General features: G+C 42.4%; 1 long non-coding RNA gene and 2 pseudogenes across 2 annotated transcripts; 2 read left to right on the top strand and 1 right to left on the bottom strand.

Annotated features, from left to right (window-relative positions):
- Positions 1-10,043: 10,043 nt before the first annotated feature.
- On the bottom strand, positions 10,044-15,057 carry LOC131742166 (BCL2/adenovirus E1B 19 kDa protein-interacting protein 3-like; annotated as a pseudogene).
- A 6,830-nt stretch (positions 15,058-21,887) lies between these two features.
- Positions 21,888-22,747, top strand: LOC131742889 (small ribosomal subunit protein uS2 pseudogene; annotated as a pseudogene).
- A 13,666-nt stretch (positions 22,748-36,413) lies between these two features.
- On the top strand, positions 36,414-50,080 carry LOC131742901 (uncharacterized). 2 transcript variants are annotated; one of them, XR_009331595.2, is made up of 6 exons: positions 36,414-36,498; positions 38,063-38,178; positions 40,201-40,402; positions 41,523-41,702; positions 46,117-46,282; positions 49,442-50,080. It is a non-coding gene; the product is annotated as an uncharacterized lncRNA (long non-coding RNA). The 2 variants fall into 2 exon arrangements; XR_010836735.1 differs by having other exon boundaries at positions 46,117-46,286; positions 49,466-50,070.
- Positions 50,081-59,029: the final 8,949 nt, after the last annotated feature.

The following is a 59,029-nucleotide window of genomic DNA, read 5'->3' as shown; positions in this document are numbered from 1 at the left end:
TGGTCCTCAATTTCTGAAAGTATAATTGGAACGTTAAACCATTCAGTTTATGGAAAATGATTAAGGTGGTTCCTGGCAAAAAGTTCTTTCTAGGGGCTTCCCTGGTGGCGCAGTGGTTGAGAATCCGCCTGCCGATGCAGGAGACACGGGTTCGTGCCCTGGTCCGGGAAGATCCCACATGCCGCGGAGCAACTAAGCCCGTGAGCCTTGGCCGCTAGGCCTGTGCGTCCGGAGCCTGTGCCCCGCAACGGGAGAGGCCACAACAGTAAGAGGTCCGCATACCGCAAAAAAAAAAAAAAAAAAAAAAAAAAGTTCTTTCTAGTATCCAACAGGTGGTTCGCCTCATCCCTGGAACGCTTTAGTCGGTGAAGATCTCCTAGGTCACATCCTACTTACTAAGGCAGCCTCCGGCAGATCACTGTGTACCCTGCCGACTCTAACAATGCCAACCGGCCTGCCTCACCTGGTTTTCTAATGAATAATGTGAAATGCAGGCCCAGTCCTGCTTTAAGGGAAGAGGAGCAGCTGTGAGCCAGTTGGTACAAGTCAAAACTCAAAGGAAGGAAAAAAAGGGATGAGGTTACTGCTGGGTGAGTAAGACAGAGTTTTAGGAGGCAGGGTTGGAGGGGTTCTTCAAGCAGGAAATTTGAAGATGCAAAGAAGAGTCACTGGTCACAGTGGTACACTGAAGCGCTCAGCTGTTTCATGCTGTTTTACACCTGGGTGAGGGGGGATAAGGGCAGTGAATCATTTCTTCATGGTCTTTCCAACTTCTCCTCAAGTTAACCGTGGATGTGTAGGACCAAATGGGAATGAAAATCAGAACAGCCAGTAACTTAAAGACAAGGACTTCAAGAGCAGACTGTTTCAAAAAAATAGTAAGCTGGGACTTCCCTGGTGGTCCAGGGGTAAAGAATCTGCCTTCCAACGCAGGGGATGCGGGTTCGAGCCCTGGTCTGGGAAGATCCGACGTGCCTCGGAGAAACTCAGCCGTCAGGCCTCAACAAGAGAGCCCACGTGCCGCAAACTACAGAGCCCATGTGCCCTGGAGCCTGCGCACCACAACTAGAGAGAGAAAACCCGTATGCCACAACTAGAGAGAAGCCCGCGGGCAGCAATGAAAGATCCCGGATGCCACGATTAAGATCCCACGTGCCGCACCTAAGACCCAATGCAGCCAAGAATAAAATTAATTAATTAATTAAAAATAAAAATAGAAATAAAAAAATAGTAAGCAGAATGTCACCTAAGCCATTAACATATACAGGTGACTTGTTATTTCCCTAATGTGAAACTGAACCTAGTGGCTTCCATGGCTCAAGTGAAATTTTTTCTCAGAATTTGGTCAATGCTTCCTGGTCAAGTAATCAAAGTAATTAAACAACAATGAATACAATATTTGCCTAACAGATTGGCAAAATTTTAAGACTGCTAATTGCTGGTATGGGTAATGCGTGGAACAACAATCTCTCATCCTGCGGTGGTAGCAATGTAAATAAGACCAGCCTCTTCAGGGAGTAATTTGGCAATATGTACTCAGTTTCTTTTTCTTTTATTTTAAAAGATTTTTTTTGACGTGGACCATTTTTAAAGTCTTCATTGAATTCGTTACAGTATTGCCTCCGTTCTACATCTTGGTATTTTGGCCACGAGGCACGCGGGACCCCAGCTGCCCGACCAGGGATCGAACCCACACCAACCCCCAGCCCCACCCCTGATCCCCGCCGGCCGCATTGGAAGGCAAAGTCCCAACCACTGGACTGTCAGGGAAGTCCACTGTACTCAGTTTCTTAATATGCAAACCCTTTACCCAGCAATTTTACTTGTTAATTTATTCTAAGGAAATAACTAGAAAAGTCTATGAAGTTGTATGTACCTCACAGTATTATTCATAATACTGAAATCCTAGCAGCCATGTAAATGATCGTCATCAATAGAGAACTGATTAAACAAATTACAGTGCAGCCATACAATGACTACAGATTTTAAAATAATAAAGATCGGTATTTATCATAAAGGAAAAATGCCCATGATAGATTAAGTTTAATTTTAAAAATTTTACAGTGTTATATATAACATGATCACACTTTTTGTATGTGCATAGAAAAAAAATGCAGAAAGGTACATATAAAAATGTTAAGTCTCTCTGGGTGATGGGATTAAAGATAATTTTCTTTTTTTTTTTTTTTTTTTTTTTGTAGGCGGGCCTCTCACTGTTGTGGCCTCTCCCGTTGCGGAGCACAGGCTCCAGACGCACAGGCTCAGTGGCCATAGCTCACGGGCCCAGCCGCTCCGCGGCATGTGGGATCTTCCCGGACCGCGGCACGAACCCATGTCCACTGCATCGTCAGGCGGACTCTCAACCACTGTGCCACCAGGGAAGCCCGATAATTTTCATTTTTTTTCTTTACACCCTTTGTACTGTCTGAATTTATTTCAATTAACGTGTTATTTTCATTACATGAAAAATAAAGCTGTGTTCATTTTGAGAAACAGTCTAAGAAAAAAAAAGTTTAAAATGAACAATTTTCTTTTTTAAAAAAATAGTTTTCTTTTATACTCCTTTTTAGTGGATGAAAACCTTCAGAGCTGCTTCTTTAACTGCTACTGATTTTTGTTCAGGTATTCATTTAGGGCTGGGAAGAGGGAGATGGACCATTTCTTAGGCTCTTTGGGGAGTTTTAATTCTAGGCAGAAGCAGCAGCTCTAGACTCCTTAAAATCGCTGTGCATATCTGAATTCATGTCTTCCTTGACCAGTTACAAAAGTATTCATAGAAAATTTGTTTAAACAGCCAATGCTCCTTGCTTATATAAAATATTCCTTGATGAAGAAAAATGATCTTGCATCTCTTTACTTCATTTGCTTCATATTCTTGTGTGGTTGGTATAAATAGCCTAAGCTGCATAATGAAAGAGTGGTCAGAGCAGAGTGAAATGGGTCAGGAAAGACTTTCATTCTTTCGTGTGCTGTACAAATGTATTTTCAGCCCCTATTAATGGGCTAGGCTCCAGGGCTCTGAAGATAGAGATGCGGAAGATCGTAGTCCCTTCTTGGGAAGACCTTACACACTGCAGGGAAATGATTATAAAATAAAGTGTATGTGCAGGATGAATGGGAACTTAGAGGGAGGGTGCCAAGTCTTAACTGGGGGAGTTCATGTCCACCAACACTTGAAGGCTTTGTAGGGATTTGCCTTAAATAGGGTTTCTTGGGGACAAGTTTTCACCTGAAAGAGGTGAAAGATAAGTGTTGTTAGAGAGCAGCTAAAAGGTCCAGGTGGCAAATAACTAACCTCCTAAACTGATCCCGCTAAGAAAAAAGGTTAGAGGAGACGTATCCCCACTTCCTCTGGGGCCCATTTCCTACTAGGTGATACCAGGGCAGAGTAACAAAGGCACTTGATCCCCGTGCTGGGCCTTCATGGTCCTTCATGGAAGGGGGGTGCTTTTGGCACGACTTGTACACTGTGCGCCACTTATGTGTGTTAATGTCAAGACAAGGAGCTGTGGTTCCAGGGCGGTGGAAGGACAGGAATGGTAGTACAGATTCGGAGACAGCCTGATTTGATGAGTCCTGGTATCAGCATTTCAGAGCAGGAAAGATTAGAAAAGATCTGGTCCAATCTCCTCACTTAAAAAAAATATTACTGAGATGGCCAAGCTCTTAACAACTGCCCTATTCTTTAAGAATAAATGATTAAATGTAATGTTCTGTGACATGGTGCTCTAGTACACTCTGGAAAACTTAACGAAAAGACTCATTTTGTTCATCTGGGGAGTAGAGTGGTAATGCTCTGTTTCCTAGCTGGAGCCCAATGCATTTCTTGTGTTTATATAGTCAAAGGTCAAAAGCTGACTAAGAACAGATGAGCCCTTTCCTTTTGCATCACTTTTCAACTTTTCAAAGAACTTAAAATGAACTATCATTTTCCATTATTTACTTAAGGGATTTGTTTTGCAGAATTTGTAGCTCTTGGGAATCCCCCATCGTTCTTACGAAGCACACAATCTGATTCTTCCTCATCTGTCAGCATCTAAGGAATGCAAGTATCACTATGCATGGTGTAAATCACCCCAAACAGAATAAGAGGGCTGAGTTGTCCAGTAATATGTGTGACTTTCCACAAATATCTGATGTATTTGTAGGGATTTACCTTAAATAGGGTTTCTTGGGGACAAGTTTTCACCTGAAAGAGGTGAAAGATAAGTGCTGTTAGAGAGCAGCTAAAAGGTCCAGGTGGCAAGTAACTAATCTCCTAAACTGATCCTGCTAATAAAAAAGGTTAAAGGAGATGTATCCCCACTTCAGGAAAGAGTCAGGAAACCACTCTTCCCTGAGATAGAGGAAATGATAGAAATGGAGATAGAGAGAAAGGGGGGTGGGGGTGGGGAGAGAGAGAGAGAAATGGGAGAAGGTATATCAGGCCAAGGATTAATTTCTCTGAATAAGAGAACCTTCTTTTCTAACCAGCATTTCATCTGAGGTAAAAAAGGCACATTCTTAAAATCCACTGCAACCCTAGACTTCCAAGGGCTTACAAAAATGTATAGCTTGCATTGTGTAGAAAAGGGTTTGCATTAATTTCCACATGGATTCACTCTTCTGCTAAACTCCAACTCAAACTCTCTGTGACATGCCACACCTCAGAGTACATGCAGCACCTCAATCCTTGCTAGTGAACCTCTCTAGATAAACCTAGATTCTAAATTCTATTTGCCCAATGACTGTGCTATAAAGATCAATCTGATGGTAACAGCAAGTGCAGATTTCACTGGATACCATTTCTGTTTGTCCACATTATAGGTTTTCTCAGATTAGCATTTTGAAAGGTATTGAATAATGAATACACCAGAGCCAATGTGGGGATCGCCTGGCTGACATTCATTCAATCAAGTATTTGTTTAGGTTGCTACAATAGTAAACTTCCTCCTTCCGTGACTACTTTCTAAACTGGCATAATATCTTGTTAAATCTGTAACCCATGTGGAAAAAGTCCTAAGAGGGACAAGCTTTGTTATTCACTAAACCAGCAGTTCCCCAACCTTTCTGGCACCAGGGACTGGTTTCATGGAAGGCAATCTTTCCTCGGACGGGACGGGAGGCGGGGCGGGGGTGGGAGGGTTCAGGCGGTAATGCGAGCGATGGGGAGCGATGTGGAGCGACGGGGAGCGATGCGGAGCTGCAGATGAAGCTTCGTGTGCTCACCCGCCGCTCACCTCCCGCCGTGCGGCCCGGTTCCTAACAGGCCCCAGACTGGTACTGGTCCACACTACACCATTCCTCAATCCATTCAGTGTTTGCCAAATTCCTCTCGTGAGTCAGGGAAGGGGCAGTAGGTGTTGATGATGTTGAGAATAAGGACACAGTCCTGCCTTCAGGGAGCTCACATTCCAGCTACTAGTACATGCCTGGGTTCTTAGGTGGATTTGTCCACTGAATAGAATGGAATGTACGACACCAAACGCTCCTAGTACATGGTCAGCCCCCTTTGAAATCTAATGTTCTTTTGCTATGATGCAGTTTTGCAACTTGTCCTGTTGTTTTAGGAATAATAAACATGCAAAACAACAGACATTATTGAGTACCTAGTATAACCAGGTGGTAAGGACACCATGGCAGGCCCCCAATTATCCCCATTTCCTTGTATTCATGGCCTTAAATAATCTCCTCCTCTTAAGTGTGGTCTGTATCTAGTGACTTGGTCCTAACCTATAGAATATGGCAAAGGTGATGGATGTCACTTCTATGATTAGGTTAGGAAAGACTATGGCTTCTCTCTCTGTTGCCTTCTTGGCTTCCATGCTTTGGTGATGCAAACTGCCGTATTGGAGAGGCCCACCTGGCAAGGACCTGAGGGTGGCCTCCAGCCAACAGCCATCTCAGAACTGAGACCCTCAGTTTACCAGCCCATGAGGAAATTAATGCTGCCAACAACCATGTGAACTTGGAACCAGATCCTTGCCCAGTCAAGCCTTCAGATGAGACTCAAGCCTTGGCTGACATCTTGATTTCAGCTTGTGAAGGACCCTGGGAAAGAGGACCTGGGCAGGCTGTGTCCAGATTCCTGACTCATAGAAACTGTGACATAATACATATATCTTGTAAGCTGATAAGTTTTATGGTAATTTGTTATGCAGCAATAGATGTGTAATATGGAAACTATCCCTGTTCTTAAGAGTTGGTAGGATAGATGGAGTCAGACAGAACAGTAACTATAGCACAATGTAAAAAGAAGTGCCATCTTTAGTAACTTGGCAGAGGTTGAAATCAGGGACTCAATTCTGTGATTCTGGTATTTCAATTCTAGTCTCAGGCTAACTTGATTTCTGTTCTTATAGATTTTTCAGCTGGAAAGGCTCATAAGCAACCCCATCCCTTTAGTTCTTACCCTGTATCCCACCTGAAAAGAAGAATAATGGTACATATTGGAATTGCCCAACTTGATGGCTTGTTCCTTGAGGGTAGGAAGAATGTTTTACACTTAGTGCTCTTTTAAGCATCTAGTTCCTGCCATTTTGTATGAGGGGAGGGCTCGCAAAATATGAATGATGAACTATATCCTCATAGTTAGTAAGAGAGCGAAAAACACATGAAAGACCTTTGAATTTCCTGAATGACCTGGTGCATGTACTGCAGATAGGGTGGAGGTGGGGAGCTGCCAGAGCAGTCCTATACAGGACTATGACGACAGTTCATAAGCCAAACATAAGAAACCTTGGAAGACTTCTGCAGGTAATACTTAGTGTGACGCTGCATACTTTCTCCAGAAGCTTTCCAGAATCACTACAACAGCGGCTCTGAGTGTTATTTTAACTGACTGTAGTGGATGCCGCCTGTGTTCTGCTTATACCCCCTGGGTACGCACCATCACAGTATATTTTATTTATTTATCTTTGTAAATTTTATTTATTTATTTTTGGCTGTGTTGGGTCTTCATTGCTGCACATGGGCTTTCTCTAGTTGTGGTGAGCAAGGGCTACTCTTCGCTGCAGTGCACGGGCTTCTCATTGTCATGGCTCTTCTTGTTGAGGAGCATGGGCTCTAGGCACGCGGGTCTCAGTAGTTGTGGCTCGTGGGCTCTAGAGCACAGGCTCAGTAGTTGTGGCGCACGGGCTCAGTTGCTCCGCGGCACGTGGGATCTTCCCGGACCAGGGCTCGAACCTGTGTCCCCTGCATTGGCAGGTGGATTCTTAACCACTGTGCCACCAGGGAAGACCCCTCACATTATATTTTAGAACAACCTTACTGCAAGCACGCACTGCTCTCCCTGTGAGGGCTGCAGCCGGAAGTGCAGTGCAGCCCTCAGCCCATGACCGTGTGACCGGGAGGAATCCCTAAGTGTCCTCTCCCTCCTTCGGTGGGAGGACTCTGACCTGTGTTCTACACTCTCATCCATAGCTCCCCAGCGGCACTGAACCCTGGGGCCACCCAGGGGTAACCCACTCAATAACACTTCCTTGGGTCACCCCTCAAATCAACTCCTTGGTCTCAAATTTTCATCTCAAAGTTGGCTTCTGGGGAAACCCAACTGAAGACCCTTGTGAACAAATACACAAAGACTGGAGACTAAAGTCAGAGTCTAGTTGCATTTGTCCCACTGAAGCTGTCTTGTTCAAGAACTAGACATAACTTGGTGAAGAAGGATCCAGTGAAGAATGCTTGGTGGGGGTGTGCACGACTTCTAAGCTGACTTGCTCCCTGGGGTGGGTGCGATGAACAGGAGAGCTCAGATCCAGCTGCTGGTGCTGAGAGAAAATTGGGCTCCAGGGCTGTAGCCAAAGGGTGTGGCAACAGGAGACTGCATTTTATGTCAGCAGCTGGCTGCAGAGACCGGCCTGCAGGAGTCCAGTCCCCTATCAGACAGGAGAGCACAGTGATGGTGAGTTCAAGTGGTGTTTGGACGTGCAGGCAGCCAGCAGAAATGCGGAACATTGTCGGGGGAGCTGGACTCCAGCACTGAGTCAAGGTCCAGGGCAGGGGGTTTCCCTTTTCCGAGGAGGAGCTGCGGAACAAAGCAGCCCCAGTCCTAGAGAGAGTCTGGTGCTGACCATGAAGTAACACATGAACTCAGGCTACAGAACAAAATAGAAGTAAGTCTAAGACCAGGGCCTTGGGGACAGTGACAAAGGGCTCTGGAGCCAGAGACCTTCTGGTTTGGAGCCAGGTACCAGCTTTCCAGAAGGGTGACTTGTTCAGCCTTTCTGAGCTCAGTTTCCTCATCAGTAGAATGATGATAACGGTTCCTCCCTCACAAAGTTGTGGAAGGGTTGTAGCAATAAAATGTGAAGTGGGAGCACGAGGTAAGTGTGTTCTTTCTCTGCCTGAGTAAGCTGGGGAAGCCCGGAGAGGCCACACAGCCCCCCTGGAAACAGAACTTGCTTTAAACACAGAAAGAAGGTAAGGGTGTTCTCAGAAACATGGATGGTCAAGGGACCCCATCCCATCCTTTCTTAGTCATGCTGCTTCCTTGTACCAGCCAACTGCTTCTGCTGAAATGATGCATCCCAGGCAGAGGAGGGAGGAAGCAGCAGGGCTGAAGTCACGACTGGGATGTTCAGCAGGCCGGCACACCTGAGAACAGGTATGCGTGTGCGTGCATGCACCAGACAGGTGGGGCAGAGAGAGGCGGTGGGCAAGGGGAGCCGCAGAGGTTGGCAGGGTGTCAGCTCGTGTATCCCCACTAGAGGTTCAGCACTGAAGGCAGGGTGATGAGGATCGAGGTCCAGATGCTTCCTGCCTAAAGTCAGATTCGTCCTGGAGACTGGCTGAGGTCAAGGCTGGTGACAAGGACCACATTGCTCCAGCAATGGGGAGAGGGAGCCTGGAGAAGCAGTGGACTTGGAAGGGCTCTACCAGATTTCAGCACTGAGACAGTAAATCTGCCAAGACCCGTGATCAGGGGCCATAATGACCTTCAAGGCACAGTGTTGAACTCAGGTACACAGTGAGGTTCAGGTACTAAATGATCAAGGTGGACCATGGCCAGTGTGCAGAGTGGATGTCAATGCCTGCTAATTATCAGCCCTGTGTCCAAGGGTCTGTCAAAGGACTTCGTAAGTACAAAACTGTGGGCGCTTCAGGTAATGATCAATACATAGGACTTGTGGAACGTTCCATTTCCAAGACACACTTATCAAGCTAAATTTGTATGAAGCCTGTTAGGCAGGAGGGGAGGTTACAAAAACCAGAGGAATCTTCTGAGGAAAGTAGCTATTTAATCACAGCACTTAGGATGCTTGACTCGAACACACTTAAACTGACCTAGAAATCTAGAGAGGAAAAATACAAGCTGTACTTTTCTTACGTACATCTTTGCCTTATCTTTGAGTTGAGAGATGGTTTTTTAAAATGATTTAGAGTTCCCAATAAATTTTTAGAACATTGACAAATAAAACAGTTGCTAACACCTATGAATCAACACAGAGCCTGGTTTCCTTCAGCAAAGCTGGAAGAAGATTTCAGTCACCCGACCAAGCCCCACGTGTGCCCCAAGCAAGGTCCCAGGTGAGGTGGGTATGCTCTTGCTTTGGCCTCTTGACCTCCTGAGCTCTCCCAGCTCTCCAACAGCAAAAGCCCAAAATAGGGTCACTTCCACTGCTGCAGCTGACTCCAGGCATTATCACCCAAACCAAGACTGAAAGGTCCCCAGTAACACGGCGGGAGTACAAATATTTATTTTAAAATAAATTACTTTTTTCTGGCTTAATCAAAAAGCTTTTATAAGGTTTGATTTTAAACCACATGCAAATACAGTAATCTCTGAAGGATTTAGCAAAGATTGATTTTCTTCAATTTCTAGTTTTTTAAATGTAGACACAGATTTGCTGAGATTAACATTGATTCTCAGAACCCCCAAAAGCTCAGCACAAAGGACGAGGTTAACTGATGAGGGGCCTGAAACCGATTGAGGAGGTGTCTCTGACAGAATGCTGACATGTCCCTGTCGCCTACCCGTTGGAAGTTGAAGCCATTACACTGTGAAAGCGAACACATTTTGGCATCCAAACTCTACTGTGGAGTTTGATTTGCACCTTGGTTTTCTAGTTCCTGCTTCGCAAAGAATAAATAGCAGAGTTCAGGGTAGCCTTTAGTAGACAATCTCCACCATGTGCAACAGCCAGAGTCCGAGTCTCCATCAAAAGACACCGGTGGCCAGGTGCTTTCCAATACGATCTCCAAGCCACTGGCCAGTGATGTGAAAGCAGCAGAGACAGAAGGAAAATGCTTAGAAATTCTGCTGAGAAAATGTCCCCTTTCTTCCTAAGACACATGTTCCTCCTGCCAAGAGAGGCTGTGTGCTTTGTTTGGTGTTTAAAGACGTTTAAAGACAGTTTTTTGGAGGCGGGGGCGGGGGAGATGTTTTCAGACTGACTTGACCAATCCCCTGTCCAATCTGAGTTTTTCTTCAAAAGGCTTTCAATTTCTTCTCTTGATATAATCTTCTTCGTGCTGAGGGCTGTTTTTCCTCCAACACTGTGGGTGTCTAGTTCAGAAACTACTAGTATCTTGTGGGTCATCACAGTGGACACTCTGGGGGTGACATCATCTAGGTTCATGCTGGGCGTCCAGTAGCGTTTGATCCACGTCATAACTGCAAACAGAAATTGAGGCTGCCTGGGCATATACCCAGAAAATACGAAAACTCTAATTCAAAAAGATAAATGCACCCCAGTGTTCATAGCAGCACTGTTTACAATTGCCAAGACATGGAAGCAACCTAAGTGTCCATCAACAGATGAATGGATAAAGAAGATGTGGTACATATGTACAATGGAATATTACTTAGCCAGAAGAAAGAATGAAATAATGCGATTTGCAGCAACATGGATGGACCTAGAGATTATCATACTAAGTGAAGTAAGTCAGACAGAGAAAGGCAAATATCACATGATATCACTTATATGTGGAATCTAAAAAAGTGATACAAATGAACTTATTTACAAAACAGAAAGACTCACAGATGTAGAAAACAAACTTATGGTTACCAAAGTGGGAAGAGGGGAGAGGGATAAATTAGGAGTTTGGGATTAACAGATACAAACTATTGTACTATACATAAAATAGATAAACAATAAGGACCTACTGTATAGCACAGTGAACTATAATAACCTATAATAGGAAAGAATATGAAAAAGAATATATATACTTGTATAACTGAATCACTTTGCTGTGCACCTGAAACACTGTAAATCAGCTATATTTCAATACCAAAAAACCTTTAAAAGTTAAAATTTTTAAAAAAAACAAGAAATTGAGGCTGGAGCTGTGCTCCATTCCCATTGCTGAGGTGCAGCCCCACCCAAGGGCCCTGCAGCTTCTCTTCCTGGAACCTCAGGATACCTGAGACTCTGGTGAGCTGGTCAGGCTCTGTGACAAGCAGGAATGAGACTCTGAGTTCATTACTTTTATCTTTTGCAATATACTTTATAAGTATTTTTAATAAAGGTAATATAATATTGAAATAAAATTCAAGTCCATTTTGCTTCCCTCCTCCTTTGCCTTCTTTCACTTTTTTCCCCAGAGACAACCCCAGGGAGTGTCCTCCAGTACACTGCTCTAAGCATATATGTATCCATTGGCAACATATAGTGGTTTTTTTATTTTAAATAATTTGTATCATACTATTTAAATTTTCTACAACCTGTTTCTTTTTTCTTCTCAGTGGTATGTTTTAGTGACCTATGTTAATAAGGTTAACACATAGAGACCTAGTTCATTTTAAATTGCTATTTTAATGTTCTTGCGCATATAAACTTCATTTTTTATTTCTCTCTGATGGGTTTTAGATTGTTCTTTTGGTAGCTGTCTCTTAGCACTTATTTGCAAGTTTCTCTAGAGGAGGATTTTCTAGGTCACAAGGAATGTAAATTTTCAGCTTTACTGGATAGTGGTAATTTGACATCAAAACAATTGTATTCATTTTCACTCCCACTAGTAGAATATGCAAGTTCCTCTTTTCCACTTCCTTTCCAACATCTCATATTGTCCGGTTTGACGTTTTGTAGACAATCAGAGGGATATAATGTGGCATCTAATTTAATTCGTGTCTCTCTTAGTGAGGAGGAGGACATTTTGTCAATTTTGGTGATTTTGTTTGCCTTTTCTCCTTCCTCTTCATACTTTTTGTCCATTCTTAAAAATTGGGGGTTTTGTTTTGCTGCTTTTTATTTCCTTGTGTTTCTTAGATACTTTGCAATACATGTTACAAATATCTTCTCCTAGTTTGTGGCTTGTTTTTCCAATCAAATCTTTAAGGTAAACTTTAATTTTGGCATCATTTAAAAATTACATGCAAATTTCTACATCTTTTCCTTTACGATTCATACTTTCTGGCTTAAGAAAGGAAATTCTGCTTAACTCAACATCATGAAGATAAACTGTACATTTCCTTCTAATCATATAAAAGTTGTGCTTGGGCTTCCCTGGTGGCGCAGTGGTTGAGAATCCGCCTGCCGATGCAGGGGATACGGGTTCGTGCCCCGGTACGGGAAGATCCCACATGCCGCGGAGCGGCTGGGCCCGTGAGCCGTGGCCGCTGAGCCTGCGCATCCGGAGCCTGTGCCCCGCAACGGGAGAGGCCACAACAGTGAGAGGCCCGCGTAACACACACACACACACACACACACACACACACACACAAAAAAAAAAGTTGTGCTTCACATATTTTGGTCTTTATTCTTTTTGGAACTTATCTGTGAAAAGAGTGTTCAATAAGGTTCTAATTTTATTTATTTACAGATAACTTTCTGATTGTGCAAACAATTCAGGCTCACTGTTAAAATTCAACTAACATTTAACATATGAAGAAAGACATTAAAAGTCACCTGAAATCCTACTGCCTCAAGAGAGTCACCACTGATATTTTCAATATCATTTGTTGATAGTCTCCTCTTCCCCCCTTGATTATGATCCTGCAGCTGTCACACAGGGAAGGGACTTTTCTAGCATTCAAGTAAACTTAAAGAATTAGTACTAGAGCATCACTACTTATCAGGGAAATGCAAATCAAAACCACAATGAGATATCATCTCACACCTGTCAGAATGACCATCAACAGGAAGACCACAAATAACGAATGTTGGCGAGAATGTGGAGAAAAGAACCCTCTCACACTGTTGGTGGAAAGGTAAACTGGTGTAGCCACTGTGGAAAACAGTATGGAGGTTTCTCAAAAAACTAAAAATAAAACTACCATACAGGGCTTCCCTGGTGGTGCAGTGGTGAGAATCTGCCTGCTAATGCAGAGGACACGGGTTTGAGCACTGGTCTGGGAGGATCCCACATGCTGCAGAGCAACTAGGCCCGTGAGCCACAACTACTGAGCCTGCGTGTCTGGAGCCTGTGCTCCGCAACGAGAGGCTGTGATAGTGAGAGGCACGCGCACCGCAATGAAGAATGGATCCCACTTGACACAGCTAGAGAGAGCCCTTGCACAGAAATGAAGACCTAACACAGCAAAAATAAATTAATTAATTAATAAACTCCTACCCTAAAACATCTTTAAAAAAAAAAAAAAAAAACTACCATACGACCCAGCAATTCCACTCCTGGGTATAAAGCTGAAAAAAACTAAAACACTAATTCAAAAAGATACATGTACCCAATGTTCATAGCAGCATTATTTACAATTGCCAAGTTATGGAAACAACCTAAGTGTCCATCAACAGATGAATGGATAAAGAGGTTATGGCATACATATATATATATATATATATACACACATATATATATATAAATGGAATACTACTCAGCCATAAAAAACAATTAAATTTTGCCATTTGCAGCAACCTGGACGGACCTGGAGGGCATTATGCTAAGTGAAATAGGTCAGACAGAAAAAGACAAATACTGTAGGATATCACTTATATGTGTAATCTAAAAAATACAATAGGGCTTCCCTGGTGGCGCAGTGGTTGAGAGTCCGCCTGCCGATGCACGGGACACGGGTTCATGCCCTGGTCCGGGAAGATCCCACATGCTGCGGAGCGGCTAGGCCCACAAGCCATGGCTGCTGAGCCTGTGCTCCTCAATGGGAGAGGCCACAACAGTGAGAGGCCCACGTACCGCAAAAAAAAAACCCAAAAACTAAAACCAATAAACTAGTGAATATAACAAAAAAGAAGCAGGCCCACAGATACAGAGAACAAACTAGTGGTGACCAGTGGGGAGGGGAAGGGGCAATACTGAGGTAGGGGAGTGGGAGGTACAGACTGTTGGCTGTAAGATAGGCTCAAGAGAAATGCAAATCAAAACTACAATGAGGTAGCACCTCACAGTGGTCAGAATGCCCATCATCAAAAAATCTACAAACAATAAATGCTGGAGAGGGTGTAGAGAAAAGGGAACCCTCTTGCCCTGTTGGTGGGGAATGTAAACTGATACAGCCACTATGGATAACAGTATGGAGGTTCCTTAAAAAACTAAAAATAGAACTACCATATGGCCCAGCAATCCCACTACTGGGCATATACACTGAGAAAAACATAATTCAAAAAGAGTCATGTATCACAACTAGCTGCTGGACAATCATCAACAGGAAGACACTGGAACTCACCAAAAAAGATACACCACATCCAAAGACAAAGGAGAAGCCACAATGAGACCGCAGGAGGGGTGCAATCACAGTAAAATCAAATCCCATAACTGCTGGGTGGGTGACTCACAGACTGGAGAACACTTATACCACAGAAGTCCACCCACTAGAGTGAAGGTTGTGAGCCCCACATCAGGCTTCCCAACCTGGGGGTCCGGCAATGGGAGGAGGAATTCCTAGAGAATCAGACTTTGAAGGCTAGTGGGATTTGATTGCAGGACTTTGATATGACTGGGGGAAACAGAGACTCCACTCTTGCAGGGCACACAAAAAGTAGTGTGCGCATTGGGACCCAGGGAAGGAGCAGTGACCCCAGGGGAGACTGAACCAGACCTACCTGCTAGTGTTGGAAGGTATCCTGCACAGGCGGGGAGTGGCTGTGGCTCACCGTGAGGACAAGGGCACTGGCAGCAGAGGTTCTGGAGGTGCTTCTTGGCGTGAGCCCTCCTAGAGTCTGTCATTGGCCCCACCAGGGAGCCCAGGTAGGCTCCAGTGTTGGGTTGCCTCAGGCCAGGCAACCAACAGGGAGGGAACCCAGCTCCACCATCAGCAGTCAAGCAGATTAAAGTTTTACTGAGCTCTGCCCACCAGAGCAACAGTCAGCTCGACACACCACCAGTACCTCCCATCAGGAAAACTGCACAAGCCTCTTAGATAGCCTCATCCACAAGAGAGCAGACAGTAAGAATTACAATCCTGCAGTCTGGGGAACAAAAACCACATTCACCGAAAGACAGACAAGATGAAAAGGCAGAGGGCTATGTACCAGATGAAGGAACAAGATAAAACCCCAGAAAAACAACTAAATGAAGTGGAGATAGGCAACCGTTCAGAAAAAGAATTCAGAATAATGATAATGAAGATGATCCAGGACCACGGAAAAAGAATGGAGGAAAAGATCGAGAAGATGCAAGAAATGTTTAACAAAGACCTAGAAGAATTAAAGAACAAACAAACAGAGACGAACAAAACAATAACTGAAATGAAAACTACACTGGAAGGAATCAATAGCAGAATAACTGAGGCAGAAGAACAGATAAGTGACCTGGAAGACAGAATGGTGGAATTCACCGCTGCAGAACAGAATAAAGATAAAAGAATGAAAAGAAATGAAGACAGCCTAAGAGACCTCTAGGACAACATTAAACGCAACAACATTCACACTATAGGGGTCCCAGAAGGAGAAGAGAGAGAGAAAGGACCAGAGAATATATTTGAAGAGATTCTAGTAAAAAATTCCCTAACATGGGAAAGGAAATAGCCACCCAAGTTCAGGAAGCACAGCGAGTCCTATACAGGATAAACCCAAGGAGAAACATGCCAAGACGCACAGTAATCAAATTGGCAAAAATTAAAGACAAAGAAAAATTATTGAAAGCAGGAAGGGAAAAATGACAAATAACATACAGTGGCACTCCCATAAGGTTAACACCTGATTTCTCAGCAGCAACTCTACAAGCCAGAAGGCAGTGGCATGATATACTTAAAGTGATGAAAGGGAAGAACCTACAACCAAGATTACTCTACCCAGCAAGGATCTCATTCAGATTCAATGGAGAAATCAAAAGCTTTACAGACAAGCAAAAGCTAAGAGAATTCAGCACCACCAAACCAGCTCTACAACAAATGCTAAAGGAATTTCTCTAAGTGGGAAACACAAGAGAAGAAAAGGACCTACAAAAACAAACCCAAAACAATTAAGAAAATGGTCATAGGAACATACTTATCGATAATTACCTTAAATGTGAATGGATTAAATGCTCCAACCAAAAGACATAGGTTTGCTGAATGGATACAAAAACAAGTCCCATATATGTGCTGTCTACAAGAGACCCACTTCAGACCTAGGGACACATAAAGAATGAAAGTGATGGGATGGAAAAAGATATTCCATGCAAATGGAAATCAAAATAAAGCTGGAGTAGCAATACTCATATCAGATAAAATAGACTGAAAATAAAGAATGTTACAAGAGACAAGGAAAGACAGACTTTAAAATAAAGAATGCTACAAGAGACAAGGAAGGACAGTACATAATGATCAAGGGTTCAATCCAAGAAGAAGATGTAACAATTATAAATATATATGCACCCAACATAGGAGCACCTCAATACATAAGGCAACTGCTAACATCTATAAAAGAGGAAATCGACAGTAACACAATAATAGTGGGGGACTTTAACACCTCACTTACACCAATGGACAGATCATCCAAAGTGAAAATAAATAAGGAAACAGAAGCTTTAAATGACACAATAGACCAGATAGATTTAATTGATATTTATAGGACATTCCATCCAAAAATAGCAGATTACACTTTCTTCTCAAGTGCGCACGGAACATTCTCCAGGATAGATCATATCTTGGGTCACAAATCAAGCCTCAGTAAGTTTAAGAAAATTGAAATCATATCAAGCATCTTTTCTGACCACAACGCTATGAGATTAGAAATGAATCATGGGGAAAAAAAAACGTAAAAATAACACGAACACATGGAGGCTAAACAATACGTTACTAAATAACCAAGAGATCACTGAACAAATCAAAGAAGAAATCAGAAAATACCTAGAGACAAATGACAATGAAAACACGACAATCCAAAACCTATGGGATGCAGCAAAAGCAGTTCTAGGAGGGAAGTTTACAGCTATACAAGCTTACCTTAAGAAACAAGTAAAATCTCAAATAAACAATCTAACCTTACACCTAAAGGAACTAGAGAAAGAAGAATAAACAAAACCCAAAGTTAGCAGAAGGAAAGAAATCATAAAGATCATATCAGAAATAAATGAAACAGAAACAAATAAAACAATAGCAAAGATAAATAAAGCTAAAAGCTGGTTCTTTGAGAAGATAAACAAAATTGATAAACCATTAGCCAGACTCATCAAGACAAAGAGGGAGAGGACTCAAATCAATAAAATTAGAAATGAAAAAGAAGAAGTTACAACAGACACCGCAGAAATACAAAGGATCCTAAGAGACTACTGCAAGCAACTCAATGCCAATAAAATGGACAACCTGGAAGAAATGGACAAATTCTTAGAAAGGTATAACCTTCCAAGACTGAACCAGGAAGAAATAGAAAATATGAACAGACCAATCACAAGTAATGAAATAGAAACTGTGATTAAAAATCTTCCAACAGGGCTTCGCTGGTGGCGCAGTGGTTGAGAGTCCGCCTGCTGATGCAGGGGATACGGGTTCGTGCCCCGGTCTGGGAAGATCCCACATGCCGCGGAATGGCTGGGCCCGTGAGCCATGGCTGCTGAACCTGCACGTCCGGAGCCTGTGCTCCACAATGGGAGAGGCCACAACAGTGAGAGGCCCGCATACCGCCAAAAAAAAAAAAAAAAAGTAAAAATCTTCCAACAAACAAAAGCCCAGGACCAGATGGCTTCACAGGCAAATTCTATCAAACATTTAGAGAAGAGCTAACACCCATCCTTCTCAAACTCTTCCAAAAAATTGCAGAGGAAAGAACACTCCCAAACTCATTCTATGAGGCCACCATCACCCTGATACCAAAACCAGACAAAGATACTACAAAAAAAGAAAATTACAGGCCAATATCACGGATGAATATAGATGCAAAAATCCTAAACAAAATACTAGCAAACAGAATCCAACAACACATTAAAAGGATCATACACCATGATTAAGTGGGATTTACCCCAGGGATACAAGGATTCTTCAATATATGCAAATCAATCAATGTGATACACCATATTAACACACTGAAGAATAAAAACCATATGATCATCTCAATAGATGCACAAAAAGCTTTGGACAAAATTCAACACCCATTTATGATAAAAACTCTCCAGAGGGTGGGCATAGAGGGAACCTACCTCAACATAATAAAGGCCATTTGTGACAAACCCACAGCAAACGTCATTCTCAATGGTGAAAAACTGAAAGCATTTCCTCTAAGATCAGGAACAAGACAAGGATGTCCACTCTCACCACTAATAGTCAACATAGTTTTGGAAATCCGAGCCATGGCAATCAGAGAAGAAAAAGCAATAAAAGGAATACAAATTGGAAAAGAAGTAATACTGTCACTGTTTGCAGATGACACAATACTATACATAGAGAATCCTAAAAATGCCACCAGAAAATTACTAGAGCTAATCAGTGAATTTGGTAACATTGCAGGATACAAAATTAATGCACAGAAATCTCTTACATTCCTATATACTAATGATGAAAAATCTGAAAGAGAAATTAAGGAAACACTCCCATTTATCATTGCAACAAAAAAACATAAAATACCTAGGAAAAAGCCTACCTAGGGAGACAAAAGACCTGTATGCAGAAAACTATAAGACACTGATGAAAGAAATTAAAGTTGATAACAATGGATGGAGAGATATACCATGTTCCTGGATTGGAAAAATCAATATTGTGAAAATGGCTATACTACCCAAAGCAATCTACAGATTCAGTACAATCCCTATCAAATTACCAATGGCATTCTTTATGGAACTAGAACAAAAATTCTTAAAATTTGTATGGAGAGACAAAAGACCGTGAATAGCCAAACCAGTTTTGAGGGAAAAAAAAGGAGCTGGAGAAATCAAACTCCCTGACTTCAGACTATACTACATAGCTACACTAATCAAGACAATATGGTACTGGCACAAAAACAGAAACATAGATCAATGGAACAAGATAGAAAGCCCAGAGATAAGCCCACGCACCTATGGTCAACTAATCTATGACAAAGGAGGCAAGGATATAAAATGGAGAAGAGAGAGTCTCTTCAATAAGTGGTGCTGGGAAAACTGGACAGCTACATGTAAAAGAATGAAATTAGAACACTCCCTAACACCATACACAAAAATAAACTCAAAATGGATTAGAGACCTAAATGTAAGACCAGACACTATAAAACTCTTAGAGGAAAATATAGGAAGAACACTCTTTGACATAAATCACAGCAAGATCTTTTTTGACCCACCTCCTAGAGTAATGGAAATAAAAACAAAAATAAACAAATGGGACCTAATGAAACTTAAAAGCTTTTGCACAGCAAAGGAAACCATAAACAAGATGAAAAGACAACCTTCAGAATGGGAGAAAATATTTGCAAATGAATCAACGAACAAAGGGTTAATCTCCAAAATATATAAACAGCCCATGCAGCTCAATATTAAAGAAACAAACAACCCAATCCAAAAATGGGCAGAAGACATAAATAGACATTTCTTCAAAGAAGACATATAGATGGCCAAGAAGCACATGAAAAGCTGCTCAACATCACTAATTATTAGAGAAATGCAAACCAAAACTACAATGAGGTATCACCTCACACCAGTTAGAATGGGTATCATCAGAAAATCTACAAACAACAAATGCTGGAGAGGGTGTGGAGAAAAGGGAACCCTCTTGCACTGTTGGTGGGAATGTAAAGTGATACAGCCACTATGGAGAACAGTATGGAGGTTCCTTAAAAAACTAAAACTAGGGGCTTCCCTGGTGGCGCAGTGGTTGAGAGTCCGCCTGCCGATGCAGGAGACACGGGTTCGTGCCCTGGTCCGGGAGGATCCCACATGCCGCGGAGCAACTGAGCCCGTGAGCCATGGCCGCTGGGCCTGCGCGTCCGGAGCCTGTGCTCCGCAGCGGGAGAGGCCACAACAGTGAGAGGCCCACATACAGAAAAAAAAAAAAAAAAAAAAAAAAAAAAACTAAAACTAGAATTACCACGTGATCCAGCAATCCCACTACTGGGCATATATCCAGAGAAAACCATAGTTCAAAAAGATGCATGCACCACAATGTTCATTGCAGCACTATTTACAATAGCCAGGTCATGGAAGCAATCTAAATGCCCATCAACAGCTGAATGGATAAAGAAGATGTGGTACATATATACAATGGAATATTACTCAGCCATAAAAAGGAACGAAATTGGGTCATTTGTTGAGACTTGGATGGATCTAGAGACTGTCATACAGAGTGAAGTAAGTCAGAAAGAGAAAAACAAGTATCATATATTAATGCATGTATGTGGAACCTAGATAAATGGTTCAGACGAACTGGTTTGCAGAGCAGAAGTTGAGACACAGATGCAGAGAACCAACGTATGGACACCAAGGGGGGAAAGCAAGGGGGGAGGGTGGGGATGGTGGTGTGATGAATTGGGTGATTGGGATTGACATGTATACACTGATGTGTATAAAATTGATGACTAATAAGAATCTGCAGTATAAAAAAATAAAATAAAATTCAAAAATTAAAAAAAAAGAGTCATGTACAGCAATGTTCATTGCAGCACTATTTACAATAGCCAGGACATGGAAGCAACCTAAGTGTCCATCGACAGATGAATGGATAAAGATGTGGCTCATATATACAATGGAATATTACTCAGCCATAAAAAGAAACGAAATTGAGTTATTTGTAGTGAGGTGGATGGACCTAGAGTCTGTCATACAGAGTGAAGTAAGTCAGAAAGAGAAAAACATACTGTATGCTAACACATATATATGGAATCTAAAAAAAAAAAAAAGGTTCTGAAGAACCTAGGGGCAGGACAGGAATAAAGACGCAGACATAGAGAATGGACTTGAGGAGATGGGGAGAGGGAAGGGTAAGCTGGGACAAAGTGAGAGACTGACATGGACATATATACACTACCAAACGTAAAATAGATAGCTAGTGGGAAGCCGCATAGCACAGGGAGATCAGCTCGGTGCTTTGTGACCACCTAGAGGGGTGGGATAGGGAGGGTGGGAGGGAGAGAGACGCAAGAGGGAGGAGATATGGGAACATATGTATATGTGTAGCTGATTCACTTTATTATACAGCAGAAACTAACACAATATTGTAAAGCAATTATACTCCAATAAAGATGTTTTTAAAAAAAGATAGGCTCAGGGATGTATTGTACAACACAGGGAATATAGCCAATATTTTGTATTTACTGTAAATGGAATGTAACCTTTAAAATTATATTTAAAAAAATTTTTTTAAAGAATACTAGCTTTAGGGCTTCCCTGGTGGCGCAGTGGTTGAGAGTCCGCCTGCTGATGCAGGGGACGCGGGTTCGTGCCCCGGTCCGGGAAGACCCCACATGCCGCGGAGCAGCTCGGCCCGTGAGCCATAGCCGCTGAGCCTGCGCGTCCCTGTGCTCCGCAACGGGAGAGGCCACAACAGTGAGAGGCCCGTGTACCGCCAAAAAAAAAAAAAAAAAAAAGAATACTAGCTTTCTTTCCGCGTCAGTCAGACAGGGGTCCATACGGCGTTGTTCTGGATTCCCATCATAACTTAAAGGGAAACTTTCACGATGTCTGGAGCCCTTGATGTCCTGCGAAAGAAGGAGGAGGATGTCCTCAAATTTCTTGCAGCAGGAACCCACTGAGGTGGCACCAACCTAGACTTCCAAATGGAACAGTACATCTACAGAAGGAAAAGTGATGGCATCTTCATAATAAATCTGAAGAGAACCTGGGAGAAGCTTCTGGTGGCAGCTCGTGCCATTGTTGCCTTTGAAAACCCAGCTGATGTCAGTGTCGTATCCTCCAGGAATACTGGCCAGCACGGTGTGCTGAAGTTTGCTGCTGCCACTGGAGCCACTCCTATTGCTGGCCGCTTCACTTCCGGAACCTTCACTAACCAAAGCCAGGCAGCCTTCCGGAGCCAAGACTTCTGGTGATTACTGATCCCAGGGCTGACCACCAGCCTCTCACAGAGGCCTCTTATGTTAACCTGCCTACCATTGCTCTGTGTAACACAGCCTCTCCTCTGCATTATGTGGACATTGCCATCCCGTGCAACAACGAGGGAGCTCACTCAGTGGGTCTGATGTGGTGGATGCTTGCCCGGGAAGTTCTGCGAACGCGTGGCACCATCTCCCGTGAACACCCATGGGAGGTCATGCCTGATGTCTACTTCTACAGAGATCCCGAAGAGACTGAAAAGGAAGAGCAGGCAGCAGCTGAGAAGGCTGTGACCAAGGAGGAATTTCAGGGTGAATGGACCTCCCCGCCTCCTGAGTTCACTGCTCCGCAGCCTGAGGTGGCGGACTGGTCCGAAGGTGTGCAGGCGCCCTCTGTGTCTGTTCAGCAGTTCCCCACTGAAGGCTGGTCTGCAGCTCTCGCTGCTCAGGCCACTGAGTGGGTAGGAACAACCACTGGGTGGTCTTAAGCTGTTCTTCCACAAACTCTTAAAATGGAAATAAGCTGACGGAAAGTAAATGGTTTCTAAAAAAAAAAAGAATACTAGATCTGGATATCATTTATAGAATTTGAAGTACAGCTTACAGAATTTTCAAGTTAGAGTACATCATGTGATTGCCTCATTTCATTTAAGCAATGTAAATAAGTAAAAAGAATAAAAAGGAGCATCGTGTGAGAAGTTAGGATTTCCCAGGAAAAGCCGGTTCTCTGTGGTTTGGGAAAGTATAGCACTAAGAACTGCCAGTTTTTGAAACCAGAGCACAAGTTCTCTTAGTCTCACATCCAGCATGCTAGGTTCATCTTGCTAAATGTTTTCCAATTAAGACCATGGATAGTGCCTCTAACAAATAACTTATCTTTAATTTTGTCACAGAAGTATGTAAGTAAAAACAGAGCCAATTCCTAGAAAAGCTCTAACTAATTTGATAAAATGTGAGTACCTGCATCACTCTATTTTGGAGATTCTGTGGAAAGAAGTCATTTATCAAATTTCATTAGCATCAAGAAACAGGCCATCGTATCTTTCCTCTGCATACACGAATATCACTTGCTGTTCTTCATGAACTCATATGTCAATTCTTCTGTGGGTACATTAAAAATACACTTGATTTTTGAATTTAAAAAATTATCAAACCCATATATAGATCACATTTATCAGCATGCGGAATGAGAGTTACTCAGCCTTTATGCAGACGTTTTACAATATACAAAGCATGGATTTTTGCAAATGTATCCGGTCATTACTAATTTCTGTGCCAAAGTGGTGTGAAAACGTTTTAAATGACTGAATATTCAGTGTAGAGTTCAGTTAAAAATTGCAGAACTATATGAAGAGAATTGGAAGAGCTACATAAGGATTAAGTCCGTCATCCCGAATGTAGCCATAGAGCTGAATTCGGAACGAACCCAGGCTGCTAGACTGCATCACTGGTCCACCCACTCAGATCTGGAAAGCTGTTTTCCTTGAGGACACTGCTAAAGAGAAAAGAGGAAATCGTCTCTATATGTGTTTCTGAGACGACTTCAAGTGGTTTTTAGTGGGCAAAAAATTTCCAGCGTGCGGGGTTTTTTTTGTTTGTTTGTTTTTTTGTCTCATTTGAAAGTGTGGTTTTCAACTAGTTTGGTGCTGTCACTACAGTCATTTTACCTGACCTCTTTTTTTCAACAGGCGTAAGGCAAGGCTGAGCTCATACTTTCATGAAAGCCACTCTGCCATCTAAGCAGAACGAATGCCGTTAGAAGAGCACAAATTGTAATTAAACAAAAATCCAGCAGCCAGCAGTTTCTTTTGACCACAGTGGTTTTTTTCCTCCTGCTCATTCTGCTGAAACAGCAGCGCTGCTGTACACTGCAAGTCTCTACTTTCTGCTCGAATTTGCTGTTCCTGTGATGAGAATTGTGCGTGTGAGGACGTTTTGTTTCGGGTGTGTTAAGGGTTGCACATGCAGCTGGATTTTAAGTTTCTAAAGACGTGGGTCTCTCCCTCATTTCCATATCTTCTCCCCTATAGGATCCAGCCCCGGGGCTGTCGTAGGTGCTGGATTATTGTCTGTTGAGTGAATGTGAGATTGAATAAATGAGTGACTGAGCAGATATTTCCAGTCCCCTGTTTTGTAAACTTAACAGTGCAAACTGGATGGGATCTGTTTCAATTACAGAGCAGGATCTGTGCAATGCAGAAATAAAAAGATGAGAACAAGACTCCAACAAGAAGAGGCAGGAGCTGGAGTTCACCAATTCCTTAGTGATGGTGGTTTAGATCTGTGTAGACGTATGTAGGTGTGTAGGTATGTATGTAGGTATGTAGGTGTGTATATGTACAGATAATGTTATGTATGTTATTATACACACACTCATGTAATTATTTCTATAATTCTATGTGTTGTGTATTATGTATACATGTAGGACATATATATAAGCATATATGTATTATGTATGTGTGTATATACATGTGTTTATGTATGTGTAAATGTGTATGAATATACATACATATATATAATTTCAAAGAATTTGCAGCAGAGTTCCTCTTGACAACTATCTTTGCTTAGAAAAATATCTTGATTATCCACTTGTGGGTGGAAAGGAAGTAAAGTCATAGCTAAACAAATCTGAATCTAAACATCCAAAGGAATCTGGGAGTCAAGAAAGTAGAAGGGAAAGAGATTGAAGAGAGAGGTAGGATTCTACAAGGTTTTGCTTGGGAAAGTCGTCTGGGGGGAAAGCAAAGACAAGAGGCTGAATTCCAGGTCTGGGTTGGTCCAAAGCAGAAAAAAGATGCCGACAGTGGAAGTGGCCTCCAAGAGAGATGTGAGCTCAGCCAGAGCAGGATTTTGTAACTGAAAGTGAATACCAGTCTATAAAATCTCAAGAATTAATAAGTAAATTTGGGGCAATCATTAGACCTCTCACTGACTTGGGCAGAAGGCTCAAACAAATTTTCATTAAATCTTAGAAGTCGCTGGCACTTCAACTTATGTCTCTGGGTTCCTTAAATCCAGCGTAGGGTGAGGATTGAGAAACCCTCTCTTCATTCCAACAAATCAGCTCATGTGGGCTCTTCCTAAGGTCCAAAGTGACAAAGAAGACAAAAGCAAGAAGATAAACAAATAAACTAAGCCCACAACCTCTTCCAGGGGTTGTTAACAATAGATTTTGAAGACCTACTAAGCAGCTCCAGTCCTGACCTGGTGCTGAACCTGAGCCCTCCACATGGAACATCCCTGACTCATACCTGTGCCCAGAGGCCTCACCTGAGCAGTGAGGCAAGGACGGGGCTCGGGGGACAACCTGGTACAATACAGTAGCTTAGTCAAAATAGTCACAGCCTTGTGGTGGAGTCTTTTCACCTTTCCCCCCAGGGCTCTATTAGTTTATATACTAAAACAGCAAGGTGATTTTATACTTGTAGACAGAGATGGTCACTGTTCCTGTTTGACAAGTGAGAGGGCTGAGGCTTCAGCTTGCTCAGCTCCAGCAGAGCAGGATTCTGGGTGAGGAATTATGATTCCTTGGGGTGGGCTTGGTTCACTGGACACCATTGTCCTTATCTACAAAGGGTGTATTGTGAAATGTTTACAAAAGCACTTTTAGGAAGAGTTCAATGTCTATTTCTATCTTGGCGAGAATGTGGGTGAATGTATATGAGCGGTGGCAGAGTCCCCTGGCAGAGGGAGAAGGGAATTTACACTTGCTGTGTTCCTACCAGAGCCCAGGACTGGGTTCCTTACCTACATCACCTGCGCTTTCTGAGAGATAAAGCAGCAGCAACAGACTTTCTGGGGTGATGCAACATTCTATAACTTAATAGGACGACCACACAGGGTGAGCATTTGTCAAAAGGCAACAACTGGTCCATTTAAGATTTGGGCTTTTCATTCTTTCAAAATTTTACCTCAAAAGAAGTAGAACCATAAACATATACTGAACTCTGCTCAATGATATAGATGCTAGAGTGTTTAGCTGTGAAATGTTATGTCCAAATCTTACTTTGTTGTTTTTTTTAATTAAAAAAATTGAACTATAGTTGATGTACAATATTATATGTTACAGATGTACAATAGAGTGATTCACAGTTTTAAAGATTATACTCCATTTATAGTTATTATAGAATATTGGTTATATTCCCTGTGTTGTACAATATATGCTTGTAGCTTATTTTATACATAATAGTTTGTACCTCTTAATCCCCTACCCCTGTACTGCCCCTCCTGCTTCCCGTTCCTCACTGGTAACCACTAATTAATTTGTTTTCTATATCTGTGGGCATGCTTTTTTCTTATATTCACTAGTTTTTTTGTATTTTCTTTAGATTCGACATATAAGTGATATTATACAGTATTTGTCTTTTTCTGACATTTTACTTAATATAATACCCTCCAAGTCTATCCATGTTGCTGCAAATGGCAAAATTTCATTGTTTTTTATGGCTGAGTAGTATTCCATTGTATATACATACATATATATATGTATACCACATCTTCTTTATCCATTAATCTGTTGATGGACTTAGGTTGCTTCCATACCTTCGCAATTGTAAATAATGCTACTATGGACATTGTGGTATATGTATCTTTTCAAATTAGTGTTTTGGTTTCTTTTGGATATATACCCAGGAGTGGAATTGCTGGGTCATAGGGTAGTTCTATTTTTACTTTTTTGAGGAACCTCCATACTGTTTTCCACAGTGGCTGCACCAATTTACATCCCCATCACCAGTGTACAAGGGTTCCCTTTTCTCCACATGCTCGCCAACATTTGTTATTTGTATTCTTTTTGGTGATAGCCATTCTGACAGGTATGAGGTGATATACCATTGTGGTTTTGATTTGCATTTTGCTGATGATTAGCGGTGTTGAGTGTCTTTTCATGTATCTCTTTGGGAAAATGTCTATTCAGGTCATCTGCCCATTTCTTAATTGGGTTGTTTGCTTTTTTGATGTTGAGTTGTATGAGCTGTTTACATATTTTGGATATTAACCCCTTATCAGTCATATCATTTGCAAATATTTTCTCCCATTCTGTAGGTTGTCTTTTCATTTTGTCAATGATTTCCTTTGCTATGCAAAAGCTTTTAAGTTTAATTAGGTTCTGTTTATTTTTGCCTTTATTTCCTTTGCTTTAGGAGACAGATCCAAAAAAGTATTGCTGTGATTCATGTCAAAGAGTTTTCTGCCTATGTTTTCCTCTAGAAGTTTTATGGTTTCTGGTCTTACATTTAGGTTTTTAATACATTTTGAGTTTACTTTTGTATACAGTGTTACAGAATATTCTAATTTCATTCTTTTACATATAGCTTTCCAATTTTCCGAGCACCACTTACTGAAGAGACTTTTATCTATTGTATATTCTTGCCTCCTTTGTCATAGATTAATGGACCATAAGTGCATGGGTTTATTTCTGGGCTCTCTATTCTGTCCCACTGATCTGTGTGTCTGTTTTTATGCCAATACCATACTGTTTTGTTTTGTTTTTTAAAATACAAATTTATTTATTTTTGGCTGCGTTGGGTCTTCATTGCTGCACGTGGGGGCTACTCTTCACTGCGGTGCGTGGGCTTCTCATTACAGTGGCTTCTCTTGTGGAGCATGGGCTCTAGGCGCGTGGGCTTCAGTAGTTGTGGCACGCAGGCTTCAGTAGTTGTGGCACGCAGTCTTAGTAGTTGTGGTGCACGGGCTTAGTTGCTCCACAGCATGTGGGATCTTCCCAGACCAGGGCTTGAACCCATGTCCCCTGCATTGGTAGGTGGATTCCTAACCACTGTGCCACCAGGGAAGTCCCACCATACTGTTTTGATTACTGTACCTTTGTAGTATAGTCTGAAATCAGGAACTGTGATTCCTCCACCTCTGTTCTTCTTTCTCAAGATTGTTGTGGCTGTTCAAGATCTTTTGTTTTCCATAGAAATTTTAGAATGATTTGTTCTAGTTCTGTGCAAAATGCCATTGGTATTTTGATAGGTATTGCACTGAATCTGTAGATTGCCTTGGGTAGTATGGTCATTTTAACAATATTAATTCTTCCAATCCAAGAACATGGTATATCCTTCCATCTGTTTGTGTCATCTTTGATTTCTTTCATCAGTGCCTTAAAGTTTTCTGAATACAGGTCTTTTACCTCCTTAGGTAGGTTTATTCCTAAGTATTTTATTCTTTTTTTTTTTTTTTTTTGGCTGCACCAAGTGGCTTGTGGGATCTTAGTTCCCTGACCAGGGATCGAAGCCAAGCCCCTGGCAGTGAGAGCACCAAGTCCTAACCACTGGACTGCCAGGGAATTCCTGAGTATTTTATTCTTTTTGATGTGATGGTAAATAGGATTGTTTCCTTAATTTCTCTTTCTGATCTTTCATTGTTCTTTCAACTCTTGCATAGGAATGCAAGAGATTTTTGTGCATTAATTTTGTATCCTACAACTTTACCAAATTCATTGATGAGCTCTAGTTGTTTTCTGGTAGCATCTTTAGGATTTTCTATGTATAGTATCATGTCATCTGCAAACAGTGACAGTTTTACTTCTTCTTTTCAAATTTGGATGTTTTATTTCTTTTTCTTATAATTGCTGTGGCTAGGACTTCCAAAACTATGTCGAATAAAAGTGGCAAGAGTGGCCATACTTGCCTTGTTCCCTATCTCAGAGGAAATACTTTCAGCTGTTCACCATTGAGTATGATGTTAGCTGTGGGCTTATCATATATGGCCTTTATTATGTTGAGGTATGTTCCCTCTATGCCCACTTTCTGGAGAGTTTTTATCATAAATGGGTGTTGAATTTTGTCAGAAGCTTTTTCTGCATCTATTGAGATGACCATATGGTTTTTATTCTCCAGTTTGTTAATGTGGTGTATCACACTGATTTGCAGATATTGAAAAATTCTTGCATCCCGGGGATAAATCCCACTTGATCATCGTGCATACTCCTTTTAATGTATTGTTGGATTGATTGGGTTTGATAATATTTTGTTGAGGGTTTTTGAGTCTATGTTCATCAGTGATATTGGCCCGTAATTTTCTTTTTTTGTGATATCTTTGTCTGGTTTTGGTGTCAAGGTGATGCTGGCCTCATAGAGTGAGTTCAGAATTCTTCCTTCCTCTGCAATTTTTTGAATAGTTTCAGAGGATAGGTGTTAACTCTTCTCTAAGTGTTTGGTAGAAGTCACCATGAAGCCATCTGGTTCTGGACTTTTGTTTGTTGGGAGTTTTTAAATTACTGATTCAATGTCTGAAACTTACTTTGAAATGTATCTGAAAAATAAGATGGATTGGTGGGTAGATAGAGGGATTGTTAGATGGATACACATGTGATAAAGCAGATAAAGCAAAATGTTAATCGTAGAATCTAGGAGATAGATACACGAGAGTTCATTGTAAAATTCCTTCAACTTTTCTGTATGGTTGAAATTTTTCATAGTTAAATGTTAGGGAAAAAAAGTGGTACTCACAGCTAGTATCAATCTGGCGGCTATGGAAAGCCATGAAATCTGAGTGCTCTGAAATAAAACATTCCAGTTAGGCCAGTTTTGTAGCCATGTAGGTAAAAGGTCCTTCTTGAAAGGAGAGAAGAACAATGCTGCTTCTAGTTGAAACTGCATTTCTAATATGCAGTGCTCTCCCCCTTGAACTTGTGTCATGTTCTTTCCCAAGACACAGGGTACCATCCTCATCTTCAGTATCTGCATCCACAGGAAGCATCTTCTTCTCTGCCTTGGGAGACACCACGCTCTCCTGGATTTTCTCCTATCTCTCCGGTGGCCCTTCTCAAGCTCCATTACTGACTCCTTCTCCTGTGTCTACTTTATAATGCAGAGGTTTCTTTGGGTTGGGTTCTGGGCCTTCCTGTCTTTTCCGTGCCCTCTTCCTCCCAAGGTGTTCTCAACAGTTTTCCTGGATTTTAGCACCATCTCTAGGATGACATCTCCCAAAGTGATAGCTCCGGCCTAAGCATCCTTTCAACAATGGACTCTTATGTCCAGATGCTTCTTTAACACCCACTGGACCATCTCTCAGAGTCCCATCCCTGTAAGTCTGAATCTGAACTCCTTGCACACCCCTTCACACTCTGTTCAGCCACCGCCAGGGTTTCTCTTTCCGTCACCTCCCCACCACCACTCTACCACGGCCATCATCTGTCCTGGATCACCAGGCACCTCCCAGCCTGTCTCCCACGGAGACTCACTCCACTCTAGTCTAATTCAAGCTGCCAATGCATCTTTTAAAAACATAAATCTGATCATTTCTCTTCTCTACTCAAAACTCATCAATGGCTTGTCTCTGTGGTTAAGACAAAATACAACATTCTTAATATGGACCACAAGGCCCCCGGGATGGGGCCCCTGCCTGCTGCCTACCTTTACTGCCTCTGCTGGGGCCACATGAGTCTCTGTTCCTCCAACAAGAGAAGCATCTTCTTACCCTAGGGCCTGTGTATGGGGCATCCCTCTTGGAATGTTCCCAACCATCCTTCCTGGTAAATCCCTACTCATTGTTTAGGTCTGAGCTTAAATAAGGCTTTTTGAGAGAAACTTCCTGACACACCCCTCCCGCCATCTAAACGATGTCTCACTGTTACTGTCTCTCATAAAGCCTGTACTTTCGTCTTACAGTAGAATTAGTGATGATAGTTGTCTGCCTCTCCTGCTAGACTTCAGACTCTGTGTGGGCCTGCTGTGGGGGGGTCTGCTGTGATCCACCCCATGTCCGGGGATGCGGCCCCTGACAGGAGTCCCCAGCACGCAGGAGGGGGTCAGTTTATACACTTACTTGTTGAGTAACGTTCGACTCTGCCTCAGGGAGATGCAGTTCGAAAGGTGAGGGACAAAGTCACAAATCAACATGGCATCTGGGCTCAGCATCATTAGGACCCGTGTAGCCTACTGCACAGCCCTTACCACCCTGGGTATGAGCACAACAGGCACACGTAGCCCGTTCTCGGTCACTCCTGTCCCTCCCTCACCCCTCACTCCCGCTTACATGCAGATGAAGAAAAAGCAAGAAAGAGCGGCTGGTACTTAAAACACTTGCTGGGAAGACTCCCTCCTCCTCATCTGCACCCAGGGAGCTTTGGGGCACAGTCTGCAAAAAGCTTACAGAAACGAAAGGCAAAGGGCCTGAACTCAGAATCACATGCTCCGTCCTCCCCTGGTTCTGCAGCCCATTCGATTAGGACCTTACGTGCATGATTTTATGGCTTAGAATCTTCATGTGCCCTGCCTATGCCGCACAGCTATTAGGAGGACAAAATGAGCTAATGTAAGTGAAAGTGCTTCTTATACCATACACCTACGACCACCATATAGAGGTAGGTTACGTGCAGCTTGAAGAATAGTGAAATGTTAGATATACTGATTTTGCTGTTTTTAACAATGAAAGATGCTAATACCAGTTGTCTCAATAATTACATTACCATAAGAATCATGAACAACTTGATATTCTTCCCACTTTAAGGAGGATGTTTAATTATAGATAGGAACACGGTAGAAATGACCTAAATTTAGAAATATTACTTCCTAAATCAGCAATTCATGACTAAGATTATCCTACATAGCACTTAAATTGTGTGAGCATTCAACTGACCTATAAGTAATAACTTTCCAGTTTATGCCATACTAAAATGTTTTTCCTCATAGTTACATACTACTTTTATAACGAAAACAACTTTATTTTCCTGTTTGTAAAAGTAATGTGTATTCATAAAAATTCAAAGGATATACAAATATAATAAGTAGCAAGAGAAAATTATTCATCAATATCTTCTCTTTACCAACATCAAAAAAAACTGTAAAATAAGTAAGACTTGCAAGTAATTATAAATATGTCATAACAGGCATCACTTAATGAGAATTTTAAAATCTCTAATACATGGGATTATTTCAAAAGACTGTTTCCACATTGCAAAAGCATACATTTTTGTTTATGAGACATTTCTAATTTATCAGCTATTAGTTCTTTTTGCCTATGTGTATTTGAGAAGATCATTCTTTTCTTTTTTTTTTTTTGGCGGTACGCGGGCCTCTCACTGTTGTGGCCTCTCCCGTTGCGGAGCACAGGCTCCGGACGCGCAGGCTCAGTGGCCATGGCTCACGGGCCCAGCCGCTCCGCGGCATGTGGGATCTTCCCGGACCGGGGCACGAACCCGTGTCCCCTGCATCGGCAGGCGGACTCTCAACCACTGCGCCACCAGGGAAGCCCGATCATTCTTTTCAATTGAAAAACAATCACTAACATATCCACCAGATATTTCAATAACTTTACAACATGTAGAACAACTAAGAGATCTAGAAATTGTTAGCAAAGGGAAATGACACAAGGACCCACAGTATTTCTTAAATGTTATATGGAAGGGGCAAGAAATAAAGATTCACGGCACATGCTAATTTTGCAGATTGTTAATAAATACAGACATTATGATCCATCTGTATTGCCATAGGAAATAGCCAAGATATTACTAATTTTAAATGCCAGGCTGTCAGCAAGAATGAAGTTGAAATACAGGGATGTTCCAAGAAAAGGGAGAAACATGCCCAGAGCACTGAGAAAACTTTCAGGCTGAATTCATGTGAATTACTGGACAACCCTGGGTTTCTAAATTCTTTTGCATCTTATGTGTAAGATTAAGAAAGGGCTACTCCTGTTCTATATCTCCACCTAGTGGACAATCGCATCCATGCTCTGGTGCATTGGCTTCAGAGGGAGGCTTGCTCGCCCCAGTTAGGTAAGGAGCTGATGAATCTTGTTTGGGACACAGAAGACGAATTACCCTTTGAGTTTTAGTTTGGGTTTGGACTTTAAAACGTCTGCTTAATGAAGCAAATCTGGTATTTCATCATCTTTTATTAGCCTGTAGGAAAAAATAAGCGGCATTTATAAGCAGCATCTCTTCCTCTTTTCAAGAATTAAAAATACATAAGGGTGTTAATATTTCCACTGAGTTGCCATTAATAATTAATTTTTAAAATTTCTCTTTTTGTCCTCCTCCCCCCAGCTCTTCCTGCCTACTTCACAAGTCTTTGATACCAGCTTCAACGACGTGACCGTTTGTTCTAAAGCAAAAAACAATTCAGGTCCCCTTGCAGTGTAATTCAAACTGTGGCAGCAACACAAGAGTGGATCCTGACATCAGTATAAGGGGTCGTGTCCAGGATTAAAAAATAAAATATCCATTTTTCATTTTTTGAGGAGTCTACACACTGTTTTCCACTGCACGATCCCACGTACATAAGAAATAATCCAAAATAGTCAGACTCCCAGAAGCAGAAGGGGAGTAGTGGTTGCCACGGGCTGGGGGTTAAGGTGAGAAGTGGGGGTCAAGTTTCAGTTACACGAGATAAGTTCTAGAGAACTGAACAACATTGGGTCTGTAATTAACAACACCGTATTATGCACTTAGCATTTTTAAAATTAATTAGTTAATTTATAGTTGGCTGCGTTGGGTCTTCGTTGCTGTGTGCAGGCTTTCTCTAGTTGCAGTGAGCAGGCGCTACTCTTCGTTGCGGTGCACGGGCTTCTCATTGCAGTGGCTTCTCTTGTTGCAGAGCACAGGCTCTAGGCGCCTGGGCTTCAGTAGTTGTGGCACGTGGGCTCAGTAGTTGTGGCTCATGGGCTTAGATGCTCTGCAGCATGTGGGATCTTTCCGGACCAGGGCTTGAACCCGTGTCCCCTGCATTGGCAGGTGGATTCTTAACTACTGCACCACCAGGGAAGCCCTGCACTTAGCATTTTAAGAGGGTAGATCTCATGTTTTAACCACGATAAAAAAAAAAAAAAAAGAATCATTGAGGAAGACTATGAAGAGAAAGGAAGGGAGGGAGGGATGAAAGACTAGACTGGAATCTAAAATGTCAGCGAGCTTCTCACACACATAGTGTGTGTTATTCTGTGAAACTTCTGTTACATGTGTGTGTGCTGTGTGTACTGAGGTGTGAGGTAAAGGGCTTTTCATCCTGGGGGGCAAGTTCAAAAAAGTTCAAAAGCCTCTGCTCTATTGTTCTAAAAAAAATCAAACTACAGCTAAAATCTCTGTTGTATTTCAAATGAATTAGGGTTCCTTGTATGTAAATATGCTTCTCTGTTTCTGAAAAAGGTGGTTCAAGATGCCTTGAGGCAGGAAATGGGATGGCATCGGAGGCAAAGAAGTGGAACTGTTGGCCCAGTCTATTCTTCTTTTTCTTTTTTAATAATTTTTTAAAAATTTTATTTATTTATTTTTGGCTGCATTGGGTCTTCATTGCTGCGTGCAGGCTTTCTCTAGCTGCGGCGAGTTGGGGCTACTCTTCGTTGTGGTGCGCAGGCTTCTCATTGCGGTGGCTTCTCTTGTTGCAGAGCACGGGCTCTAGGCACGTGGGCTTCAGTAGTTGTAGCACGTGGGCTCAGTGGTTGTGGCACACGGGCTTAGTCGCTCCGCAGCATGCGAGATCTTCCTGGACCAGGGCTCGAACCCATGTCCCCTGCACCGGCAGGCAGATTCTTAACTACTGTGCCACCAGGGAAGCTCCGGCCCAGTCTATTCTCTGCCTTCGATGTGAGGATAATGTCGGACAGATCTGGAAGTCTCCTGTGATGGGGCACAACCTTTGGAGCAGGACAATCCTGGTTTTGAATTCCGATGCAGACACTTCTCACTGTATGTCAGCCTCTCTGGTCTGAGCGTCCTAATCTGAACATGAAGCCGTTCATTATTACTGCATGGAGATGTCATGAGAAACACGTGGATGATACAGACGGTGTGCCCATCACATGCAAGGAGCCAGAGTTGCACTGACATCACTTCAAATAGTTCTTGTCTTCCTTATTGCCCTAGGTTTCTATAGCTTAGAATTGCACATATCCCTAAAAGAATTTAAAACTTGAATCCCAATAACGATTGCCTCTTCAGGGTGGTTCAGTGAGAGCCTGAATTCTGCATTCTCTGATTCTGTTTATGACTGCATTTATTATAAATCTCAGTGAAAGTGTTTTCCTTGTTTCTGCAGTGCCTTCTTTATTTTACAAAGAGCAGGGGTCTCTTGTGGTTTTTCTTCTCAAAGTGGGATACCATCCTGGGGGTGGTGACCACCCAAATGGAACCACGGCATTTCCTGTGAGCAGAGCAGGCCTGGGGAGACGATGAGGACCCAGTTCCATTTGTTTCAAATTGAGGGGTAATTGAAATATAACATTACATTAGTTTCAGGTGTGCACCATGGTGATTCTATAGTTGTAAATATTGTGAAACGATGGCCACAGTAAGTCTAGTTAACATCCATCACCATAGGTAGTTAACACATTTTTTTTCTTGTGATGAGAACTTTTAAGATCTACTCTCTCAGTAACTTTCAAATATACAGCACAGTATTGTTAGCTGTGGTCACCATGCTGTACTTTCCATCCTCAGGATTTATTTACGTTATAACTGGAAGTCTGCGTCTTCAACGCCCTTCTCCCATTTTGCCCACCCACCCTGCCTCTGGACACCACTAGGCCTCTCTCTGAATCTGTGCATCCAGCCACATTTTACATCCCCTCCCTTCAGCCGGGGTCTCTCTTCAACCCCCCTGCTCCCTCCTCTTTGCTCCTCCAACCTGCCCAGCCTCAGCCCAGGGGAACCTGAATGGACAAACTGTTGCTAAAAATAGTACCTGTCTTGCCTCCTGACGTGGTGGGGGGGGGCGTCCTGATGAGGAAGTGAGAAAAGAAGGAGAAAGCTGTAAGAACAGTGGGGTCACACCAGTGTCCGGTGTTTTCACGTTCTGAATCCATCTCAGAAATGTTACCAATGCAGTAAGGTCTGCTAACCTGGGCTCCCTGGGTCTGCCGCTTACCAGCGGGGTGACCTTGGCAAGCCACGTGAAGCCTCAGTTTCCTCATCTCTAAATTGTGGAGAGTAGTACCTCCCATTCACAGGGAGCTTTAAGAATTAAACACGTAATGCAGGTAGACATGTCAAAACAGATCCCAGCCACAGTAAGTGGTTACTATGGACTGAATGTTTATGTCCCCCCCAAAATTCACAAACTGAAGCCTAATCCCTGGTGTGATGGTATCTGGAGGTGGGGCCTTTGGTAGGTGACTATGTCATGAGGGTGGGGCCCCCATGAATGGGATTAGTGCCCTAATAAGAAGACACAGATCTCTCTCTCTCTCTCCCCCATGTGGGGACACAAGAAGATGGCCGTCTGCAAACCAGGAAGAGGACCCTCACCAGACACAGATCTGCCAGCACCCTGCTCTTGGACTTCCAGCCTCCAGATCTGTGAGAATAAATGTTTGTTGTTTAAACCACCAGTCTTCAACAACCCCCAGTGATACTTTTGTTATAACATCTGGAACAGACTAAGACAATGACCAATAAAGACAATGGTTGTTATTATGCTAGCTCCCCAGATTTTGTGTCTTCAAAGGACCATAAAGGCGGTCCTTAAAAAGTTAAGAAGTTAACATTTTCCTTAAGTTAAAGTTTCATACCCTATAAAACCTGTGCCTTGTGGGAAAATGGGAGAAAAGCAAGAAACTTGGGGCAGAGAAGACTTCTTGATACTCTCAAATCATATCATGTAAGCAACTACCTGGGCATGATACTGCTCTGTATCAGAGCTGTGAATTTCAGCATTTGCTTGAAATTTGGCGACAGAGTGGCCACTGTAGTGAATGACTCCAGGAATGGTCCATTATTGTTTTAACAATCTTTTCAAGCCACAGAGGCTGCTCATTACTTTACAACTCTCACTACAATATGACCTGCTCACCCCCCGGTAATTGCCTGCCCCCTTAGCTTGTGTCCTGCAGTCAGAATTGTAGAAGCAGAGGGAGGTTAGGTACAATAAGGGCCTTGGTGGGGAGGATACGTGAAGAGAATGCAGGGAGGAAGGGGAGGACCCCGTCCTCTCATTGCTTGCTCTTGAAGTGGGTCTTGTCTACACATAGTGTGTAATGGTCTCAGGGGTGCACAGCTGAACATTTTAAACTTGCCTAGTTGCTGACTGTCAGCTCCCAAAAGAACATCAGAAGAAGCGGCTGAGTAAGAAAAGCTGTTTTTAGACTTACTGCCAAAAGGGAGACCACCATTTTGACAGTTTTAGTTGTGTGTCAGAGGAAAAGTTCAAGGAAGAACATCTATAGGGGTTTGAGGTCTGGGCTCAAGGGGTTGAAGGTGGGTCTTTCAAGGCAGAGACTGGATCAGGCTGGGTACAGTTTGTGATGTGATGGTTCAGGATTGGAGGTGAGGGTCTGGGGGACTGAACTGCTGTCAGAGGACAGCTTGCTCAGGTAAGCAAACTGTTCACCTGAATAAAGTCATTTGTAGGAATTTTCTGAAGCAAACAGTAAAGTACTTTATTGGTGTACAGCCTTATCTTCTTGGGCAAGAACTTCCTGGAACAAAGAGTTGTATAATGTTGACACAGATAGACTCCAGTTCCCATAGTTATGTGTTTTTGAAAATACATAACTAGTACCTCAGATCATTAATCTTGGAAATGACAGTGTTTAGGACAACAGAGAAGTAAATTAAAAGTGAAAAGCTGACTTGATTCAAAGAAAAACAATTAATAGTATAGGAGGTACTCAACACTGACAAAATTGTGACTACAGTGTATGAAAGACTGGAGTGTGAAACTCTTGTTTAACACTGTGAGGCTCTCCTGGTGGAGTCTCTTCTGGAGGACAGTCCTCCTGTGGGGCCGGTGTGTGACCCACAGATGAATCGTCACAGAGAGCCGGGGCAGGAGAGCCTGTCACCTGGGCTGGGAGGGGTCTGGGCACCCCCCCCACCCTGGGCACCCCCCCACCCCTCGTTTAGTGTCATCTTTGTTGTGCAGATGAGCTGACAACTAGAAAAGTCCCCCGGCTGGAAACTCTGACTTGGTGGTGTGTCTACCCGGGACCCGAGCTTTCACATAGGATGTAGCAGCCGCTATTGGCGCTCCTATGCAAGGCAGGTGGGTTCCCCAGTGGTGGCACCTGCCACTGCGGTCACCAGGCCCTCATGGCCCCAGATACCAACAGAACAGTGTGGCAAAGAGGAGCCGAGACTCAATAAAGTGCAAACCAACCAGAATGACCCAGTGATGGGTATTTTGGACAAACTGAAAGGGGTAGTGGGAGAAGGCAAGGCAGTTTCTGGATTTCCAGGAGCCCCTTCCCAGGAGGGGTTGGTTGAGGGAAGGAGGACACATCCCCCTTGATTCAGGCCCACGTTAGCTTGAATTCCAGGAGGGGAGCCTTTGGGGCCTTTCTCAGGTAGAAAGCCCAGAGACCAGGGCAGAATCCTGTGGGTCTGCTGTCCCCAGGTGGCTGGTGAGACAATAGAAAGCTTGGTGCTGGGATGAGCCAGCAGGGGAAGGGAGGCAGGTTCTAGAGTTGCTGAGAATCTCACTTCTAGGCTCATCATTGAGGCCGACCTGATCTTCCTGGGACTAAATCTGAGGAGCTTTCCCAGCGTTCTACCCAACCAGATGGGGTGGGGCTCATTCCAGAGCAAATCCACGGGAACTAGGAAAGGAGCCACTCTAAGAGTAACTCATCACCATCCCTCAGAGACAAGGACCAAACACTGCCAGTCTCCTACACAGGGTTTCTCAGGCAGCTGCCATTTTGCCTGCGGCTCTGTCACCCATCAGCTTCCCTGACCTGTCAGCTCTGCATGGTGGTTAGAGCTGGGTTTAGTATCCCCAGGCCCCTGGGCATCTCCACCATCAGCAGGTGACCTAAAGAATTTAATGACCGTTCAAAAAATAAAACAAAGCATAGAGCAGACCGTGACCTCACCAATGTCAAGGAAACATCCAAACGGTAAAGTGGAAGAGTAACTGTCCAAGACACTGACATTAGAACATTTACGATTATTCTTTACGAAACAACTACAAAAGGAAAATGTCAGTCAACTTTCCAGCAAGCTGAGACCCCGGGATGTCTGAAAGGAGGACAGGAAGGACCTCTCCAGTTTCAGCAACCACTAGGTGTTATTTTTTTTTTCCTGTTTTTTCCTGTTTTAGCAATATGAGTTGAAAGATGAAATATCATTAGCCTGTGGGGAGAACCCCAACCAAAGAAATCTGAAACATATAGTATGTAAATGCTTTTTTTCCCTTTCTTAAATTTTGGATGTTGGTGCTAAACTTCCAAGTGTCACGATTTTAAAAAGAAATTTTATGCCTTTTAAATTTATTTCTGGGATGAGGGGAGGGTAATATTTTTGCTTTCTTATGGGACTCTCTTTAAAATGTGCCTATGAAGTTGCTCAAAAATAAAATTTTTACTCTCAAAATGAAAAAAAAAAATTGTTCCTCCACCCAAGTCCCTCAGACAAGGTGCTCACCCTGCCTGGCCTGAGGTGGCCTTGGGGCCAAGCCTGTGGTGTGTAGCTGACACAAGCCACACGAGTGTGCATAAAGTTTGCCACATGGTCAGCACTTAATGCACATCAGCTGTTAGCTCTTGTTTTCTGTAAACCTGAGGGGACTTTTGTTGTAAGATTCCTGCCTCCCATTGGTCTGGGGGAAGAGGAAGGTCGGCCGGAGAGACGGTGACAGTGGAAGAGGCACATGAGCAGAGTTCTGTGGCCTTTCAGAAAAGAATCGTAAGCCACCCATGTCACCTATATTCCCTGTCCAACCCCCCACCCCCAAACTCAAACCCAACAAAAACACACTCTAGGAACTGAAGGCAAGAGGAACAGAGGGAGTCCTAAAAGATACTGAGGGGAAGATGATGAGAAAGCCGACGTTGTAACCCTGAGTCTGCAGGGAAAGCAACCATCTGATGGCTTATTTGAACGACTGCTGTTTGAAGGATGACAAATCACCAGAAAGAGCAGAAAAACAGGGCAAACGAAGGAGGGTGGGAAAGTCATGCAGAAGGGGAAAGGAGAGGTGTGTGCAAATGAAGTGATATTCCACGAAAGGTACAGATTTTATTTTTATTTTTATTTTTATTTTTATTTTTTTTATTTTTGCAGTATGCGGGCCTCTCACTGTTGTGGCCTCTCCCGTTGCGGAGCACAGGCTCCGGACGCGCAGGCCTAGCGGCCATGGCTCATGGGCTTAGTTGCTCCACGGCATGTGGGATCTTCCCGGACCAGGGCACGAACCCGTGTCTCCTGCATCGGCAGGAGGATTCTCAACCACTGCGCCACCAGGGAAGCCCCAGATTTTAAAAAGGTATGTAGGTACATACCACTACAGTTTTGTGAAACATGTTCCCATTGATAATAAGTAGAAGAGAATTTGGTATAATTAGAAGATATTCAGTAAAGTTTTAAAGGTAATTAAATTCAATGTAAAAAGTATACAAAACACTGCAAAATAACTCACAATTATTTTAAAACTGTTTTAGCTGATTTGGCATTGTTTTAGTTCATTCCTGGGCTATCATTTTTTTAAAAATTTATTTATTTTATCCATTTATTTTTGGCTGCGTTGCGTCTTCATTGCTGTGAGTGGGCTTTCTCTAGGTGCGGCGAGTGGGGGCTACTCTTCGTTGTGGTGTGCGGGCTTCTCACTGCGGTGGCTTCTCTTGTTGTGGAGCATGGGCTCCAGGTGCACGGGCCTCAGCAGTTGCAGCACGTGGGCTCAGCAGTTGTGGCTCATGGGCTCTAGAGCACAGGCTCAGTAGTTGTGGCACACGGGCTTAGTTGCTCGGCGGCATGTGAGATCTTCCCAGACCAGGGCTCAAACCCGTGTCCCCTGCAATGGCAGGTGGATTCTTTTTTTTTTTTTTTTTTTTGTGGTACGCGGGCCTCTTACTGCCGCGGCCCCTCCCGCCGTGGAGCGCAGGCCCCGGATGCGCAGGCCCAGCGGCCACGGCCCACGGGCCCAGCCGCTCCGCGGCACGCGGGATCCCCCCGGACCGGGGCACGAACCCGCGTCCCCCGCACCGGCAGGCGGACTCCCAACCACCGCGCCACCAGGGAAGCCCGGCAGGTGGATTCTTAACCACTATGTCACCAGGGAAGCCCTGGGCTATCAGTTTTGATAGGTAAATGTTCCCTCATTCTGCTATTACCTATAAAGGCAATGACTGATGCATTTATAATCACAATCAGAACAGAAACTCGAGAACTCCTTGGGTGGGTTAGGATGCTGGGAATGCCAAATTGGATGTCACAGGGACTTCTCCAAGGGTCTGTATTTAAAAATAAATTCCCATCTGGCTCCCCACTGTGTAGACCTCCTGTGTGGCTCTGTGATACCCTACACTTCTCCAATGTGGCACTAAACCCACTGTATTACAAGTTCCTTTTGATTTTTCTCTCTTCCCCTTGGACTACAAACTGAAAAGGCAGATGATAAATATCTGTTGAATTAATGACTCCAGCAAGCATTCATTGGGAGCCAGTGTGTGGCCGGCAGTGTTCTCAGCACTGGGAACCCAGCAAGGAGGGTACCTGTGAGCAGAACCCCGGACTCACAGAGGAAAGAGTTAACAAGGAAATAGATGTCTGCCGTGTGTCAAATGGTGGTAAGTGCCATGGATAAACATAATGCAGGGATGTAGGGGTCGGGGTGGCCCAAAGGGGAGCAGAGGTAGGCCCTTTGGCATCTGTGGGTCGGGGGAGGACCAGGCAGAGGCAGCAGCAGTGCAAGGGCCCTGAGGCAGGTGGGCTTGGTGAGTCCAGTGAGTCCCAGAGCAGGTGGAGTGATGGGAATGGAAGCAGTGAGGAGTGGGGCCAGAGGTCCGATCAGAGAGGCAGGCTGGGCTGCAGATCGTGTGGGACCAGGCAGGTCCTTTCATTCGGAATTGCACTGGGAGTCAGTGGGAGGTTCTGAGCAGAAAAGTGATAGGATCTGGCTTTTCATGCTGAAAGGACCCCTCTGGCTGTTGGACTGAGAATCAGCATGAGAAGGTAAACAGTGAAGCCACCAAGCATCTAGCGGGTGATGGAATCATCCTGCCAAGAGGTGATGGGACTGCAGCGGGAGGAACCGGTGGGTCGGGCTGTGGACGGCCCGCCGGGTGCTCAGGCACAGAAGGAGGCTGAGGGAGGATGTGCTGCCTTCTCTGTGGCTGTGGACACGACCAGAAGTCTGGTTTTGGACATACTGAGTTGATTACACGTATCTTCCTTTTTCATGTTGAATTCTCTACCCAAGTTGGAGAGTAGGTGCTGTTTCTTTTTCAGTACTACCATCAAACAGGAACTGAGAGTATATGTAACAGTCCAGCAGGAACTGAAACCAGGAAAGGGTTGGGGGGCCATATGTGGGGTGTTTTTGTTTAAACATAGGGAGACACATGGACATCCCACCACCCCATTTTCCTCCAGCAATAAATCAACGTTCGGTGGGTCTTCAGCAGCCAGCCCAGGGCTATCAGCTCTCAGTGCTGTGGGCTTGTGGACTAAGGTCACTCTGAAGGGAAGCTGATAAACTGTATGCGGGCCCTGCTGGGAGAGGCAGCCCTCCGTGGGCCCTGAACCTCCTGGCAAGCTCGTGCCGAGGGCGCCTGATAGCTAGGCTGACCTTTCCCCTGACATTTAAGTAGGTCAGGGCTTGTTTGCTGCCTGATCATGTGCTGGGCACTTGACCCTGGTCCCTCTCCTGCACGTGCGGGTGTCATTTGGGACCATCGCATGATCTCAGTGCTACGTGGGGGCAAAGGGAACTAATACAAAGAGCAGATGTTGTCCCCTGGGCTGTGAGTAGTGAAGTCCTTGGTCTCTGACCCCAGAGTCTTGTGTCTTCTGCCAGCATTCCCGAAAGAGGAACAGGCCAACGTGTCAGAGTCTAAGTTGGGTAAAGTTTCAGACCCTTCACACTTGTGCACAGACCTCATCTCTCTCAGAGGGGTTGTCAGAAGCCCCGCTCTGGGTGGACGGGTAGTGTGGGGTGAAACACAAAAGGCATCGGGGCAGATGCCCAGCCGGGAAGGGCTGTAATTCCGCGTGGGGACCTTTCTTCTGAATGAAGGACCTGATGGGGCAAAATGAAGAAAACTGATCACATGGAGCTGACGGGCTTGGGCTAATGTTCAATTTGTTTATACTCCTTTCCTCACCTTGTAGTGTAAATGTGAGTCCTCGCTACAGTCCCGTGGGATTGAGTAAAGGATGGGACAGGTGGAAAGATCATTTTCAGCACAAAGGTAGCAGATAACGGCTGCTGAAAACCAAGGCAATCCTAGTTCACTTTCATCTAGGGATGGACAGGATGCCAGGCCACAAAAAATGCGAGACCTTTATTTTTACAAAGAAAATCCACTTGCACTTATTTTTAAGTAATTTAAGACTGGCTAGGCTGCTGGAGTGCTGAACCTTCCCCCATTGACTCAGAAGTCCTCCTCCCTCCTCTGTGGATCTGTTGCTCGGAGGGACCAGCCAGCAGACACCCACAACAGGTGCTGGGGGAGCACAGGGCCCTGGCAGAGGTAGTGACTGTCTAAGGGAACAAAGGAAGGGGCACCCTTTCAGTAGGTGTCAACCTTCCAAAAATGCACAGTACCAATTTAAAACCGCACTAAATTCCTGCAGAATTGCAACTCTAAGCGTTATGCTATGTGCAGTGCAATCCCTCCTCCTCCTACTGGAGCTCATCTTTTTAAGTTGATCTCCATGGTAAAAAGGGAAGGGAAGCATCATGGTGCTTCTGGAACTGTCAACACAAAGAGCACACGGATGAATCGATATCATGGCAACAGGTGTGAGTGAGGGAGGTGAAACGACATTGCCCCACAGGGATTTCCTCAGTGTAAATTAGCCAGGGTCCCCTGCTAACTTCCACAGCCCTTCTTGCTGGTCAAAATCTGTTCTTAGAGGGAAGCAGGAGAGGGCCAGAATGGCGCATGTGACAAATGATACATAAATAAGCCCATGGTGATCTAGGTAGTCTGGGCTCGAGTTACTTCCCCCTAAGAAAGTAGGAAATACTTAAATCCAGTGCTTATCTTTATACCTCTGAACAGTGCTGCCATCCCCAATAGATGAGAAAATGGAAACATGATGAAATCTGGAGATGCCAGCAGCCACTTTGCCAAGAAGTGGGAAGCTCTGACTTCTACACAATGGGGTACTTTTATTTTACACTGCATGTTAGCTGAATGAAAAAAAAATGTCTTATTTTCTCCCATACACAACAGTCTACCGCATTTCAACTTGCAAAAATTTTTATTTATCCCTTTTATTCACTGTTCCAGGTGTTTATATTGAAGGATAGGCATGATGTCCCAACCTGAAATCCAGATCACTGACATCCAAATTAGGTTCTAATTCTTTCCATCCTCTCTTGCTATCATGTCATACAACAAAAAATATATTAGTTGCAAGCAGTCTTTGATTCAGATCTCCTGCAGCAGAGTTGGTGAATCAACGGAAGTTTCCACGTCCTGTTTTATCCCAAATATCCCTCAAGTCCTCATTTGGGTTTTATGTCCTATTTTCTGCCACCCGGATGAACTTTTTAAAAGGTTTATTTTGATTTCTCCCTCTCTGGATCCACACACGATCTGAGGGGATTATATTTCCTTTCTAAATGTCTCTCTTCTTCATATTCACCAGTTTCCTCTTGAAGATATATACCCTCTACTTATCATCTCACACCGGTCAGAATGGCCATCATTAAAAAGCCTACGAATAGCAAATTCTGGAGAGGGTGTGGAGCAAAGGGAACCCTCCTACACTGCTGGTGGGAATGGAAATCCATGCAGCCACTATGGAGAACAGTATGGAGGTTCCTTAAAAAACTAAAAACAGAGTTACTATATGATCCTGCAATCCCACTCCTGGACATATATCTGGAAAAGATGAAAACTCTAAATTGAAAAGATACATGCACCCCAATGTTCATGGCAGCACTATTTACAATAGCCAAGACATGGAAACAACCTAAATGCCCATCAACAGATGAATGGATAAAGAAGATGTGGTGTATATCTATCTATCGATACACACACACACACACACACACACACACACACACACACACACACACAAATAGAATATTACTCAGCCATAAAAAAGAATGAAATAGTGCCATTTGCAGCTACATGGATGGACCTAGAGCTTATCATACTAAGTGAAGTAAGTCAGACAAAGATAAATATCATATGATATCACTTATATGTGGAATCTTAAAAAATGATACAAATGAACTTATTTACAAAACAGAAAGAGACTCACAGACATAGAAAACAAACTTATGGTTACCAAAGCGGGAAGAGGGGAGAGGGATAAATTAGGAGTTTGGGATTCACATATACACACTACTATATATAAAATAGACAAACAACAAGATCCTACTGTATAGCACAGGGAACTCTATTCAATATCTTGTAGTAAACCATAATGGAAAAGAATCTGAAGAATATATATATATATATATATATATATATATATATACACACATACATATACACACACACACACATATATATATAAAACTGAATCACTTTGCTGTACACCTGAAACTAACACAACATGGTAAATCAACTATACTATACTTCAATTTAAAAATAAGATATATACCCTCCACCAACACACTCGAGTCTTTTCTTCAGGCCCACTGTTAATGAGTCATGTGTCACATCCCAACAGTGACTATGGTTTCCCTGCAGCTAATGCAGAGGAAGAGGCCAGCCCCAGGCAGGACCCCCCAGGAAACTTCTCAAGGCTTCCTTCTAACACAGTACAGTGTTTCCTTAGAATACAGGACACTCCTGGAATGCGCTGATTCCGAGCCCAGACCTCCTATTCTTCCTTCCTCACTTGGTGTAGACGAAACCCTGCAGTGGGGACCCAGCAGCCTCTGCACAGCGTTTCTTGTTTAAGGGAGTCTAGCCTCTCGCTCAAGTTCTCGGCCCCTGGGGCAATTGTGAAATTGGGTCTAATGATTAAACAAAAAGTTCTCCTGTGTCTCCTCTTTGTCTACTCTGAATGCTTTAGAATGATTAAATACGATTCGAACTGTCAGCCATCTGCAAGAGAATCTAAACAAGCCACCTAAACTTTCTCTGTCTACGATTAAAAGACAAAGAGTTTGGAACCCTTGTGATTACTTTGCAGAAGAAAGATATTATGAGGACACAGTCTAAAACTTGACTCAGGCCAGGTAAGTAAGTGTCTCTGCTCATTTGGTGATGACTAACACATCCTGCCAGCTGTTCAGCGTTAAGATTATTATATTGTGTAACCAAAAGAGGGCAGTGCTCATTCTTCCTGTTTTCTATTTTAGGACAAAATGGAAAGGTCATCTTTTTCTTATTCCATTTTTCCTTTACTCACCACAAAATGAAAATAGTGAGTAAAAGTTACATAAGCAAATAAATGAAATATTCCGAGTCCCTTTAGTTCAACATTAGTAATTTGATACAGATACTTCTACAGCAAAAGAAGACATTTGTTTCTTTGATTTACTTTTCTAACCCTGGATGGTTGCTTCTGTTCCTGAACATTTAAAACAGTGCCTCCAAAAAAAACTCCATGATACTTCCCAACAGACAGAGAATAGGTAGGTTTCACTAAATGGTAGCTTATCCAACATTTGAATAAAGATAAAATTCGGCCCTAGTGACAGTGCATTTTTTGGTCATTACATGTCCTAGCATGGCCACCCCGCTCACCCCATCCCATCTTTTCTAGGGCATCTATATTAATTTTTCCTTCAAGTCCCAACACATTTTCTTCTAATTTACTTTCTCATAGGATAGTAAATTAACGATCAAAGCAAAGATTTGGTCACCTGGAGTATTATACCTAGACCAACACCCTGTTTAAATATGAAAACAGAAAACCATGAAGTTTGGTAGAGCCGATGAATAACTTGGCTCTTACTGGCACTGAACTCCTTCAACTATAATGATTTCCATTTGTCCTCTTTCTGGTAGACCTAGGAAATTAGGTGGCAGCGTCCAGAGCATCTGTGGACACCTGTGTCAATATATTGTATGCTGCAGTCAGACCCACCTGAATTCACATCCAGACCTGCTAGGTGCTGTGATTTGGAACAAATTACTAACCTTGGGCAAGTTTCATCCTAAGGAAAAATGGGGGCAAAATGCCCAATTTGCAGGCTTGTTGTGAAAATAAAGTAACACAATCAATCTAGGTAAAAGTATCTACACTGTGATGAGCAAACAGTAGGCACTCAATCAACCGGAGCCCTATTCCTTCCTGTTAAGAAACCATACATGTACATCCACCATTATTGTTGCTTGGCCAGTAGATGAAAATAACTGACAGAACTATACTTTTATGAATGTTCTGTTCTTTTAGGAACAAAGATTTAATTGGTTTATATGTACCGTACGAGTCATTGTTTAAAATATTTATTTAGCATCTCATGCAGTAGTAACATTTATTGAGTGCCAGGGCCTAAGTGTCTTTACATGGATTGACATCTTTAATCCTCATAGCACCCTTATAAAAGATACTATTATCCCCATTTTACAGCTGGGGAAATGGAGTCAAAGAGCTGTTATGTAATTTGTCCAAGGTCACACAGCTAACAAGATGGAAAACCTAGGATTCAAATCTAGGAGGTGTGCCTTTAGAGCCTAGCTTCATAACCATCATGCCTCTATTTTGCTGATAAAAAAGAAGAGTATAAAGACCTTGGGAAGGTTTTTTTTTTTTCCCTCTTCTCCTCCTCCTTTTTTTTTTCTTTTGGTTCTTTACAATTTTTATTTTATTTTATCGTGGTAAGAGCACTTAACATGAGATCTACGCTCTTAATTTTTAAGTGTACAATACAGTATTGTCAGCTCTAAGTACAATGTTGTACAGCAGATTTCTCAAAGCAGTAACAGGCTAACTTGTTGGCTTGTAAACAGGGTAAAATCTCAGACCCTCCCCAGTTCTTGACAGTTTTGCTGAGAGGATAGGATTCTGATAGAGTCATGGCTTTCTGGAAGAGGGACAAAACGTTCCAAGGGCTGGGATAGGAAGACTTCCTGGGATTGGGAAGTGAATACTCTTGCCAACTAGTGATGGGTGGGGAGTAAGGGTCTCTCACTGCCTTAGCTCTCAGTGAATATTTACAGGCTGCGTGGTAAGAATTGAAGAAGCCTTCCAAATGGTGCACTGGCTATTGCCCACTCTCCTCCAGGCAGGAGGAGGAATGGAGGTTACCATGCCCTGTAAACCCAGCCAGAAGGCAATGTGGCTTGGCTGCTGAGTCAAAGGGTCCCCAGGGCTAAAATAAATGGTGCCAACAGTGAGGACACAGAGTTTTGGGTGAGCCAAAATCAAAAACAGCTTGGTTGGTTGAGTCTGAACAGGCAGCCACTTGAAACTGAAAGTAAATGTGCTTGCTTACTGGCCCAGAGCAGCTCTCTCCTCTCCCTCCTCCTGGCTCTCAGATGCTTTAAGGAAAAAAAATGATTAGAGGTGGGAAAAAGGTCTCCTTGTCCTCAAACATACCCATCTAAGTATGCTGGGGAACTTTGGTGGCAGCGCCTCAAAACTTTCATGGCTCTTTTGAATACAGGCCCTCGTGACCATCATACCTGGCCCTTTAGGGAGAAGCTCACTTGATGGGGTTTGGGCAGGGATCTCGCAGGGAAAAAGAAGCTAACATAAACTTGTCCATAGGGCGTTTGAGCCAAGTCAGTGTACTACAGTCGCATCTATATTTGAATGTCTAGGAGGAATTGATGTGCTGTATGCTTGTACTTCCCCATCCCATAAGTGCCATAGGGGACCCTCCTGATCAGGAAGAGCATTGGGGAAGAAGTGCTGGTGAGGCAAATTTCCATGACATTTGGCACCAATGAGTGGGTCAGCATTTGGTACAAGTACCCCTACCCACTGATGTCCAAAGTGTTCACTCAACAGATGATGTCCTGTGGGTTGACAGGTGGGGAGTCTCAGTCTCAAAGGCCCTGACTGACATATCACCACACCTCTGTCTGCAGGAGTGTCTGACAACCCCCCACAAAATGCAGGGGTCTGCTCACCAAGAAACCTTTCTTAGGACTCTGTGGGTAGATTCACGATGATCAGTCCCTCCAGGGATCAAGGAAAAGTTGCTATTTGGTCCCCAGGCACCAAAAAGGAAGCCAGTGGGTCGGCATTCTGCTGGGTCCTTTACATGAACTGTGAAGCGCAGAGTCCTAAGATGGTCCCATGACCTTCCACCCCTGGTTTTACTCCGATTACCTATGTTACATGGCAAAGGAGATCCTGCAGATGTAATTGAGGTTGATAATCAACTGAACTTAACATAGGGAGATTATCTGGGTGGACCTAACCTAACAAGAGCCCTTTACAGTATCAGGTTTTCATCAGCTGGTAGCAGAAGAGGACATCAGAAAGAGAAGAGACAGGAGAAGATTCAACACCATTTGCTGGCCTTGAAGACGGAGAGGACAATGTACAGAGATTGGAGACTAGCCTCTGGGACTGAGTGACCCCTGGCCAACAGCCAGCAAGGAAACAGGAACCTCAGGCCTACAACTGAGCAAACCAGGTAAGAGTTCAGAGGTGAACTCAAGCAGAGGACCCAGCCAAGCTCGTTCAACCTTCTGATCTGCAGAACAGTGAACTAATACATGGATGCTGTTTTAAGCGCTGAGTTTGTGGGAATTTGTTCAGCAGCAGTGGAAAACTAACCCAATAATTGGCAGCCGTCAAGTGAGGCTTGATCTAACTTGATGCATCAGAAGCTGCCCAGCAACCTTTAAAAAAAATTTCATTATATAAAAATAATTTTTAAAATAAAAAATGTAAAACATTGGCACCTGCTTTTGAATCAATTAATTTATGAAACCATTTTCTTTTGTACAATATGCACTGGCAGCGCAACAGTGTAAAGAAGTGGAGTATTTACAAAATTTAGTTCACATTGCTGCATTTCTCCAACCTTTGTGTCTGCACATGTGAAATAAAATTAAAATTTTCAAACATTTTATATACAGTGATTCTTTTTTTAAAAGCGTACTATTTTTCACTATTATGCTCTTCATAAAGAACTTGGCCTAAAGTTTCAAAAACAAAACACAAACAACAAAAATAAAACTAAGGTATTAGAATAACTTTGCTGTATCTTTAACAGTATTCTTATGTAGAACAATATGAGTCAGCCCACAAGCAACTTCCCTTATTTTCACATACATGAATTTAGGGAAAATTACACTCATTTTGCACACACAAAAAAATCCCAATATGATAAGCTCAACAGTAAGCTCAAAGCACTGTTAAAAACACCAATGTGAATGGCAAACAAAAATCACATCTTTATCAATTATTAATTGGAATTCCTGATCAGGAAATAGGCAGAGAGAGACCCAGGCCCTAGGGGTTCCCTCTCTAGAGGAACACGTTTGAGTAATTCTTTACAACTTCAGCATCAGACTCTGAAGTGCTCAACAAAAGTCTGGAGTTATTTCTGGAGCTACGTGCAAGGAGAACAGGTGTCCTCGTTATACTGCACACCTGGCCCCGTCTGAGGTGCCCGGTTCTCCTCGTCCCTGCACACTCATGTAGCCCAGAGCTGTCTGCACTGCCAGGTGAAGGTTTGTTCTACAGGTGCTAGCAGACCTGTGGGACCTCTGAGCTCCTACAGTCCTAATGACCTTGAGCTGCAAGTCTCTGTGACGACTGATACTGCCAGTTCAAATTTCTGGCAAAGGCAGGCCAACCCTGAAGGGCTGTAGCACCTCCAGAGCACCCTGCAGGGTCAGCCAAGCCTCTACTGCAAGTGAATTGCGGTTGAACTGCTCCTTCTGCCCGGTCCTGCTTCCCTTTCCTTTACAGGTGATGCTCATCCCCAGTAAACTCCTGCATAAAAATCTCTGCCTCAGAGTTTTTTCCTTGGGGAGTAGGGACAGGGAGGGTGGGTGTGAGAGGAGGTGGGGCAGGGAGAACCTGACCTTTGGTATCAGGTGTATCTAACTGCAGAGCCTAAGCCCCCAACCACTATTCCCTCCTACTTCCATTCTCTAAGGACCGGCCTTAGTTTCAATAATTGGGAGCAGTGTCTCAAAACTAAAATCTTGAATGGGTATCTGCCAAGGATTCTATTTTAATATGCAAGAGGGCTGACTCCTAGTTCATTGGCAGTCTTTGATTCATCACGTGACAAATCACTGTCTTCTACCAGGGCAGGAGGGGAGGGGGAGAGCTAAGTTTGAATTTTGTGGAGTAAGGGAGTTGGTTGCGGGATAGAGAGGAACAGAGAGGAGGTCATAACTGAGGTTTCATGAAATTGAGATCAATGTTCTAGAAACATTCTGGAAGCAACTTTACTGAGAAAGATGCAAATGAGATTGGCAGCTGGTCTGGAGAGACGCTTCCTTAGCAAAGCCACCTAGCAAGCCGGTTGCTATGGCAGCAGTGGTAGCCCTTTACTGCTGACTCCAAGTAAAAAACAATCCTCTGACTTCCATTCTTTTCTTTTCTTTAGTAGTTTGAAATAAGGTTTTGAAGTAAAATATTCAGGGTTGGTAGCCTTCTTTGGTATGTAGTAAAGCAAAGTCCTTTTCCTCTTTTATCCTTTCTGCATAGATAAAACCAATACTTTTAAACTTATGATTTGCATAGAATTTTTAAAAGGTTTTATGCAGCGATGCCCAAACAATTAGGTGAGCAAGACTATGTCACAAATATTGAAGAGCTCCTTAGCTACCTAGATAATGTAGAATTGGATTTCTTTTTGCACTTCAATCAAAAGAAATTAATTTGTTTATTAAAGTGTTACATCTTATTTCTCCCTCCACCGATAGCAAATTTTAAATATATGACTTTTTTATTAACTATTTTGCTTAAATAAATAATTTCAAATTAGAAACTGAAAGAAATTGAAATGATTATAAATCAATACTATTGATATCTAGTTCTTGTTCAGATAGGCAGATTCATACAAAGATGTTTTTAAGAGTTTCCTTGTACTCTTAGGGGATAACATTGATAATAGTTATAATGCCCATTTACTGATTACTTATTCTGTCCTAGGTACTTTGTCAAGCACTTTCATACATAATTTTAATTCTCCAGTTAACTTTACAAGACAGGTGTTAAGTCCATATGCTGCAGATGCAAATTTGGCAGATGCAGTGCCTTTGCTGGTGCTCTTTCTCTGTGCATGCGCTCAAAGGGAGGGCCGTGTGAGGACACACAAAAGGTGCCTTCTGAAAGCCGAGGACAGACCCTCACCAGAAACCAACCCTGACAACACCTTGATCTTGAACTTTATGCCTCCAAATCTGTGAGAAAATGAATTTCCACAGTTTAAGCCACCCAGTCTGTGGTATTCTGTTATGGCAGCCTAAGCAGACTAACACAACCTCTAAAAGAAGACATAAACAGCATAATTCCTGATCTGCTATACAAGAGCAAAGCATAGTTTTCTTTTTTAAAAAAATTATTACATTTTAAATTTTATTCATTTTTTAATACTTTTTTTAAATAGCAGTTTTAGGTTCACAGCAAAATTAAGAGTCAGGTATGCAGATTTCCCATAGACTTTCTATCCCCACCCCAATTCACACCTCCCCCATTTCCAGCATCTCCCACCAGAGTGGTACGTTTGTTACACTTGATGAACCTACACTGACACACCACAATTATCCGAAGTTCTTTGTTTACATTAGGATTTACTCTTGGTATTGTACACTCTATGGGTTTGAACAAATACATGACATGTACCCATCATTATAAGGCATTTTCCCTGCCCTAAAAATCCTCTGTGCTTCTCTTACCCATCTCCTTCCCTAACCCCCATCACCACAGCCCTTACCAACCTCATCGTTTTGCTATCTCCATAGTTTTGCCTTTTCCTGAATGTCACATAACTGGAATCATACAGTATGTAACCTTTTCAGACTGGCTTCTTTCAGTTGGTCATATACACTTGTTTCCTCCACATCTCTTTATGGTTTGATAGCTCATTTCTTTTTAGTGCTGAATAATATTCCAGTGTCTGGATGGACCACAGTTCATTAATCCACCCACCTACTGAAGGACATCTTGGTTGCTCCCAAGATTTGGCGATTATGAATAAAGCTGCTGTAAACATCCACATGCAGGTTTCTGTGTGGATGTAAGTTTTCGACTCCTTTGGGTAAATGCCAAGAAGCATAACCGCTGGGTCATATGGTAAGAGTATGTTTAGTTTCAGAAGAAATTGCCAGACTGTCTTCCAAAGACACTTGAGTTGTTTCCTGTTTGGAGCTGTAACGGGTGAACCTGCTATGAACATTACTGTATAGGTCTTTGAACATAGGTGTTTTCTTCCTTGGAAAAAATACTTAGAAGTGGAATAGCTGGGTCACATGGTAACGGTATATTTGACTTTATAAGAAATTGCCAAGCTGTTTCCCAAAGTGGTTATACTATTTTACATGTTCACCAGCAGTGAGTGAGAGTTTTGGTTGCCTCATAACCAACTCAACACATGGTATTTTTACGCTTCTAATGAAGACATCCCAGTGGGTATGCAGAGGTGTCTTCTTTCCCTGAGGACTAATGACACTGAGCTGCTTCCTGTGCTCACTTGGCATCTGTGTATCTTCCTTGGTGAAGTGTTCATTTAAATCTTTTACCCATTTTAAACTGGATCATTTGTCTTATTATTGAGGTATAAGAAGTCTTTATATATTCTGAATACAAGTCCTTTGTCAGGTTCAATAAACATTTCCTCTCAGTCTGTGGCTTATCTTTGCATTTTCTTATTTGTGTGTGTGTTCTTTTTTTTCTTGAAGAGCAGAGAACTTTGATTTTGATGAAGCCAAATTTATCACTTTTTTCTTTAATGACCCATGTTTTTGGTGTCTTAAGAAACCTCTGCCTACCCCAAGGTTGCAAAGATTTTCTTATATTTTTTTCTAAAATTTTAGAGTGCTTTTAGATTTAGTTCTATTGCTCATTAGTTCACTTTAATATATGGTATGAGGTAAGGTCAAGGTTAATTTTTATCCAAGTGGATATTCAACAACATGTGTTGAAAAATTTATTCTTTCCCCACTGAATTATCTTGGTATCTTTAAAAAATCAATTGGCCATATATATGTGCATCTATTTCTGGACTGTATATTCTTTTCCATTGATCTCTATGGTTATCCATCGATTCCTATTTCTATCCTATGACAATAATACCACACTGTCTTAATTACTATAGTTTCAATCTTGAAATCAGGTGCATCCTCTACCTCTGTATTATATTTTAAAACTATTCTGGCTATTCTAGATGTTATGCACTTCTTTACAAATGTTAGAGTCAGCATATCAATTTCTTAAAAATAACTACTGGGATTTTGATTGGAATTATGTTACATATGTAGAACAAGTTGGGGAAAGAGTTGGCATCTTTTTAAAAATTTTTATTGGAGTATAGTTGCTTTACAATGTTGTGCTAGTTTCTGCTATAAGCAGGGAGTTGGCATCTTAATAATATTGAATTATCTGTGCCATGAACATGGCAGTATATGTTAGACAATATACTATGTACTGGAAATTTTTACCATGTACTTGGTCTGGAAAGTGTACTTCAATCTTTTTTAAAAAGTTGAGTTTTTTTAAAATTAAGAAGTATTTTAAAATTATGTTTGCTTTTTGAATAAAGAACAAATATCTTCGTTTGTAAAATGAGAGACTTACTGCATGGTCCTCTCATGCTTCTTCTATATAATATTTTAAAGTTATTCAACAGGGCTTATCGCTTCTGTCAGATAAAAACCAGGCTCCGGGAGAATTACAAACTCTTCTCACCAACAGAGGTGGAAACAAGTCTTTCTACTGCAGCTTTAAGAATCTGTGAGAAATATTACTTTGGTCCTTTTAGGCCTCCAATGCACAAAATAATAGGCCAGTCTATAAAATAAAAAGCTAAAACAGAGTGCAATTTTATGTATTAATTCAAAATGAAGCACATGAGCGAGAGTTAAAACCAAAATATTATTTGGGATAGAAAAAATAAATTTTTACACAGGTTTTCAGGATACTAGTTTTTTATGCAATAATATATTTATAAAGTTATTTCCTAATCCATTAATACATCACAAAGTAATGATGGATGAATTTTCGTTTGTCACTTCCTAATACTAAAGTGATAATTATACTGCCTATCATTGCAATTTGATGACAACCGTATCTGCTAATTTACTTAGGACAGTCTATCATAATAAAATTCTTTAAATAGTTATTAAAGGGAAACATGAAAAATTCCTAGCACTATAGCCAATAGAGCAAGTAAAAACTATATATAAAGTGATAGATTCAATATTTTAAAGTACTTATTTCCATTTTTACTGCACATATCTCCATGGCCCACATGCCTTTTTTAGGTTTTCAGCTGATTTGTTTATTTTTTAAAATCACTGTAGTAAATGCTTTGGTGCAAAAAGTGTGAAATCCAAGATTACAAACTAACTCTACTGATTTCCTACTTAAGATGAAGCACTCTTTAAAAAAATCATTGAAACATTTGTAATTAAGTGAAAAATTACTGCTCAGTAAAAATGCATGGCATTCTCTGATTCTAATGTCTTAATGTCTAATGTCTAGGGATAAGGAGACTTTCTGTAAAGGGCTAGATAGTAAATATTTTAGGCTTTGCAGGCCAGGAGGAAAAATTGATATTATGTAGTACTTACATGACAAAACAGAAAACACATTTCCACAATGTGAAAAAATCTGCAGCAAAAGCTACTTTCTAAAGCCATTCAGTGGTTGATAGTGGTTCTTTGTATTTAGAAAAATTTCAATCTGTGTCCTGAGCTCTAAAAAATCACAATTACATTTTTACCACTAAGTCATCAAACTGCTGTAAAGTAGTGCAATTCAGGATATTAATCTATTTCTGGAAAAAAATTTTTTCGAACTGATGATAGTTAAATTCATGAGAGCAAATAAAGTTCACTATTGATGTTACTTAGTTCAATAACACATGGTAGGTTAAAATATTTTTTGCAAAATACCTGCTGATGAATAGAATAACCATGGGATTTAAACACCTTACATTTTCACAAGCTTTTAAAAGTTGTACAACTAAGCCTCTCTGCTGCAGACGTATTTTTACTGCCTTAGTTGCAACACATTTTAGCATCTGCTGTTTCATGTTGTACTAATTAGGGTCTTCTCAACTTTGAAAATATTCTTGCTGGTAGTTGTTTCATGCAGACTATTCAGAGGCTAATTCTTCAGTTACTTCATACATCCCATTGACTCTTCAAATAACAGTCACATCTGTCAATTCATCGAGTTAAGGAAAGCCTCTTGATCATTTTCTTTTTTAAAGAAAAACTGACCACTGATGTTGCTCCCAACATCCTCTACTCTCCAAGCAACTGTTCTCATCAAAAGGATTACAATCTTAAGTTTTTCTCTGTACTCATTTTGTTGGCTGCACAATCAAAGATGATTCAACTAACTCACCATCAGTAAATGGCTTTCCTTGCCTGACTAATGAATGAGCCATTCAGAAACTTACTTTGGTCACAGATTCATTTTCATGTTTCTTTTTGTGAAAAAATTCATCTGTGATGAGATATTCCACTTTAAGTGCTGTAATTTTTCTGACTGTTGCTCTCCTGTGAGTTGGGACTATTGTGATGAGTCTTTGTTTGGTAATGTTGATGTATATTGTATTTTTTTAGCAAAGGCTATACAGACCTACCTCAGAGACATCAGGGACTCTGTTCCAGACCACAGCAATAAAGTGAGTATCACAATAAAGCAAGTCACATGAATTTTTTGTTTCTCAGTGCATATAAAAGTTATGTTTATACTGTACTGTAGTCTATTAAGTGTGCAATAGCATTATGTCTAAAAAAACAATGTACATACCTTAACTTTAAAATATTTTATTGCTGAAAAATGTTAACCGTCATCTGAGCCTTCAAAAAAGAGCAATCTTTTTGCTGGTGGACGGTCTTGCCTGGATGTTGATACTTGTTGGCTGGTCAGGGTGGTGATTGCTGAAGGGTGGGGTGACCATGGCAATTCCTTAAAACAAGACGACGAAGTTAGACTCTTCCTTTCACTTGAACATTTAGAGGCCACTGTCGGTTAGTAATTGGCCTAATTTCAATACTGATATGTCTCAGGGAATAGGAAGGCCCGAGGAGAGGGAGAGAGATGGAGAACGGCCTGTTGGTGGGGCAGTCAGAACACACACAACACTTATTGACTAAGTTTGCCATCTTATGTGGGCAGGGTTGCCACAAACCTTCAGTCCAAAAAACACAGAATCTTCAAAGCACAATAAAACGAGGTATGCCTGTAGGATCACTGTATAATAAACACAGTGCTTTGCATCTAATTCAAAATAAAATAATCCACATTCCACTGTGCTCTGAAAGGGCAACAAAGTCCATTCTCTTCTTGTTTTGACATAATGGGGATAGACTGGTAATAAGAAGTCAGTCTTGCAATACGCGTGGCACTCAAAATGCTGTTGCTGTAAATGTTACTGCAATTTGTAGCATGCTGAGCAGCAGTGTAAAGTGATAAGAACATCCCGCGTGGTAGTTACCGAGCTCACTACCTGATGCTTGTAGAAGCCAAAACTAAGGCACCTGCTTTTGAGAAGAGAAAGACCTTTATTGCCAGGTTGACCAGCAAGGAGACAGGGGGCAAAGTTCTCAAACCTGTTTCACAGACCCAGGGTTTGAGGCAAAAATTAAGGGGATAGGGGAATTTCAAACCCGGAAGCTGACGGGCTAGTCTTGAATTAGTCCACAGAAACTACTCCTGCTGCTGGAAGCCAGATTTTCCTCATTGAAGGACTCCTTGCTTTGTAAAGGGCTCCGGGGTAACAATTTTATTCTCCTAGTTCCGTGGCCTGAAGATTGTTGGTTCTGGGGTTATCCTGGAGACATGGGTTCCCTCTTGCATATGTGCAGTGCTATCTCTGTAAAATGACTCAGAGTTTGATTAATCAACAACCTATTTAAGGAGGCAAAACCAGTTTAAGCTAGTCAATGTTTTACGGGCTGTTTCATGGTCTTTGTTGCAACTCTTCAACTCTGCTGACGTAGCAGGAAAACAGTCACTGACAACCCATAACCAAACGAACGGACTATATTCCAATAAAACTGTACTTATGGACACTGAAATCTGAATTTCATGTAATTTTTATATGTCAAGAAATATTATTTATTCTTCTGCTATTTTTACCAGTATTAAAAAATGTAAAAAACATTTCTTTTTGGTGGGCTGTACAAAAACAGGCAGCAGACTGTAGTTTGCCTCACACTGTCTTAAACAGAAGAAATCCTTTTCACTGTTCATGTTTTTAATTTTTTAATTATACAAATATAAAGAGACAACTTCAGGGTTTACCACTTGGTACAAAATGTGAGTAATAACTTGTAGCAGTGTTGTGCTGTTTTAAAAGAAATAAAAACACTGAACAATTTTTTTTTTTTTTTTTTTTTTTTGGGCAGTACGCGGGCCTCTCACTGTTGTGGCCTCTCCTGTTGCGGAGCACAGGCTCCGGACGCACAGGCTCAGAGGCCCAGATGCTCTGCGGCATGTGGGATCTTCCCGGACCGGGGCACAAACCCGTGTCCCCTGCATCAGCAGGCGGACTCTCAACCAGTGCGCCACCAGGGAAGCCCAATACTGAACAATTTTGAAACAAAACCACTCAAACCAAAAATCAGAACTATTATTTGTGACTATTAGGTCTCAAAGTTGGTATACTCCCCAGTTATAGTTTTTCAGGCTTCTTCACATTAAAAAAAATTAAGGTTAAGATTCACATAGCATAAAATTTACCATTTAACCATTGAAGTGTACAATTTAGTGCATTTAAGTACACTCACAATGTTGTGAAACCATCACCCCTAACAGGCTCCAGAACATTTTCCTCACACCACCACCAAAAGAAGCCCCATATCCATTAAGCAGTCATTCTCCA

The sequence above is a fragment of the Kogia breviceps genome, chromosome 15, assembly GCF_026419965.1.
Source record: "Kogia breviceps isolate mKogBre1 chromosome 15, mKogBre1 haplotype 1, whole genome shotgun sequence".
In the NCBI taxonomy this organism is placed as follows: domain Eukaryota; kingdom Metazoa; phylum Chordata; class Mammalia; order Artiodactyla; family Physeteridae; genus Kogia; species Kogia breviceps.
Note: the sequence above shows the minus strand (reverse complement) of the source record. Positions and strands in the feature narration are given on the sequence as shown.